The following is a 72,089-nucleotide window of genomic DNA, read 5'->3' on the forward strand; positions in this document are numbered from 1 at the left end:
TTTGACCACTTTCCTGACATTTTAAAGATTCAGGAATAGCACCTTTCAACTCAGCGCAAAAAAGTAAGTCAGAATAGCTATGATTAAAAAAATAAAAAAAATAAATAAAAGGGGGCGTGTCCATGACTTTCTCAGGCTGATTTGACCACTTTCCCGACATTTTAAAGGTTCAGGAATAGCACCATTCGACTCAGCGCAAAAAAATAAGTCAGAATAGCTATGATTTGATTAAAAAAAAAAGAAATAAAAGAAAAAAAAAGGGGGCGTGTCCATGACTTTCTCGGGCTGATTTGACCACTTTCCTGACATTTTAAAGATTCGGGAATAGCACCATTCGACTCAGTGCAAAAAAGTAAGTCAGAATAGCTATGATTTGATTAAGAAAAAAAAAGAAATAAAAGAAAAAGAAAGGGGGCGTGTCCATGACTTTCTCGGGCTGATTTGACCACTTTCCTGACATTTTAAAGATTCGGGAATAGCACCATTCGACTCAGCGCAAAAAAGTAAGTCAGAATAGCTATGATTTGATTAAGAAAAAAAAAAAAAAAAAAGGGGGCGTGTCCATGACTTTCTCGGGCTGATTTGACCACTTTCCTGACATTTTAAAGATTCAGGAATAGCACCTTTCAACTCAGCGCAAAAAAGTAAGTCAGAATAGCTATGATTAAAAAAAAAAAAAAAAAGAAAAAAAAAAAGAAAAGGGGGCGTGTCCATGACTTTCTCAGGCTGATTTGACCACTTTCCCGACATTTTAAAGGTTCAGAAATAGCACCATTCGACTCAGCGCAAAAAAGTAAGTCAGAATAGCTATGATTTGATTAAAAAAAAAAAAAAAAAAAAGGGGGGCGTGTCCATTACTTTCTCGGGCTGATTTGACCACTTTCCCGACATTTTAAAGATTCAGGAATAGCACCTTTCAACTCAGCGCAAAAAAGTAAGTCAGAATAGCTATGATTTGATTAAAAAAAAGAAAAAAAAGAAAAGGGGGCGTGTCCATGACTTTCTCATGACAGCGCAAAAAAAGTAAGTCAGAATAGCTATGATTTGATTAAAAAAAAAGAAAAAAAAGGGGGCGTGTCCATGACTTTCTCAGGCTGATTTGACCACTTTCCCGACATTTTAAAGGTTCAGGAATAGCACCATTCAACTCAGCGCAAAAAAGTAAGTCAGAATAGCTATGATTTGATTAAAAAAAAAAGAAAAAAAAAGGGGGCGTGTCCATGACTTTCTCAGGCTGATTTGACCACTTTCCCGACATTTTAAAGATTCAGGAATAGCACCATTCAACTCAGCGCAAAAGAATAAGTCAGAATAACTATGATTGGATTAAAAAAAAGAGAAAGAAAAAAAAAAAAAGGGGACGTGTCCATTACTTTCTCGGGCTGATTTGACCACTTTCCTGACATTTTAAAGATTCGGGAATAGCACCATTCGACTCAGCGCAAAAAAAGTAAGTCAGAATAGCTATGATTTGATTTAAAAAAAAAATAAAAAAAAGGGGGCGTGTCCATGACTTTCTCGGGCTGATTTGACTACTTTCCCGACATTTTAAAGATTCAGGAATAGCACCATTCAACTCAGCGCAAAAACATAAGTCAGAAAAGCTATGATTTGATTAAAAAAAAAAAAAAGAAAAGAAAAAAAAAAGGGGCGTGTCCATGACTTTCTCGGGCTGATTTGACCACTTTCCTGACATTTTAAAGATTCGGGAATAGCACCATTCGACTCAGCGCAAAAAAGGAAGTCAGAATAGCTATGATTTGATTAAAAAAAAAAAAAAAAAAAGGGGGCGTGTCCATGACTTTCTCGGGCTGATTTGACCACTTTCCCGACATTTTAAAGATTCAGGAATAGCACCATTCAACTCAGCGCAAAAAAGTAAGTCAGAATAGCTATGATTTGATTAAAAAAAAAAAAAAAGGGGGGCGTGTCCATGACTTTCTCGGGCTGATTTGACCACTTTCCCGACATTTTAAAGATTCAGGAATAGCACCATTCAACTCAGCGCAAAAAAGTAAGTCAGAATAGCTATGATTTGATTAAAAAAAAAAGAAAAAAAGGGGGCGTGTCCATGACTTTCTCAGGCTGATTTGACCACTTTCACGACATTTTAAAGATTCAGGAATAGCACCATTCAACTCAGCGCAAAAAAATAAGTCAGAATAGCTATGATTTGATTAAAAAAAAATAAAAAAAAAAGAAAAAAAAAGGGGGCGTGTCCATGACTTTCTCGGGCTGATTTGACCACTTTCCTGACATTTTAAAGATTCGGGAATAGCACCATTCGACTCAGCGCAAAAAAGTAAGTCAGAATAGCTATGATTTGATTAAAAAAATAATTTAAAAAAAGGGGGCGTGTCCATGACTTTCTCGGGCTGATTTGACCACTTTCCCGACATTTTAAAGATTCAGGAATAGCACCATTCAACTCAGCGCAAAAAAGTAAGTCAGAATAGCTATGATTTGATAAAAAAAAAAAAAAAAAAGGGGGGCGTGTCCATGACTTTCTCGGGCTGATTTGACCACTTTCCCGACATTTTAAAGATTCAGGAATAGCACCATTCAACTCAGCGCAAAAAAGTAAGTCAGAATAGCTATGATTTGATTAAAAAAAAAAGAAAAAAAGGGGGCGTGTCCATGACTTTCTCAGGCTGATTTGACCACTTTCACGACATTTTAAAGATTCAGGAATAGCACCATTCAACTCAGCGCAAAAAAATAAGTCAGAATAGCTATGATTTGATTAAAAAAAAAAAGAAATAAAAGAAAAAAAAGAGGCGTGTCCATGACTTTCTCGGGCTGATTTGACCACTTTCCTGACATTTTAAAGATTCGGGAATAGCACCATTCGACTCAGCGCAAAAAAGTAAGTCAGAATAGCTATGATTTGATTAAAAAAATAATTTAAAAAAAGGGGGCGTGTCCATGACTTTCTCGGGCTGATTTGACCACTTTCCCGACATTTTAAAGATTCAGGAATAGCACCATTCAACTCAGCGCAAAAAAGTAAGTCAGAATAGGTATGATTTGATTAAAAAAAAAGAAAAAGAAAAAAGGGGGCGTGTCCATGACTTTCTCGGGCTGATTTGACCACTTTCCCGACATTTTAAAGATTCAGGAATAGCACCATTCAACTCAGCGCAAAAAAGTAAGTCAGAATAGCTATGATTTGATTAAAAAAAAAAAGAAAAAAAAGAAAGAAAAAAAAGAGGGCGTGTCCATGACTTTCTCGGGCTGATTTGACCACTTTCCTGACATTTTAAAGATTCGGGAATAGCACCATTCGACTCAGCGCAAAAAAGTAAGTCAGAATAGCTATGATTTGATTAAAAAAATAATTTAAAAAAAGGGGGCGTGTCCATGACTTTCTCGGGCTGATTTGACCACTTTCCCGACATTTTAAAGATTCAGGAATAGCACCATTCAACTCAGCGCAAAAAAGTAAGTCAGAATAGCTATGATTTGATTAAAAAAAAAAAAAGAAAAGGGGGGCGTGTCCATGACTTTCTCGGGCTGATTTGACCACTTTCCCGACATTTTAAAGATTCAGGAATAGCACCATTCAACTCAGCGCAAAAAAGTAAGTCAGAATAGCTATGATTTGATTAAAAAAAAAAGAAAAAAAGGGGGCGTGTCCATGACTTTCTCAGGCTGATTTGACCACTTTCACGACATTTTAAAGATTCAGGAATAGCACCATTCAACTCAGCGCAAAAAAATAAGTCAGAATAGCTATGATTTGATGAAAAAAAAAAAGAAATAAAAGAAGAAAAAAAAGGGGGCGTGTCCATGACTTTCTCGGGCTGATTTGACCACTTTCCTGACATTTTAAAGATTCAGGAATAGCACCTTTCAACTCAGCGCAAAAAAGTAAGTCAGAATAGCTATGATTAAAAAAAGAAAAGAAAAAGAAAAAACAAAAAAAAAGGGGGCGTGTCCATGACTTTCTCGGGCTGATTTGACCACTTTCCTGACATTTTAAAGATTCAGGAATAGCACCTTTCAACTCAGCGCAAAAAAGTAAGTCAGAATAGCTATGATTAAAAAAAGAAAAGAAAAAGAAAAAACAAAAGAAAAGGGGGCGTGTCCATGACTTTCTCAGGCTGATTTGACCACTTTCCCGACATTTTAAAGGTTCAGGAATAGCACCATTCGACTCAGCGCAAAAAAATAAGTCAGAATAGCTATGATTTGATTAAAAAAAAAAAGAAATAAAAGAAAAAAAAAAGGGGGCGTGTCCATGACTTTCTCGGGCTGATTTGACCACTTTCCTGACATTTTAAAGATTCGGGAATAGCACCATTCGACTCAGCGCAAAAAAGTAAGTCAGAATAGCTATGATTTGATTAAAAAAAAAAAAAAAAAAAAGGGGTGCGTGTCCATGACTTTCTCGGGCTGATTTGACCACTTTCCCGACATTTTAAAGATTCAGGAATAGCACCATTCAACTCAGCGCAAAAAAGTAAGTCAGAATAGCTATGATTTGATTAAAAAAATAATTTAAAAAAAGGGGGCGTGTCCATGACTTTCTCGGGCTGATTTGACCACTTTCCCGACATTTTAAAGATTCAGGAATAGCACCATTCAACTCAGCGCAAAAAAGTACGTCAGAATAGCTATGATTTGATTAAAAAAAAAAAAAAAAAGGGGGGCGTGTCCATGACTTTCTCGGGCTGATTTGACCACTTTCCCGACATTTTAATGATTCAGGAATAGCACCATTCAACTCAGCGCAAAAACGTAAGTCAGAATAGCTATGATTTGATTAAAAAAAAAAAGAAATAAAAGAAAAAAAAAGTGGGCGTGTCCATGACTTTCTCGGGCTGATTTGACCACTTTCCCGACATTTTAAAGATTCAGGAATAGCACCATTCAACTCAGCGCAAAAACGTAAGTCAGAATAGCTATGATTTGATTAAAAAAAAAAAGAAATAAAAGAAAAAAAAAGGGGGCGTGTCCATGACTTTCTCGGGCTGATTTGACCACTTTCCCGACATTTTAAAGATTCAGGAATAGCACCATTCAACTCAGCGCAAAAAAGTAAGTCAGAATAGCTATGATTTGATTTAATAAAAAAAAAAAAAAGTGGGCGTGTCCATGACTTTCTCGGGCTGATTTGACCACTTTCCCGACATTTTAAAGATTCAGGAATAGCACCTTTCAACTCAGCGCAAAAAAGTAAGTCAGAATAGCTATGATTAAAAAAAAAAAGAAAAAGAAAAAACAAAAGAAAAGGGGGCGTGTCCATGACTTTCTCAGGCTGATTTGACCACTTTCCCGACATTTTAAAGGTTCAGGAATAGCACCATTCGACTCAGCGCAAAAAAATAAGTCAGAATAGCTATGATTTGATTAAAAAAAAAAAGAAATAAAAGAAAAAAAAAGGGGGCGTGTCCATGACTTTCTCGGGCTGATTTGACCACTTTCCTGACATTTTAAAGATTCGGGAATAGCACCATTCGACTCAACGCAAAAAAGTAAGTCAGAAAAGCTATGATTTGATTAAAAAAAAAAAAAAAAAAAGGGGGGGCGTGTCCATTACTTTCTCGGGCTGATTTGACCACTTTCCCGACATTTTAAAGATTCAGGAATAGCACCATTCAACTCAGCGCAAAAAAGTAAGTCAGAATAGCTATGATTTGATAAAAAAAAAACAAAAAAAAAAGGGGGCGTGTCCATGACTTTCTCAGGCTGATTTGACCACTTTCCCGACATTTTAAAGGTTCAGGAATAGCACCATTCAACTCAACGCAAAAAAGTAAGTCAGAATAGCTATGATTTGATTAAAAAAAAAAGAAAAAAAGTGGGCGTGTCCATGACTTTCTCGGGCTGATTTGACCACTTTCCCGACATTTTAAAGATTCAGGAATAGCACCATTCAACTCAGCGCAAAAACGTAAGTCAGAATAGCTATGATTTGATTAAAAAAAAAGAAATAAAAGAAAAAAAAAGGGGGCGTGTCCATGACTTTCTCGGGCTGATTTGACCACTTTCCCGACATTTTAAAGATTCAGGAATAGCACCATTCAACTCAGCGCAAAAAAGTAAGTCAGAATAGCTATGATTTGATTTAATAAAAAAAAAAAAAAAAAAGTGGGCGTGTCCATGACTTTCTCGGGCTGATTTGACCACTTTCCCGACATTTTAAAGATTCAGGAATAGCACCTTTCAACTCAGCGCAAAAAAGTAAGTCAGAATAGCTATGATTAAAAAAAAAAAGAAAAAGAAAAAACAAAAGAAAAGGGGGCGTGTCCATGACTTTCTCAGGCTGATTTGACCACTTTCCCGACATTTTAAAGGTTCAGGAATAGCACCATTCGACTCAGCGCAAAAAAATAAGTCAGAATAGCTATGATTTGATTAAAAAAAAAAAGAAATAAAAGAAAAAAAAAGGGGGCGTGTCCATGACTTTCTCGGGCTGATTTGACCACTTTTCTGACATTTTAAAGATTCGGGAATAGCACCATTCGACTCAACGCAAAAAAGTAAGTCAGAAAAGCTATGATTTGATTAAAAAAAAAAAAAAAAAAAGGGGGGGCGTGTCCATTACTTTCTCGGGCTGATTTGACCACTTTCCCGACATTTTAAAGATTCAGGAATAGCACCATTCAACTCAGCGCAAAAAAGTAAGTCAGAATAGCTATGATTTGATAAAAAAAAAACAAAAAAAAAAGGGGGCGTGTCCATGACTTTCTCAGGCTGATTTGACCACTTTCCCGACATTTTAAAGGTTCAGGAATAGCACCATTCAACTCAACGCAAAAAAGTAAGTCAGAATAGCTATGATTTGATTAAAAAAAAAAGAAAAAAAGGGGGCGTGTCCATGACTTTCTCGGGCTGATTTGACCACTTTCCCGACATTTTAAAGATTCAGGAATAGCACCTTTCAACTCAGCGCAAAAAAGTAAGTCAGAATAGCTATGATTTGATTAAAAAAATAATATAATAAAAAAAAAAAAAAAGGGGGCGTGTCCATGACTTTCTCAGGCTGATTTGACCACTTTCCCGACATTTTAAAGATTCAGGAATAGCACCATTCAACTCAGCGCAAAAGAATAAGTCAGAATAGCTATGATTTGATTTAAAAAAAAAAGAAAAAAAAGAAAAAAAAAGGGGGCGTGTCCATGACTTTCTCGGGCTGATTTGACCACTTTCCTGACATTTTAAAGATTCGGGAATAGCACCATTCGACTCAGCGCAAAAAAGTAAGTCAGAATAGCTATGATTTGATTAAGAAAAAAAAAAAAAAAAAAGGGGGCGTGTCCATGACTTTCTCGGGCTGATTTGACCACTTTCCTGACATTTTAAAGATTCAGGAATAGCACCTTTCAACTCAGCGCAAAAAAGTAAGTCAGAATAGCTATGATTAAAAAAAAAAAAGAAAAAGAAAAAACAAAAGAAAAGGAGGCGTGTCCATGACTTTCTCAGGCTGATTTGACCACTTTCCCGACATTTTAAAGGTTCAGGAATAGCACCATTCGACTCAGCGCAAAAAAATAAGTCAGAATAGCTATGATTTGATTAAAAAAAAAAAGAAATAAAAGAAAAAAAAAGGGGGCGTGTCCATGACTTTCTCGGGCTGATTTGACCACTTTCCTGACATTTTAAAGATTCGGGAATAGCACCATTCGACTCAACGCAAAAAAGTAAGTCAGAAAAGCTATGATTTGATTAAAAAAAAAAAAAAAAAAAGGGGGGCGTGTCCATTACTTTCTCGGGCTGATTTGACCACTTTCCCGACATTTTAAAGATTCAGGAATAGCACCATTCAACTCAGCGCAAAAAAGTAAGTCAGACTAGCTATGATTTGATAAAAAAAAAACAAAAAAAAACAAAAAAAAAAGGGGGCGTGTCCATGACTTTCTCAGGCTGATTTGACCACTTTCCCGACATTTTAAAGGTTCAGGAATAGCACCATTCAACTCAACGCAAAAAAGTAAGTCAGAATAGCTATGATTTGATTAAAAAAAAAAGAAAAAAAGGGGGCGTGTCCATGACTTTCTCAGGCTGATTTGACCACTTTCCCGACATTTTAAAGATTCAGGAATAGCACCATTCAACTCAGCGCAAAAAAATAAGTCAGAATAGCCATGATTTGATTAAAAAAAAAAGAAATAAAAGAAAAAAAAAGGGGGCGTGTCCATGACTTTCTCGGGCTGATTTGACCACTTTCCTGACATTTTAAAGATTCAGGAATAGCACCATTCGACTCAGCGCAAAAAAGTAAGTCAGAATAGCTATGATTTGATTAAAAAAATAATTTTAAAAAAGGGGGCGTGTCCATGACTTTCTCGGGCTGATTTGACCACTTTCCCGACATTTTAAAGATTCAGGAATAGCACCATTCAACTCAGCGCAAAAAAGTAAGTCAGAATAGGTATGATTTGATTAAAAAAAAAAAAAAAAAAGGGGGGCTTGTCCATGACTTTCTCGGGCTGATTTGACCACTTTCCCGACATTTTAAAGATTCAGGAATAGCACCATTCAACTCAGCGCAAAAAATTAAGTCAGAATAGCTATGATTTGATAAAAAAAAAAAAAAAAAAAAAAAAAAAAGGGGGCGTGTCCATGACATTCTCAGGCTGATTTGACCACTTTCCCGACATTTTAAAGGTTCAGGAATAGCACCATTCAACTCAGCGCAAAAAAGTAAGTCAGAATAGCTATGATTTGATTAAAAGAAAAAAGAAAAAAAAAGGGGGCGTGTCCATGACTTTCTCGGGCTGATTTGACCACTTTCCTGACATTTTAAAGATTCGGGAATAGCACCATTCGACTCAGCGCAAAAAAGTAAGTCAGAATAGCTATGATTTGATTAAAAAAATAATTTAAAAAAAGGGGGCGTGTCCATGACTTTCTCGGGCTGATTTGACCACTTTCCCGACATTTTAAAGATTCAGGAATAGCACCATTCAACTCAGCGCAAAAAAGTAAGTCAGAATAGCTATGATTTGATTAAAAAAAAGAGAAAAAAAAAAAAAAAAGGGGGCGTGTCCATTACTTTCTCGGGCTGATTTGACCACTTTCCTGACATTTTAAAGATTCGGGAATAGCACCATTCGACTCAGCGCAAAAAAAGTAAGTCAGAATAGCTATGATTTGATTTAAAAAAAAAAAAAAAAAAAGGGGGCGTGTCCATGACTTTCTCGGGCTGATTTGACCATTTTCCCGACATTTTAAAGATTCAGGAATAGCACCATTCAACTCAGCGCAAAAAAGTAAGTCAGAATAGGTATGATTTGATTAAAAAAAAAAAAAAAAAAGGGGGGCGTGTCCATGACTTTCTCGGGCTGATTTGACCACTTTCCCGACATTTTAAAGATTCAGGAATAGCACCATTCAACTCAGCGCAAAAAAGTAAGTCAGAATAGCTATGATTTGATAAAAAAAAAAAAAAAGAAGAAAAAAAAAAAAAAAGGGGGGCGTGTCCATGACTTTCTCGGGCTGATTTGACCACTTTCCCGACATTTTAAAGATTCAGGAATAGCACCATTCAACTCAGCGCAAAAAAGTAAGTCAGAATAGCTATGATTTGATTAAAAAAAAAAGAAAAAAAGGGGGCGTGTCCATGACTTTCTCAGGCTGATTTGACCACTTTCCCGACATTTTAAAGATTCAGGAATAGCACCATTCAACTCAGCGCAAAAAAATAAGTCAGAATAGCCATGATTTGATTAAAAAAAAAAGAAATAAAAGAAAAAAAAAGGGGGCGTGTCCATGACTTTCTCGGGCTGATTTGACCACTTTCCTGACATTTTAAAGATTCAGGAATAGCACCATTCGACTCAGCGCAAAAAAGTAAGTCAGAATAGCTATGATTTGATTAAAAAAATAATTTAAAAAAAGGGGGCGTGTCCATGACTTTCTCGGGCTGATTTGACCACTTTCCCGACATTTTAAAGATTCAGGAATAGCACCATTCAACTCAGCGCAAAAAAGTAAGTCAGAATAGCTATGATTTGATTAAAAAAAAAAAAAGAAAAGGGGGGCGTGTCCATGACTTTCTCGGGCTGATTTGACCACTTTCCCGACATTTTAAAGATTCAGGAATAGCACCATTCAACTCAGCGCAAAAAAGTAAGTCAGAATAGCTATGATTTGATTAAAAAAAAAAGAAAAAAAGGGGGCGTGTCCATGACTTTCTCAGGCTGATTTGACCACTTTCACGACATTTTAAAGATTCAGGAATAGCACCATTCAACTCAGCGCAAAAAAATAAGTCAGAATAGCTATGATTTGATGAAAAAAAAAAAGAAATAAAAGAAGAAAAAAAAGGGGGCGTGTCCATGACTTTCTCGGGCTGATTTGACCACTTTCCTGACATTTTAAAGATTCAGGAATAGCACCTTTCAACTCAGCGCAAAAAAGTAAGTCAGAATAGCTATGATTAAAAAAAGAAAAGAAAAAGAAAAAACAAAAAAAAAGGGGGCGTGTCCATGACTTTCTCGGGCTGATTTGACCACTTTCCTGACATTTTAAAGATTCAGGAATAGCACCTTTCAACTCAGCGCAAAAAAGTAAGTCAGAATAGCTATGATTAAAAAAAGAAAAGAAAAAGAAAAAACAAAAGAAAAGGGGGCGTGTCCATGACTTTCTCAGGCTGATTTGACCACTTTCCCGACATTTTAAAGGTTCAGGAATAGCACCATTCGACTCAGCGCAAAAAAATAAGTCAGAATAGCTATGATTTGATTAAAAAAAAAAAGAAATAAAAGAAAAAAAAAAGGGGGCGTGTCCATGACTTTCTCGGGCTGATTTGACCACTTTCCTGACATTTTAAAGATTCGGGAATAGCACCATTCGACTCAGCGCAAAAAAGTAAGTCAGAATAGCTATGATTTGATTAAAAAAAAAAAAAAAAAAAAGGGGTGCGTGTCCATGACTTTCTCGGGCTGATTTGACCACTTTCCCGACATTTTAATGATTCAGGAATAGCACCATTCAACTCAGCGCAAAAACGTAAGTCAGAATAGCTATGATTTGATTAAAAAAAAAAAGAAATAAAAGAAATAAAAAGTGGGCGTGTCCATGACTTTCTCGGGCTGATTTGACCACTTTCCCGACATTTTAAAGATTCAGGAATAGCACCATTCAACTCAGCGCAAAAACGTAAGTCAGAATAGCTATGATTTGATTAAAAAAAAAAAGAAATAAAAGAAAAAAAAAGGGGGCGTGTCCATGACTTTCTCGGGCTGATTTGACCACTTTCCCGACATTTTAAAGATTCAGGAATAGCACCATTCAACTCAGCGCAAAAAAGTAAGTCAGAATAGCTATGATTTGATTTAATAAAAAAAAAAAAAAAAAAGTGGGCGTGTCCATGACTTTCTCGGGCTGATTTGACCACTTTCCCGACATTTTAAAGATTCAGGAATAGCACCTTTCAACTCAGCGCAAAAAAGTAAGTCAGAATAGCTATGATTAAAAAAAAAAAGAAAAAGAAAAAACAAAAGAAAAGGGGGCGTGTCCATGACTTTCTCAGGCTGATTTGACCACTTTCCCGACATTTTAAAGGTTCAGGAATAGCACCATTCGACTCAGCGCAAAAAAATAAGTCAGAATAGCTATGATTTGATTAAAAAAAAAAAGAAATAAAAGAAAAAAAAAGGGGGCGTGTCCATGACTTTCTCGGGCTGATTTGACCACTTTCCTGACATTTTAAAGATTCGGGAATAGCACCATTCGACTCAACGCAAAAAAGTAAGTCAGAAAAGCTATGATTTGATTAAAAAAAAAAAAAAAAAAAGGGGGGGCGTGTCCATTACTTTCTCGGGCTGATTTGACCACTTTCCCGACATTTTAAAGATTCAGGAATAGCACCATTCAACTCAGCGCAAAAAAGTAAGTCAGAATAGCTATGATTTGATAAAAAAAAAACAAAAAAAAAAGGGGGCGTGTCCATGACTTTCTCAGGCTGATTTGACCACTTTCCCGACATTTTAAAGGTTCAGGAATAGCACCATTCAACTCAACGCAAAAAAGTAAGTCAGAATAGCTATGATTTGATTAAAAAAAAAAGAAAAAAAGTGGGCGTGTCCATGACTTTCTCGGGCTGATTTGACCACTTTCCCGACATTTTAAAGATTCAGGAATAGCACCATTCAACTCAGCGCAAAAACGTAAGTCAGAATAGCTATGATTTGATTAAAAAAAAAGAAATAAAAGAAAAAAAAAGGGGGCGTGTCCATGACTTTCTCGGGCTGATTTGACCACTTTCCCGACATTTTAAAGATTCAGGAATAGCACCATTCAACTCAGCGCAAAAAAGTAAGTCAGAATAGCTATGATTTGATTTAATAAAAAAAAAAAAAAAAAAGTGGGCGTGTCCATGACTTTCTCGGGCTGATTTGACCACTTTCCCGACATTTTAAAGATTCAGGAATAGCACCTTTCAACTCAGCGCAAAAAAGTAAGTCAGAATAGCTATGATTAAAAAAAAAAAGAAAAAGAAAAAACAAAAGAAAAGGGGGCGTGTCCATGACTTTCTCAGGCTGATTTGACCACTTTCCCGACATTTTAAAGGTTCAGGAATAGCACCATTCGACTCAGCGCAAAAAAATAAGTCAGAATAGCTATGATTTGATTAAAAAAAAAAAGAAATAAAAGAAAAAAAAAGGGGGCGTGTCCATGACTTTCTCGGGCTGATTTGACCACTTTCCTGACATTTTAAAGATTCGGGAATAGCACCATTCGACTCAACGCAAAAAAGTAAGTCAGAAAAGCTATGATTTGATTAAAAAAAAAAAAAAAAAAAGGGGGGGCGTGTCCATTACTTTCTCGGGCTGATTTGACCACTTTCCCGACATTTTAAAGATTCAGGAATAGCACCATTCAACTCAGCGCAAAAAAGTAAGTCAGAATAGCTATGATTTGATAAAAAAAAAACAAAAAAAAAAGGGGGCGTGTCCATGACTTTCTCAGGCTGATTTGACCACTTTCCCGACATTTTAAAGGTTCAGGAATAGCACCATTCAACTCAACGCAAAAAAGTAAGTCAGAATAGCTATGATTTGATTAAAAAAAAAAGAAAAAAAGGGGGCGTGTCCATGACTTTCTCGGGCTGATTTGACCACTTTCCCGACATTTTAAAGATTCAGGAATAGCACTTTTCAACTCAGCGCAAAAAAGTAAGTCAGAATAGCTATGATTTGATTAAAAAAATAATATAATAAAAAAAAAAAAAAAGGGGGCGTGTCCATGACTTTCTCAGGCTGATTTGACCACTTTCCCGACATTTTAAAGATTCAGGAATAGCACCATTCAACTCAGCGCAAAAGAATAAGTCAGAATAGCTATGATTTGATTTAAAAAAAAAAGAAAAAAAAGAAAAAAAAAGGGGGCGTGTCCATGACTTTCTCGGGCTGATTTGACCACTTTCCTGACATTTTAAAGATTCGGGAATAGCACCATTCGACTCAGCGCAAAAAAGTAAGTCAGAATAGCTATGATTTGATTAAGAAAAAAAAAAAAAAAAAAGGGGGCGTGTCCATGACTTTCTCGGGCTGATTTGACCACTTTCCTGACATTTTAAAGATTCAGGAATAGCACCTTTCAACTCAGCGCAAAAAAGTAAGTCAGAATAGCTATGATTAAAAAAAAAAAAGAAAAAGAAAAAACAAAAGAAAAGGAGGCGTGTCCATGACTTTCTCAGGCTGATTTGACCACTTTCCCGACATTTTAAAGGTTCAGGAATAGCACCATTCGACTCAGCGCAAAAAAATAAGTCAGAATAGCTATGATTTGATTAAAAAAAAAAAGAAATAAAAGAAAAAAAAAGGGGGCGTGTCCATGACTTTCTCGGGCTGATTTGACCACTTTCCTGACATTTTAAAGATTCGGGAATAGCACCATTCGACTCAACGCAAAAAAGTAAGTCAGAAAAGCTATGATTTGATTAAAAAAAAAAAAAAAAAAAGGGGGGCGTGTCCATTACTTTCTCGGGCTGATTTGACCACTTTCCCGACATTTTAAAGATTCAGGAATAGCACCATTCAACTCAGCGCAAAAAAGTAAGTCAGAATAGCTATGATTTGATAAAAAAAAAACAAAAAAAAACAAAAAAAAAAGGGGGCGTGTCCATGACTTTCTCAGGCTGATTTGACCACTTTCCCGACATTTTAAAGGTTCAGGAATAGCACCATTCAACTCAACGCAAAAAAGTAAGTCAGAATAGCTATGATTTGATTAAAAAAAAAAGAAAAAAAGGGGGCGTGTCCATGACTTTCTCAGGCTGATTTGACCACTTTCCCGACATTTTAAAGATTCAGGAATAGCACCATTCAACTCAGCGCAAAAAAATAAGTCAGAATAGCCATGATTTGATTAAAAAAAAAAGAAATAAAAGAAAAAAAAAGGGGGCGTGTCCATGACTTTCTCGGGCTGATTTGACCACTTTCCTGACATTTTAAAGATTCAGGAATAGCACCATTCGACTCAGCGCAAAAAAGTAAGTCAGAATAGCTATGATTTGATTAAAAAAATAATTTTAAAAAAGGGGGCGTGTCCATGACTTTCTCGGGCTGATTTGACCACTTTCCCGACATTTTAAAGATTCAGGAATAGCACCATTCAACTCAGCGCAAAAAAGTAAGTCAGAATAGGTATGATTTGATTAAAAAAAAAAAAAAAAAAGGGGGGCTTGTCCATGACTTTCTCGGGCTGATTTGACCACTTTCCCGACATTTTAAAGATTCAGGAATAGCACCATTCAACTCAGCGCAAAAAATTAAGTCAGAATAGCTATGATTTGATAAAAAAAAAAAAAAAAAAAAAAAAAAAGGGGGCGTGTCCATGACATTCTCAGGCTGATTTGACCACTTTCCCGACATTTTAAAGGTTCAGGAATAGCACCATTCAACTCAGCGCAAAAAAGTAAGTCAGAATAGCTATGATTTGATTAAAAGAAAAAAGAAAAAAAAAGGGGGCGTGTCCATGACTTTCTCGGGCTGATTTGACCACTTTCCTGACATTTTAAAGATTCGGGAATAGCACCATTCGACTCAGCGCAAAAAAGTAAGTCAGAATAGCTATGATTTGATTAAAAAAATAATTTAAAAAAAGGGGGCGTGTCCATGACTTTCTCGGGCTGATTTGACCACTTTCCCGACATTTTAAAGATTCAGGAATAGCACCATTCAACTCAGCGCAAAAAAGTAAGTCAGAATAGCTATGATTTGATTAAAAAAAAGAGAAAAAAAAAAAAAAAAGGGGGCGTGTCCATTACTTTCTCGGGCTGATTTGACCACTTTCCTGACATTTTAAAGATTCGGGAATAGCACCATTCGACTCAGCGCAAAAAAAGTAAGTCAGAATAGCTATGATTTGATTTAAAAAAAAAAAAAAAAAAAGGGGGCGTGTCCATGACTTTCTCGGGCTGATTTGACCATTTTCCCGACATTTTAAAGATTCAGGAATAGCACCATTCAACTCAGCGCAAAAAAGTAAGTCAGAATAGGTATGATTTGATTAAAAAAAAAAAAAAAAAAGGGGGGCGTGTCCATGACTTTCTCGGGCTGATTTGACCACTTTCCCGACATTTTAAAGATTCAGGAATAGCACCATTCAACTCAGCGCAAAAAAGTAAGTCAGAATAGCTATGATTTGATAAAAAAAAAAAAAAAGAAGAAAAAAAAAAAAGGGGGGCGTGTCCATGACTTTCTCGGGCTGATTTGACCACTTTCCCGACATTTTAAAGATTCAGGAATAGCACCATTCAACTCAGCGCAAAAAAGTAAGTCAGAATAGCTATGATTTGATTAAAAAAAAAAGAAAAAAAGGGGGCGTGTCCATGACTTTCTCAGGCTGATTTGACCACTTTCCCGACATTTTAAAGATTCAGGAATAGCACCATTCAACTCAGCGCAAAAAAATAAGTCAGAATAGCCATGATTTGATTAAAAAAAAAAGAAATAAAAGAAAAAAAAAGGGGGCGTGTCCATGACTTTCTCGGGCTGATTTGACCACTTTCCTGACATTTTAAAGATTCAGGAATAGCACCATTCGACTCAGCGCAAAAAAGTAAGTCAGAATAGCTATGATTTGATTAAAAAAATAATTTTAAAAAAGGGGGCGTGTCCATGACTTTCTCGGGCTGATTTGACCACTTTCCCGACATTTTAAAGATTCAGGAATAGCACCATTCAACTCAGCGCAAAAAAGTAAGTCAGAATAGGTATGATTTGATTAAAAAAAAAAAAAAAAAAGGGGGGCTTGTCCATGACTTTCTCGGGCTGATTTGACCACTTTCCCGACATTTTAAAGATTCAGGAATAGCACCATTCAACTCAGCGCAAAAAATTAAGTCAGAATAGCTATGATTTGATAAAAAAAAAAAAAAAAAAAAAAAAAAAAGGGGGCGTGTCCATGACATTCTCAGGCTGATTTGACCACTTTCCCGACATTTTAAAGGTTCAGGAATAGCACCATTCAACTCAGCGCAAAAAAGTAAGTCAGAATAGCTATGATTTGATTAAAAGAAAAAAGAAAAAAAAAGGGGGCGTGTCCATGACTTTCTCGGGCTGATTTGACCACTTTCCTGACATTTTAAAGATTCGGGAATAGCACCATTCGACTCAGCGCAAAAAAGTAAGTCAGAATAGCTATGATTTGATTAAAAAAATAATTTAAAAAAAGGGGGCGTGTCCATGACTTTCTCGGGCTGATTTGACCACTTTCCCGACATTTTAAAGATTCAGGAATAGCACCATTCAACTCAGCGCAAAAAAGTAAGTCAGAATAGCTATGATTTGATTAAAAAAAAGAGAAAAAAAAAAAAAAAAGGGGGCGTGTCCATTACTTTCTCGGGCTGATTTGACCACTTTCCTGACATTTTAAAGATTCGGGAATAGCACCATTCGACTCAGCGCAAAAAAAGTAAGTCAGAATAGCTATGATTTGATTTAAAAAAAAAAAAAAAAAAAGGGGGCGTGTCCATGACTTTCTCGGGCTGATTTGACCATTTTCCCGACATTTTAAAGATTCAGGAATAGCACCATTCAACTCAGCGCAAAAAAGTAAGTCAGAATAGGTATGATTTGATTAAAAAAAAAAAAAAAAAAAGGGGGGCGTGTCCATGACTTTCTCGGGCTGATTTGACCACTTTCCCGACATTTTAAAGATTCAGGAATAGCACCATTCAACTCAGCGCAAAAAAGTAAGTCAGAATAGCTATGATTTGATAAAAAAAAAAAAAAAGAAGAAAAAAAAAAAAAAAGGGGGGCGTGTCCATGACTTTCTCGGGCTGATTTGACCACTTTCCCGACATTTTAAAGATTCAGGAATAGCACCATTCAACTCAGCGCAAAAAAGTAAGTCAGAATAGCTATGATTTGATTAAAAAAAAGAGAAAAAAAAAAAAAAAAGGGGGCGTGTCCATTACTTTCTCGGGCTGATTTGACCACTTTCCTGACATTTTAAAGATTCGGGAATAGCACCATTCGACTCAGCGCAAAAAAAGTAAGTCAGAATAGCTATGATTTGATTTAAAAAAAAAAAAAAAAAGGGGGGCGTGTCCATGACTTTCTCGGGCTGATTTGACCACTTTCCCGACATTTTAAAGATTCAGGAATAGCACCATTCAACTCAGCGCAAAAAAGTAAGTCAGAATAGCTATGATTTGATAAAAAAAAAAAAAAAAAGAAAAAAAAAAAAAAAGGGGGGCGTGTCCATGACATTCTCAGGCTGATTTGACCATTTTCCCGACATTTTAAAGATTCAGGAATAGCACCATTCAACTCAGCGCAAAAAAGTAAGTCAGAATAGCTATGATTTGATTTAAAAAAAAAAAAAAAAGGGGGGCGTGTCCATGACTTTCTCGGGCTGATTTGACCACTTTCCCGACATTTTAAAGATTCAGGAATAGCACCATTCAACTCAGCGCAAAAAAGTAAGTCAGAATAGCTATGATTTGATTAAAAAAAAAAGAAAAAAAGGGGGCGTGTCCATGACTTTCTCAGGCTGATTTGACCACTTTCACGACATTTTAAAGATTCAGGAATAGCACCATTCAACTCAGCGCAAAAAAATAAGTCAGAATAGCTATGATTTGATTAAAAAAAAAAAGAAAAAAAAGAAAAAAAAGAGGCGTGTCCATGACTTTCTCGGGCTGATTTGACCACTTTCCTGACATTTTAAAGATTCGGGAATAGCACCATTCGACTCAGCGCAAAAAAGTAAGTCAGAATAGCTATGATTTGATTAAAAAAATAATTTAAAAAAAGGGGGCGTGTCCATGACTTTCTCGGGCTGATTTGACCACTTTCCCGACATTTTAAAGATTCAGGAATAGCACCATTCAACTCAGCGCAAAAAAGTAAGTCAGAATAGCTATGATTTGATTAAAAAAAAAAAAAAAAGGGGGGCGTGTCCATGACTTTCTCGGGCTGATTTGACCACTTTCCCGACATTTTAAAGATTCAGGAATAGCACCATTCAACTCAGCGCAAAAAAGCAAGTCAGAATAGCTATGATTTGATTAAAAAAAAAAGAAAAAAAGGGGGCGTGTCCATGACTTTCTCAGGCTGATTTGACCACTTTCCCGACATTTTAAAGGTTCAGGAATAGCACCATTCAACTCAACGCAAAAAAGTAAGTCAGAATAGCTATGATTTGATTAAAAAAAAAAGAAAAAAAGTGGGCGTGTCCATGACTTTCTCGGGCTGATTTGACCACTTTCCCGACATTTTAAAGATTCAGGAATAGCACCATTCAACTCAGCGCAAAAACGTAAGTCAGAATAGCTATGATTTGATTAAAAAAAAAAAGAAATAAAAGAAAAAAAAAGGGGGCGTGTCCATGACTTTCTCGGGCTGATTTGACCACTTTCCCGACATTTTAAAGATTCAGGAATAGCACCATTCAACTCAGCGCAAAAAAGTAAGTCAGAATAGCTATGATTTGATTTAATAAAAAAAAAAAAAAAAAAGTGGGCGTGTCCATGACTTTCTCGGGCTGATTTGACCACTTTCCCGACATTTTAAAGATTCAGGAATAGCACCTTTCAACTCAGCGCAAAAAAGTAAGTCAGAATAGCTATGATTAAAAAAAAAAAGAAAAAGAAAAAACAAAAGAAAAGGGGGCGTGTCCATGACTTTCTCAGGCTGATTTGACCACTTTCCCGACATTTTAAAGGTTCAGGAATAGCACCATTCGACTCAGCGCAAAAAAATAAGTCAGAATAGCTATGATTTGATTAAAAAAAAAAAGAAATAAAAGAAAAAAAAAGGGGGCGTGTCCATGACTTTCTCGGGCTGATTTGACCACTTTCCTGACATTTTAAAGATTCGGGAATAGCACCATTCGACTCAACGCAAAAAAGTAAGTCAGAAAAGCTATGATTTGATTAAAAAAAAAAAAAAAAAAAGGGGGGGCGTGTCCATTACTTTCTCGGGCTGATTTGACCACTTTCCCGACATTTTAAAGATTCAGGAATAGCACCATTCAACTCAGCGCAAAAAAGTAAGTCAGAATAGCTATGATTTGATAAAAAAAAAACAAAAAAAAAAGGGGGCGTGTCCATGACTTTCTCAGGCTGATTTGACCACTTTCCCGACATTTTAAAGGTTCAGGAATAGCACCATTCAACTCAACGCAAAAAAGTAAGTCAGAATAGCTATGATTTGATTAAAAAAAAAAGAAAAAAAGGGGGCGTGTCCATGACTTTCTCGGGCTGATTTGACCACTTTCCCGACATTTTAAAGATTCAGGAATAGCACCTTTCAACTCAGCGCAAAAAAGTAAGTCAGAATAGCTATGATTTGATTAAAAAAATAATATAATAAAAAAAAAAAAAAAGGGGGCGTGTCCATGACTTTCTCAGGCTGATTTGACCACTTTCCCGACATTTTAAAGATTCAGGAATAGCACCATTCAACTCAGCGCAAAAGAATAAGTCAGAATAGCTATGATTTGATTTAAAAAAAAAAGAAAAAAAAGAAAAAAAAAGGGGGCGTGTCCATGACTTTCTCGGGCTGATTTGACCACTTTCCTGACATTTTAAAGATTCGGGAATAGCACCATTCGACTCAGCGCAAAAAAGTAAGTCAGAATAGCTATGATTTGATTAAGAAAAAAAAAAAAAAAAAAGGGGGCGTGTCCATGACTTTCTCGGGCTGATTTGACCACTTTCCTGACATTTTAAAGATTCAGGAATAGCACCTTTCAACTCAGCGCAAAAAAGTAAGTCAGAATAGCTATGATTAAAAAAAAAAAAGAAAAAGAAAAAACAAAAGAAAAGGAGGCGTGTCCATGACTTTCTCAGGCTGATTTGACCACTTTCCCGACATTTTAAAGGTTCAGGAATAGCACCATTCGACTCAGCGCAAAAAAATAAGTCAGAATAGCTATGATTTGATTAAAAAAAAAAAGAAATAAAAGAAAAAAAAAGGGGGCGTGTCCATGACTTTCTCGGGCTGATTTGACCACTTTCCTGACATTTTAAAGATTCGGGAATAGCACCATTCGACTCAACGCAAAAAAGTAAGTCAGAAAAGCTATGATTTGATTAAAAAAAAAAAAAAAAAAAGGGGGGCGTGTCCATTACTTTCTCGGGCTGATTTGACCACTTTCCCGACATTTTAAAGATTCAGGAATAGCACCATTCAACTCAGCGCAAAAAAGTAAGTCAGAATAGCTATGATTTGATAAAAAAAAAACAAAAAAAAACAAAAAAAAAAGGGGGCGTGTCCATGACTTTCTCAGGCTGATTTGACCACTTTCCCGACATTTTAAAGGTTCAGGAATAGCACCATTCAACTCAACGCAAAAAAAGTAAGTCAGAATAGCTATGATTTGATTAAAAAAAAAAGAAAAAAAGGGGGCGTGTCCATGACTTTCTCAGGCTGATTTGACCACTTTCCCGACATTTTAAAGATTCAGGAATAGCACCATTCAACTCAGCGCAAAAAAATAAGTCAGAATAGCCATGATTTGATTAAAAAAAAAAGAAATAAAAGAAAAAAAAAGGGGGCGTGTCCATGACTTTCTCGGGCTGATTTGACCACTTTCCTGACATTTTAAAGATTCAGGAATAGCACCATTCGACTCAGCGCAAAAAAGTAAGTCAGAATAGCTATGATTTGATTAAAAAAATAATTTTAAAAAAGGGGGCGTGTCCATGACTTTCTCGGGCTGATTTGACCACTTTCCCGACATTTTAAAGATTCAGGAATAGCACCATTCAACTCAGCGCAAAAAAGTAAGTCAGAATAGGTATGATTTGATTAAAAAAAAAAAAAAAAAAGGGGGGCTTGTCCATGACTTTCTCGGGCTGATTTGACCACTTTCCCGACATTTTAAAGATTCAGGAATAGCACCATTCAACTCAGCGCAAAAAATTAAGTCAGAATAGCTATGATTTGATAAAAAAAAAAAAAAAAAAAAAAAAAAGGGGGCGTGTCCATGACATTCTCAGGCTGATTTGACCACTTTCCCGACATTTTAAAGGTTCAGGAATAGCACCATTCAACTCAGCGCAAAAAAGTAAGTCAGAATAGCTATGATTTGATTAAAAGAAAAAAGAAAAAAAAAGGGGGCGTGTCCATGACTTTCTCGGGCTGATTTGACCACTTTCCTGACATTTTAAAGATTCGGGAATAGCACCATTCGACTCAGCGCAAAAAAGTAAGTCAGAATAGCTATGATTTGATTAAAAAAATAATTTAAAAAAAGGGGGCGTGTCCATGACTTTCTCGGGCTGATTTGACCACTTTCCCGACATTTTAAAGATTCAGGAATAGCACCATTCAACTCAGCGCAAAAAAGTAAGTCAGAATAGCTATGATTTGATTAAAAAAAAGAGAAAAAAAAAAAAAAAAGGGGGCGTGTCCATTACTTTCTCGGGCTGATTTGACCACTTTCCTGACATTTTAAAGATTCGGGAATAGCACCATTCGACTCAGCGCAAAAAAAGTAAGTCAGAATAGCTATGATTTGATTTAAAAAAAAAAAAAAAAAAAGGGGGGCGTGTCCATGACTTTCTCGGGCTGATTTGACCATTTTCCCGACATTTTAAAGATTCAGGAATAGCACCATTCAACTCAGCGCAAAAAAGTAAGTCAGAATAGGTATGATTTGATTAAAAAAAAAAAAAAAAAAGGGGGGCGTGTCCATGACTTTCTCGGGCTGATTTGACCACTTTCCCGACATTTTAAAGATTCAGGAATAGCACCATTCAACTCAGCGCAAAAAAGTAAGTCAGAATAGCTATGATTTGATAAAAAAAAAAAAAAAGAAGAAAAAAAAAAAAAAAGGGGGGCGTGTCCATGACTTTCTCGGGCTGATTTGACCACTTTCCCGACATTTTAAAGATTCAGGAATAGCACCATTCAACTCAGCGCAAAAAAGTAAGTCAGAATAGCTATGATTTGATTAAAAAAAAAAGAAAAAAAGGGGGCGTGTCCATGACTTTCTCAGGCTGATTTGACCACTTTCCCGACATTTTAAAGATTCAGGAATAGCACCATTCAACTCAGCGCAAAAAAATAAGTCAGAATAGCCATGATTTGATTAAAAAAAAAAGAAATAAAAGAAAAAAAAAGGGGGCGTGTCCATGACTTTCTCGGGCTGATTTGACCACTTTCCTGACATTTTAAAGATTCAGGAATAGCACCATTCAACTCAGCGCAAAAAAGTAAGTCAGAATAGGTATGATTTGATTAAAAAAAAAAAAAAAAAAGGGGGGCTTGTCCATGACTTTCTCGGGCTGATTTGACCACTTTCCCGACATTTTAAAGATTCAGGAATAGCACCATTCAACTCAGCGCAAAAAATTAAGTCAGAAGAGCTATGATTTGATAAAAAAAAAAAAAAAAAAAAAAAAAAAAGGGGGCGTGTCCATGACATTCTCAGGCTGATTTGACCACTTTCCCGACATTTTAAAGGTTCAGGAATAGCACCATTCAACTCAGCGCAAAAAAGTAAGTCAGAATAGCTATGATTTGATTAAAAGAAAAAAGAAAAAAAAAGGGGGCGTGTCCATGACTTTCTCGGGCTGATTTGACCACTTTCCTGACATTTTAAAGATTCGGGAATAGCACCATTCGACTCAGCGCAAAAAAGTAAGTCAGAATAGCTATGATTTGATTAAAAAAATAATTTAAAAAAAGGGGGCGTGTCCATGACTTTCTCGGGCTGATTTGACCACTTTCCCGACATTTTAAAGATTCAGGAATAGCACCATTCAACTCAGCGCAAAAAAGTAAGTCAGAATAGCTATGATTTGATTAAAAAAAAGAGAAAAAAAAAAAAAAAAGGGGGCGTGTCCATTACTTTCTCGGGCTGATTTGACCACTTTCCTGACATTTTAAAGATTCGGGAATAGCACCATTCAACTCAGCGCAAAAAAGTAAGTCAGAATAGGTATGATTTGATTAAAAAAAAAAAAAAAAAAGGGGGGCGTGTCCATGACTTTCTCGGGCTGATTTGACCACTTTCCCGACATTTTAAAGATTCAGGAATAGCACCATTCAACTCAGCGCAAAAAAGTAAGTCAGAATAGCTATGATTTGATAAAAAAAAAAAAAGAAGAAAAAAAAAAAAAAAGGGGGGCGTGTCCATGACTTTCTCGGGCTGATTTGACCACTTTCCCGACATTTTAAAGATTCAGGAATAGCACCATTCAACTCAGCGCAAAAAAGTAAGTCAGAATAGCTATGATTTGATTAAAAAAAAAAGAAAAAAAGGGGGCGTGTCCATGACTTTCTCAGGCTGATTTGACCACTTTCCCGACATTTTAAAGATTCAGGAATAGCACCATTCAACTCAGCGCAAAAAAATAAGTCAGAATAGCCATGATTTGATTAAAAAAAAAAGAAATAAAAGAAAAAAAAAGGGGGCGTGTCCATGACTTTCTCGGGCTGATTTGACCACTTTCCTGACATTTTAAAGATTCAGGAATAGCACCATTCGACTCAGCGCAAAAAAGTAAGTCAGAATAGCTATGATTTGATTAAAAAAATAATTTTAAAAAAGGGGGCGTGTCCATGACTTTCTCGGGCTGATTTGACCACTTTCCCGACATTTTAAAGATTCAGGAATAGCACCATTCAACTCAGCGCAAAAAAGTAAGTCAGAATAGGTATGATTTGATTAAAAAAAAAAAAAAAAAAGGGGGGCTTGTCCATGACTTTCTCGGGCTGATTTGACCACTTTCCCGACATTTTAAAGATTCAGGAATAGCACCATTCAACTCAGCGCAAAAAAGTAAGTCAGAATAGCTATGATTTGATTAAAAGAAAAAAGAAAAAAAAAGGGGGCGTGTCCATGACTTTCTCGGGCTGATTTGACCACTTTCCTGACATTTTAAAGATTCGGGAATAGCACCATTCGACTCAGCGCAAAAAAGTAAGTCAGAATAGCTATGATTTGATTAAAAAAATAATTTAAAAAAAGGGGGCGTGTCCATGACTTTCTCGGGCTGATTTGACCACTTTCCCGACATTTTAAAGATTCAGGAATAGCACCATTCAACTCAGCGCAAAAAAGTAAGTCAGAATAGCTATGATTTGATTAAAAAAAAGAGAAAAAACAAAAAAAAAAGGGGGCGTGTCCATTACTTTCTCGGGCTGATTTGACCACTTTCCTGACATTTTAAAGATTCGGGAATAGCACCATTCGACTCAGCGCAAAAAAAGTAGGTCAGAATAGCTATGATTTGATTTAAAAAAAAAAAAAAAAAAAGGGGGCGTGTCCATGACTTTCTCGGGCTGATTTGACCATTTTCCCGACATTTTAAAGATTCAGGAATAGCACCATTCAACTCAGCGCAAAAAAGTAAGTCAGAATAGGTATGATTTGATTAAAAAAAAAAAAAAAAAAGGGGGGCGTGTCCATGACTTTCTCGGGCTGATTTGACCACTTTCCCGACATTTTAAAGATTCAGGAATAGCACCATTCAACTCAGCGCAAAAAAGTAAGTCAGAATAGCTATGATTTGATAAAAAAAAAAAAAAAGAAGAAAAAAAAAAAAAAAGGGGGGCGTGTCCATGACTTTCTCGGGCTGATTTGACCACTTTCCCGACATTTTAAAGATTCAGGAATAGCACCATTCAACTCAGCGCAAAAAAGTAAGTCAGAATAGCTATGATTTGATTAAAAAAAAGAGAAAAAAAAAAAAAAAAGGGGGCGTGTCCATTACTTTCTCGGGCTGATTTGACCACTTTCCTGACATTTTAAAGATTCGGGAATAGCACCATTCGACTCAGCGCAAAAAAAGTAAGTCAGAATAGCTATGATTTGATTTAAAAAAAAAAAAAAAAAGGGGGGGCGTGTCCATGACTTTCTCGGGCTGATTTGACCACTTTCCCGACATTTTAAAGATTCAGGAATAGCACCATTCAACTCAGCGCAAAAAAGTAAGTCAGAATAGCTATGATTTGATAAAAAAAAAAAAAAAAAGAAAAAAAAAAAAAAAGGGGGGCGTGTCCATGACATTCTCAGGCTGATTTGACCATTTTCCCGACATTTTAAAGATTCAGGAATAGCACCATTCAACTCAGCGCAAAAAAGTAAGTCAGAATAGCTATGATTTGATTAAAAAAAAAAAAAAAAAGGGGGGCGTGTCCATGACTTTCTCGGGCTGATTTGACCACTTTCCCGACATTTTAAAGATTCAGGAATAGCACCATTCAACTCAGCGCAAAAAAGTAAGTCAGAATAGCTATGATTTGATTAAAAAAAAAAGAAAAAAAGGGGGCGTGTCCATGACTTTCTCAGGCTGATTTGACCACTTTCACGACATTTTAAAGATTCAGGAATAGCACCATTCAACTCAGCGCAAAAAAATAAGTCAGAATAGCTATGATTTGATTAAAAAAAAAAAGAAATAAAAGAAAAAAAAGAGGCGTGTCCATGACTTTCTCGGGCTGATTTGACCACTTTCCTGACATTTTAAAGATTCGGGAATAGCACCATTCGACTCAGCGCAAAAAAGTAAGTCAGAATAGCTATGATTTGATTAAAAAAATAATTTAAAAAAAGGGGGCGTGTCCATGACTTTCTCGGGCTGATTTGACCACTTCCCGACATTTTAAAGATTCAGGAATAGCACCATTCAACTCAGCGCAAAAAAGTAAGTCAGAATAGCTATGATTTGATTAAAAAAAAAAAAAAAAAAGGGGGGCGTGTCCATGACTTTCTCGGGCTGATTTGACCACTTTCCCGACATTTTAAAGATTCAGGAATAGCACCATTCAACTCAGCGCAAAAAAGCAAGTCAGAATAGCTATGATTTGATTAAAAAAAAAAGAAAAAAAGGGGGCGTGTCCATGACTTTCTCAGGCTGATTTGACCACTTTCACGACATTTTAAAGATTCAGGAATAGCACCATTCAACTCAGCGCAAAAAAATAAGTCAGAATAGCTATGATTTGATTAAAAAAAAAAAGAAATAAAAGAAAAAAAAGAGGCGTGTCCATGACTTTCTCGGGCTGATTTGACCACTTTCCTGACATTTTAAAGATTCGGGAATAGCACCATTCGACTCAGCGCAAAAAGGTAAGTCAGAATAGCTATGATTTGATTAAAAAAATAATTTAAAAAAAGGGGGCGTTTCCATGACTTTCTCGGGCTGATTTGACCACTTTCCCGACATTTTAAAGATTCAGGAATAGCACCATTCAACTCAGCGCAAAAAAGTAAGTCAGAATAGCTATGATTTGATAAAAAAAAAAAAAAAGAAGAAAAAAAAAAAAAAAGGGGGGCGTGTCCATGACTTTCTCGGGCTGATTTGACCACTTTCCCGACATTTTAAAGATTCAGGAATAGCACCATTCAACTCAGCGCAAAAAAGTAAGTCAGAATAGCTATGATTTGATTAAAAAAAAGAGAAAAAAAAAAAAAAAAGGGGGCGTGTCCATTACTTTCTCGGGCTGATTTGACCACTTTCCTGACATTTTAAAGATTCGGGAATAGCACCATTCGACTCAGCGCAAAAAAAGTAAGTCAGAATAGCTATGATTTGATTTAAAAAAAAAAAAAAAAAGGGGGGGCGTGTCCATGACTTTCTCGGGCTGATTTGACCACTTTCCCGACATTTTAAAGATTCAGGAATAGCACCATTCAACTCAGCGCAAAAAAGTAAGTCAGAATAGCTATGATTTGATAAAAAAAAAAAAAAAAAGAAAAAAAAAAAAAAAGGGGGGCGTGTCCATGACATTCTCAGGCTGATTTGACCATTTTCCCGACATTTTAAAGATTCAGGAATAGCACCATTCAACTCAGCGCAAAAAAGTAAGTCAGAATAGCTATGATTTGATTAAAAAAAAAAAAAAAAAGGGGGGCGTGTCCATGACTTTCTCGGGCTGATTTGACCACTTTCCCGACATTTTAAAGATTCAGGAATAGCACCATTCAACTCAGCGCAAAAAAGTAAGTCAGAATAGCTATGATTTGATTAAAAAAAAAAGAAAAAAAGGGGGCGTGTCCATGACTTTCTCAGGCTGATTTGACCACTTTCACGACATTTTAAAGATTCAGGAATAGCACCATTCAACTCAGCGCAAAAAAATAAGTCAGAATAGCTATGATTTGATTAAAAAAAAAAAGAAATAAAAGAAAAAAAAGAGGCGTGTCCATGACTTTCTCGGGCTGATTTGACCACTTTCCTGACATTTTAAAGATTCGGGAATAGCACCATTCGACTCAGCGCAAAAAAGTAAGTCAGAATAGCTATGATTTGATTAAAAAAATAATTTAAAAAAAGGGGGCGTGTCCATGACTTTCTCGGGCTGATTTGACCACTTCCCGACATTTTAAAGATTCAGGAATAGCACCATTCAACTCAGCGCAAAAAAGTAAGTCAGAATAGCTATGATTTGATTAAAAAAAAAAAAAAAAAAGGGGGGCGTGTCCATGACTTTCTCGGGCTGATTTGACCACTTTCCCGACATTTTAAAGATTCAGGAATAGCACCATTCAACTCAGCGCAAAAAAGCAAGTCAGAATAGCTATGATTTGATTAAAAAAAAAAGAAAAAAAGGGGGCGTGTCCATGACTTTCTCAGGCTGATTTGACCACTTTCACGACATTTTAAAGATTCAGGAATAGCACCATTCAACTCAGCGCAAAAAAATAAGTCAGAATAGCTATGATTTGATTAAAAAAAAAAAGAAATAAAAGAAAAAAAAGAGGCGTGTCCATGACTTTCTCGGGCTGATTTGACCACTTTCCTGACATTTTAAAGATTCGGGAATAGCACCATTCGACTCAGCGCAAAAAGGTAAGTCAGAATAGCTATGATTTGATTAAAAAAATAATTTAAAAAAAGGGGGCGTTTCCATGACTTTCTCGGGCTGATTTGACCACTTTCCCGACATTTTAAAGATTCAGGAATAGCACCATTCAACTCAGCGCAAAAAAGTAAGTCAGATGAGCTATGATTTGATTAAAAAAAAAAGAAAAAAAGGGGGCGTGTCCATGACTTTCTCAGGCTGATTTGACCACTTTCACGACATTTTAAAGATTCAGGAATAGCACCATTCAACTCAGCGCAAAAAAATAAGTCAGAATAGCTATGATTTGATTAAAAAAAAAAAGAAATAAAAGAAAAAAAAAGGGGGCGTGTCCATGACTTTCTCGGGCTGATTTGACCACTTTCCTGACATTTTAAAGATTCGGGAATAGCACCATTCGACTCAGCGCAAAAAAAGTAAGTCAGAATAGCTATGATTTGATTAAAAAAATAATTTAAAAAAAGGGGGCGTGTCCATGACTTTCTCGGGCTGATTTGACCACTTTCCCGACATTTTAAAGATTCAGGAATAGCACCATTCAACTCAGCGCAAAAAAGTAAGTCAGAATAGCTATGATTTGATTAAAAAAAAAAAAAAAAAAGGGGGGCGTGTCCATGACTTTCTCGGGCTGATTTGACCACTTTCCCGACATTTTAAAGATTCAGGAATAGCACCATTCAACTCAGCGCAAAAAAGCAAGTCAGAATAGCTATGATTTGATTAAAAAAAAAAGAAAAAAAGGGGGCGTGTCCATGACTTTCTCAGGCTGATTTGACCACTTTCACGACATTTTAAAGATTCAGGAATAGCACCATTCAACTCAGCGCAAAAAAATAAGTCAGAATAGCTATGATTTGATTAAAAAAAAAAAGAAATAAAAGAAAAAAAAGAGGCGTGTCCATGACTTTCTCGGGCTGATTTGACCACTTTCCTGACATTTTAAAGATTCGGGAATAGCACCATTCGACTCAGCGCAAAAAAGTAAGTCAGAATAGCTATGATTTGATTTAAAAAAAAAAGAAAAAAAAGGGGGCGTGTCCATGACTTTCTCGGGCTGATTTGACCACTTTCCCGACATTTTAAAGATTCAGGAATAGCACCATTCAACTCAGCGCAAAAAAATAAGTCAGAATAGCTATGATTTGATTAAAAAAAAAAAGAAAAAAAAGAAAAAAAAAGGGGGCGTGTCCATGACTTTCTCGGGCTGATTTGACCACTTTCCTGACATTTTAAAGATTCGGGAATAGCACCATTCGACTCAGCGCAAAAAAGTAAGTCAGAATAGCTATGATTTGATTAAAAAAATAATTTAAAAAAGGGGGGCGTTTCCATGACTTTCTCGGGCTGATTTGACCACTTTCCCGACATTTTAAAGATTCAGGAATAGCACCATTCAACTCAGCGCAAAAAAGTAAGTCAGAATAGCTATGATTTGATTAAAAAAAAGAGAAAAAAAAAAAAAAAAGGGGGCGTGTCCATTACTTTCTCGGGCTGATTTGACCACTTTCCTGACATTTTAAAGATTCGGGAATAGCACCATTCGACTCAGCGCAAAAAAGTAAGTCAGAATAGCTATGATTTGATTTAAAAAAAAAAGAAAAAAAAGGGGGCGTGTCCATGACTTTCTCGGGCTGATTTGACCACTTTCCCGACATTTTAAAGATTCAGGAATAGCACCATTCAACTCAGCTCAAAAAAATAAGTCAGAATAGCTATGATTTGATTAAAAAAAAAAAGAAAAAAAAGAAAAAAAAAGGGGGCGTGTCCATGACTTTCTCGGGCTGATTTGACCACTTTCCTGACATTTTAAAGATTCGGGAATAGCACCATTCGACTCAGCTTAAAAAAGGAAGTCAGAATAGCTATGATTTGATTAAAAAAAAAAAAAAAAAGGGGGCGTGTCCATGACTTTCTCGGGCTGATTTGACCACTTTCCCGACATTTTAAAGATTCAGGAATAGCACCATTCAACTCAGCGCAAAAAAAGTAAGTCAGAATAGCTATGATTTGATTTTTTAAAAAAAAGAAAAAAAAAGGGGGCGTGTCCATGACTTTCTCGGGCTGATTTGACCACTTTCCCGACATTTTAAAGATTCAGGAATAGCACCATTCAACTCAGCGCAAAAAATTAAGTCAGAATAGCTATGATTTGATAAAAAAAAAAAAGGGGGCGTGTCCATGACTTTCTCGGGCTGATTTGACCACTTTCCCGACATTTTAAAAATTCGGGACCAGCACCATTCAACTCAGCGTCCTTCAATTAGTCAGGTAGGATGGTTTTCAAAATCTAGGTATTTATTTTATTTTTTCGGTCAAAAACATCAGTTTTTTGAGAAAACACAGCGCCACCTTGTGGCTAAACCATGATGTACAGAGGGGAGTAAAGGTAAGCATAAGATGCGGGGCAACGTCTAGTTTACTCCAGTATCTGCGCCTTGGCACCAGACCCTGTCAAACCGGAGATATGGTTAGTTGAACGGCCGACGCGGCCATTTGAAAGACACTGTATTTTCTCGAAATGACATTATTTAATGTTTTGAAAATTAATATCTATGTGAAAACAAGCACGATTTCACTTGAATCACATCTCAAAAAATTCTTAAGTGCAAGGCCTACAAGTTTAAGTCAACTGTTTTTCAAATGGATAACCACACAAGAAACCAACCCTAAAAGAACTTTTCTAAGCCTATAGATGTAAAAAATGACGTCATCTCAGACAACAGGCTCTAACTCCTGGACTATTGGGTTGTTCAACGAGATGAAAGTGTTTGAGTAAACTAGACCCTTGTGCGATTCCAATGGTACCACTCATGACAATGTCGGGCTCTAAAAGACACATCTAAGGCCAAAAGTATTTGACGCTTTGGTGCAATATGTGTTTTCTTAGTGTTTCAGGGGTCCGGGTTTAGGGTCTTTCTAAGCATTATAGAGAATATTGTCCAATGAAAACGTTGTTCACAGTGCCCTATTTTGGGGGGGTAGGCGAAGTTTGGGGGTCTTTTGGGCATGTTTGACTATTGAACTTGTAGATCTGGATGTTTACGAGTACAACGACAACCACTAACCACTTTCTAGGCATAATAGGAACAAGTCTCAACAAACAGTTGAAAACACGACCACAACTCTAAGTGTCAGACCAAAACCCTTGGTCCTGAATGATCTGTATCGTTCCAATTTTGGTCCTACTTCTCCGAAATGCTCTGTATCGTTCCAATTTTTGTCCTAAAATATCTGACAAATTGGAACGATACAGAGAATTTTAGACAAACAGGAAAGATACAGAGATTTTACGTTAAATTGGAATGATACAGAGAGTCTAGGGTTAAGTTCTGACTTCACCTCTAAGTGAGGTCTTTTTTTGGGTGTAATTTACACAAGACCCACCAGGGTTAAGGGCCTCTCCCTTGGATAGGAGGTCCCATTGTCGTTCCCAGCCAGGGAGCCCTATGCAGGTCCCACCTTTTGGTGGGATGGGCTTGCCGCTGATGGGTCGTGACCTTGGGGGGTCATAACCCTCTCCTTCCCCGGGTAAAGGTCAAGAGATGGGAGGTAGTGGTTTCCCACCTACGTATTCAATTCACAGGGAACGAATCGCAATGCCAGATGTGAACTGAGCTAGGTCAGGTCCCTTCTGAGACTACACTTTACAATTGCGGTGCAGATGAGTGTGCTTCCACACAGACATTTTACATCAAGGTGAGGTTTCTTCTGGGACTGCTCTTTACTATTGCGGTGCAGATGAGTGTGCTTCCACATAAACATTTTACAAGTATTTATGTTTGCAACTACAATTGTAAGTATTAGACAGTCTGCAGTCTCAACAAATACATAAAACTCAACCACAATTGTAGGTTTTAGACAGGAACAAGTGTCTACAAATAAATAAAAACTCAACCACAACTCTAAGTGTCAGAATGAAACCCTTGGTTCAAATGACTACATTTCCCAGAGTGCAGCAGCAAAATGGCCACTCATTCAAGACTTGACCACTAGGTAGCATCTTTTTGAGGTTGTTCTTTACACAAGACCCCTCATAGGACGGGGGGTCTCTCCCTTGGATAGGAAGGTCCCATTGTCATTCCCAGCCAGGGAGCCCTGTGCAGGTCCCACCTTTTGGTGGGATAGGCTTGCCCCTGATGGGTCGTGACCCTGGGGGGGGTCATAACCCTCTCCTTCCCCGGGTAAGGGTCAAGAGATGGGAGGTGGTGGTTTCCCACCTACGTATTCAATTCACAGGGATCGAATCGCAATGCCAGATGTGAGCAGAGCTAGGAAAGGTCCCTTCTGATACTACACTCTTCACACACGGTTGGTATGCAAATAAGCTTCCAGTTTCCTCCAGCCAAAATGGCCACTCGTTCAAATAACTACACTTCCCAGAGTGCAGCAGCAAAATGGCCGCACGCTCATTAGGAGCACCTGTGATCCCAAACAAACACACTTCAGGCATTTCAGGGAGAGGAAGCACTTGGGTTCAGTTCAAAGACAGCAATGGTAAGTTAAATGTTTATTTGCGTTCACGTTGTTTGAAATGCAGCTTAATGTGTTTGAAATACATCTTAAAGTTTGAAATGTGGCTTGATGTGGTCATGTTTGATTGCTAAAGTTTAAATTGAAAAGGGGCCGATCTACAAGCTTGTGGAACGGTTAGTTCTCTTTACATTGTTCTAATTCCATGTACAGGGCTTAAATGTTTAACTCTTTTAAAATGTTTGATTACAATTGTTGACTTTAATCATTGAATGTTGTCTTACATGTACCTGACATTGGACGAGGCACAACATGCAGTACAGGACAGGTCCCGATGGAGGAAGAACGTTAACCCTGGAACAAGACGACTAATAAGTAAGTAACTTGTTTGAAGGAATGTATTGTTTGAAACACAATGTTTAATATTTGAGTGGTAGCATGCAGTATGTAATAACAGCATGTTATAACAACTATGTAGTACAGTTATTGCAGTAAGTTAAAACTATAGTTAATACAGTATATGCACTTTGTAAAAACTATAGTAATTACAGTATGTACAGTATGTAATAACTATGTAATAACATGGTTATGACATAGTTGTTACAGTATGTTAAAACTTTTGTTATTACAGTATGTACAGTATGTAATAACTATGTAATAACATGGTTATGACATAGTTGTTACAGTATGTTAAAACTATTGTTATTACAGTATGTACAGTATATAATAACTATGTAATAACATGGTTATGACATAGTTGTTACAGTATTTTAAAACTATTGTTATTACAGTATGTACAGTATATAATAACTATTACATAGTTATTACAGTATGTTAAAACTATTGTTATTACAGTATGTACAGTATGTAATAACTATGTAATAACATGGTTACGACATAGTTGTTACAGTATGTTAAAACAATAGTTATTACAGTAGGTACAGTATGTAATAACTATGTAATAATATGGTTATGACATAGTTGTTACTGTATGTTAAAACTAAAGTTATTACAGTATGTACAGTATGTAATAACTATGTAATAACATGGTTATGACATAGTTGTTACAGTATGTTAAAACTATAGTTATTACAGTATGTACAGTATGTAATAACTATGTAATAACATGGTTATGACATAGTTGTTACAGTATGTCAAAACTACAGTTATTACAGTATGTACAGTATGTAATAACTATGTAATAACATGGTTATGACATAGTTGTTACAGTATGTTAAAACTACAGTTATTACAGTATGTATAGTATGTAATAACTATGTAATAACATGGTTACGACATAGTTGTTACAGTATGTTAAAACTATTGTTATTACAGTATGTACAGTATGTAATAACTATGTAATAACTGTTATTACAGTATGTTAAAACTATTGTTATTACAGTAGGTACAGTATGTAATAACTATGTAATAATATAGTTACGACATAGTTGTTACATTATGTTAAAACAATAGTTATTACAATATGTACAGTATATAATAACTATGTAATAATAGTTATTACAGTTTGTTAAAACTATTGTTATTACAGTATGTACAGTATGTAATAACTATGTAATAACATGGTTACGACATAGTTGTTACAGTATGTTAACACTATAGTTATTACAGTATGTACAGTATATAATAACTATGTAATGACATGGTTACGACATAGTTGTTACAGTATGTTAAAACAATAGTTATTACAGTAGGTACAGTATGTAATAACTTTGTAATAACATGGTTACGACATAGTTGTTACACTATGTTAACCCCATAGTTATTATAGTATCTAAAGTATGTAATAACTATGTAATAACTTGGTTACGACATAGTTTTTACAGTATGTACTTTATGTTATAACCTGTCTGTTGGTGGACCCTTGCGGAAGGGCAAGGTAGGTATAGTGGTGAATGGTTAGAAATTGTAGAAGAGTTAATGGTGAGGCACTGCATAGATAGACATTGTCTGGTATGATGGATTATTAACATTTCGATGACGGGTCCTGAGTCCGGGATCATGCTGCGAATATGTGTAATAGTCCATCAAGGAGTTATCCATATAACTTTACCAAACAAATCACGCTCACAAGGACTTCATTAGGGAGGGCCTGATTAGAACTTCACTGACTACTGATTTCACCTCTAAGCAGAACACCTCATTGGCTTGCCACATCATCCCCCAACTCCCAGTGTGGCGGAAGTAGCCAGAGGCAGTTACTTAGAGACATGAGAGGGTCCATGGGAAAATGCGGGTTGGGTGCTTCGGTGGCAAAGTTTTTGTAAAACCATCATTTTCATCTCTTGTCGCGCCCCCTAGTGGCAAAGTTATATTGGCACGTTCTAACCCTAGACTATTGATGTGACCCACCATTCGACTCGGCACCATCCAATTAGTGGGGGGAACGCCTAAAAAAAAAAAAAAAAAAAACAACCCCACAAAAAAAAAAAAAAAAGTGTCACTACAAAGTATTACCAATAAACTCCAAATTTCCTGAAGGGCTGTAAAAAAAAAAATAGGAGCATCTGAAAAAAATACAAAACCTAAAAAAAAAACTTTAAACATTTTTGAACAATTCCAACAAGTGTTTGAGGTGCCTGTTTCACCCACTTCCGGTGGTCGTAGGCGGAAGTGCCTTACATCAAAATTTTCAGCGTGGTCAAATTAGGGGGGGTAGGTCACGTCATATCAAACTTCAGATTATTTTTTTTTGCCTATATCCCAGAAACTAAGTTTTTCTTCACGATTGCGCCCCCTTCTGGCCTTTTTAGAGAAAATCCGAGCCCGATTTATTTGTTCGTAGACCCCCACTTAGGGGGGGTAGAAAAAGTTTCGGAGCGATTCGGGCACTTTTAATTTAACATGGGTTTTCAATGGTGGACAAAGGGTGGCGCTGTTTCTAATCAAAGGTGCGTTGTCTCCAGAGGACAACAGATTCGAACTCAGCGTTGAATTTCTGAATTTTTGGTACCTCCAACTTTGTTTTCGGACATTCGTAGACTGCGTAGGGAGCTTCGGGCTCGATATGCCCGAGCCCGAAGATCGAAAAAAAAACTATTTCCTAACCCTAACCCCTAAACCCTAACCCTAACCCTAACCCTAACCCTACCCTAACCCTAACCCTAACCCTAACCCTAAGCTCCCTTCTTATTTCAGAATGTCTCTCGGAGGGGAAAATCCTGCTCAGCACTTTGGAGTCATGCAGCGACCCTCAACATGGTGAGTACTGTACAGCTGAGCTCACCACAGTGGTGTGGCTTTGAACAGCTGTCGACTTATAAAACCAATAAAATCAATATTGGCTCTGTGAAACGATTACAATTGCTCTGCTAGCTGTAAAAGGGGAAAATTGAATTAAATTCCCATAGATTTGACTTTAATGAGAATCCCACAGAGTTCACATCTGCTACCTTTTTGTTTTTATTTTACAGGAAAAGCCCACATTCTCGAGGTGCTCAACGCTCTCTATCATGAACTAGGTGCCTGTGAGATGTTGTCCTCTGGTGGCCCTCTTGAGCGCACATCCAGCCACCAGTCTCTCAATGCCCTGGTCATCTCCTGTTGAACAAGTCTACCCCCTGCTGGGCCAAAGACGCTTCAGCACATCTGTCAAGACGCCAGGGGCCAGGGGCCAAGGGCTTCTACTGATCTGGAGGACAATGAATTGGCTACAACAATGGCCTCTGAAAAGGCCATTAGATAATGTATATATGTATAATTATACTGTAGCTCTTATATTCCTCAGGTTTCCGTGTCCATAAAATTACACTACATCATTGTCATCATTGTTGTTCTTATTATTAACCAAAGGTTTCCATTGAGAAAACATGTACCCCCACCCCCGGGCATTGACTGCACATTATGCAGATGTTTTCTAAAGCGGTCACTAGTGTTATTGTGAACTTGTTTATACAACCCTATGTTTAGACCTGGCAGGCAACGTGTTCATGTTTGAATCATGTGCAACAAATAAACATTAACATTTTTTCTTGGCCCAGGTTCAGCTGAATGTCGTCTTGGCACGTCTCAATGTGCAACAAATAAACATTAAACATTTTTCACGTCTCAATGTAGTGCAACAGATCCAGTGCAGCTGACAGACGGTCATACAGATCCTGCACACATCAAAATGCTTCAGTTTACTTGACAGTCACGGATGGAAGTGTCAAAAGTAGTCATGGAAGACACAAAAGTGGCTTACCTGTGCTGTGCATGTCTCATTGTTCATCAGGTTCTGGATCTTGGCCTTTAGCTGCTGGGTCTCATTGGTGATTTCCTGGATCTGGTCAGCCATCTCCTGTCGCTTCTCATGGACATGGTCACACTTCCTGTTGGGGACAAGACGTTTCATGAGAACAAGTTTATTGTTCATTGACCTTTCGGGATGATCACAATTTTAGAATAGGGAATTGTCCCCAGAATAGGGACGCTAGTGTTCATGTGGTTAATACAAGAGCCACAAAAAGAATCCAACATCCGTATTCAAAGACACCAGTTCCTGTCATATCTTGCATGGCTAACTCTTTCCTGTCTCTCTACAGTTTGTTTGTTTGTTTGTTTATTTGGATCCCCATTAGCTACTACCTTAGCAGCAGCTATTCTTCCTGGGGTCCACACAGAAATAAATTACATTACATTACATTACATTACATGAAAACCTTTTACATCACAGTATCAACAAATGATGTACACTTAGAAATACAACCAAAATGGAAAATATGAGTCAATCTTGATTATATGATGTCGTAGCCTTAATTATAAATGTAATATCTTAATGATACCTCAAAAACCAAATTCAACACATTCAGGTTACAAATACAGTTACACTATGTAAAAACAATGTTGTTGTTAGCCGTTTTCCAAAAGCAGATTCCATAAGATATGTCTTTAATTTATTTTTAAAATCAGATTTACTTGTTGCCTGTGTGAGTTGTGATGGAAGACTTTGCAGCTCTTTCATTGCTCTATACATTACTGTGTGTTGTATTGCATTCGTTTTTGAAATGGGAAACGTGAAAAAACCTTTGGATGAATGTCTAGTGTTGTAGGTGTGTTCTTCTGAGCTAAACTTCAACCTGCCATAGAGGACAGCCGGGACCCTGGATGAAATAATGCCTCTTACAAAAGACAGCAGGGAAATATGAAGTCTGTCCTCCACCAAAATGCCATGCATTATTTTGGTGTTCGTTATTTTTGTACAGCACAGAGCAATTCGTGCAGCTCTGTTTTGGACCAGTTGTAATTTTACTAGATATTTTTTGGCAGCACTTGACCAAACCTTTGGACAATAATCCAAATGAGTGAGGGCTAGTGTTTGCACAATTTAGGGAATGCATTGTTGTGGTATGTATTTGGTACATCTCCTGATAACAGACAGACTTCTTCCCATCGCTGCAACAGACTTATCAACCTGCTTTGACCATGTTAATTTACTATCCAAAATGATGCCCAGCTGTTTTGCATCCTCTACCTGATGTATTGGCATTCCTTTAACTAATATATTTAATTTAGGTTTATTTTTCAACAAAAATGTTGATCCAAATACAATGCTTTTTGTTTTTGATAAGTTAAGAACTAGTTTATTACTATTGACCCATGTTAAAACAGATTGTAGTTCTGAGTTCATAGTCACTGTTAAATAATCAATAGATTTTGCTGGCATATATAAGGTTGTATCATCAGCATACATAACCACTGTTGTCTGATCTAAAACTAATGGTAAGTCATTGGTAAAAATAGAAAATAAAACAGGACCTAGGCAGCTTCCCTGTGGCATACCACACTGTAGCTGTCCCATTTGTGAAAAACTGCCATTATAAAAAACTGTTTCCTGTTTGACAAATAGCTTTTAAACCAGTCTATTGCATTATGTGTGAAGTTATAACATTTCAATTTGTTCAGTAATAAAGTATGATCTATGACATCGAATGCTGCACTAAAACCTAATAATACTGCACCTACTACCTGTTTATTATCTATAATGAATGAATGAATGAATATTTTATTTTCGTGTCCGGACAGTTTCCCTGACCCATCCCATATATCAGACACATCAATCCCAAAACAAAAAACAAAGTTACAAACATTCCAGTGTACACCCAACCAGCAACTCACAGTATATCCCGACCCGAAACAAACCACATACAGTACACACATTCATATATACCTACACATAGAATACACACACATTAACAAAGAAATTCATCCACTATAAGTAACCCTTCTCCTTCTAACCCACGCTTTATAAAGAAACTCTGAAAATGCAAAAACCTGAAAAAAAAGAAATTCAATCAAGGCACCATTCTCATAATCTATCAGGTTTAGATCAGGGGTGTGGACTTTTTTTTAAACAGTATATCTCTCAGGTCATCATACAGGGGACAAAACAAAATAAAATGGATTTCATTCTCCACCTCATTCAAATCACAATATTCACATATTCTATCCTCCTCAGCTATGCCTCTATATCTTCCCGTTTCAATATGTAATGGCAGAATGCCACATCTTATCTGCGCACAAAGTGACCTCCGACTTTTTGCCAAATTATACAAAACATAATTTTTCTTCTAACCAGGTTTGTATGCATTTTGCACGGATTCTGTTTTTAAACTCCTCCACATTCACAATTGTTCTTTGGAAATAATGTTCTTCCAGACCACATTCCCTCAATACATCAAAGATCTCAGAGGCCCATTCCCCTTCTCCATCCCAGTAAAACATTTTACTAGCCACCCTATTGGATGGCAGACACAGCAACCTGTTCCAGAGACTTACCATGCTGGCCTTCCATCTAATTTCACAGGAGTCCCACCCCATATCTCCATTAAATGCTGCGATTGGCGCATACTTATGTAGTCCCAAAAAGAATCGAATTGCCCGATTCTGAACACGTTAATTTAACTGAAACCTTTTGTACCCCCAAACCCACGAAATATAATCTAAAATGGGACATACACATGTGTGATACAATTTAGAGTACGTAAGATAGCCCATGTCCTTCAACGTTTTGGTTTTGCCTATGAGGCCTCCCAATGCCCTGCCGGCAGAATCCGCTAGGGCAGATACACCGTGAAAAAAAGACATGTTTTCATCTAGAAACAAACCAAGGTACTTGTACTTATCTGTAAACTGCAGTTGTTTATCACCCACACTAAACTTGAAGCTACTTCTTTCTGTACCTGGGTTTCTAAAATGCATTACTTGTGTTTTCTTTTGATTAATACACATTTTCCACTTCTTCATTAACACAAGTTAACATTTTTTGTAAATCCTCTTCAATTTCTGAGAGTAAAATAATATCGTCAGCATACATCAATATGTCTACAAATACTTGACCACATGGAACCCCTTTCTCCATGTGTTTTACCTCTCTGGCCAAATCATTAATAAAAACAGCAAATAAAGTTGGGGACAAAACATCCCCTTGTTTAACACCAGAGGGCGTAGGAAACCACTCTGTAAAATAGTCATTCACTTTCACACAGGCAACAGGTTGCCTGTATAGAGAGCAAATAGCTTGATAGAACTTTCCATTTACCCCAATTTGATGAAGCTTATACTGTAGGAGGTTGTGATCAACAAGATCAAACGCTTTCTGAAAATCAATAAAGCACCCAAAAGTCTGTTTTCTTGACTTCAGTCTATTTCTAACCACTGTAGTCACTGCATAAATATGATCCAAACATGCTCTTCCCTTCCTAAAACCATTTTGTTCTTCTTGCAGTAAGTTATTTCTTTCCAAGAATTCAACCAATCTATTATTTAGAACAGACGAATACAATTTATATACAGTACTCAGTAGACTAATACCTCGATAATTCAATGGGATCTTAGGGTCATCCTTTGATGATTTGGAATTGGGGTTATGATTGATTTACACCAGGTAGATGGTATAATACCCTGATCAAAACACATGTTCAACAAATAAAATAATAGATCAAACAAAATGGGAGCTTTCAACACTTCGTTTGGTAATTCATCTACACCAAATGCCTTCTTAACCTTAGCAGACTCTATTGCCTTTAGCACTTCCTCTCTACTCAGACTTCTATTTAAAGTAACATCAGTAGTTGAATGTAAGCATTTATCTGTAAAACAAGATATGTGATCAAAAGATCACATATTGTCCATACTTTCCTCTTGTCTTGAATATAAACCAGAAAAGGCTCCCTCCCATTCCCTTAATACTTTAACTGGGTCAGATGATATTTCCCCTTCACTCCATACCTGCATAGGAATCTTTTTTGGACGTTTGGGACCCAGATTCTTTATCTCATTCCAAAATTGTTGTGGGTTCTGGGTATGTAATTGCTCCATTTGTATAATTTGTCCTCTTTGATATCTACGTTTGTAAAACCTCAGTTTTCTGTCAAAACTATGTTGTTTATGCTTATAAGTAACTATAAGTTGTTTTCTTAAATCTGGATTTTTACATTTCAAAAAAAGACGTTCAGCACTGCACATATCTGACCATAAAACGCCCAATTCGCTATTCCAATAGGGATTGTTCTGATTAGATGTTCTAAATTTGGGTTTGTCCACTTTTGTATTCAATTCAGAATGTACTAAAACACAGAACTCCTTGTACCAGTTATCCAACTCCTCTTGATGTTCATTTAGAGTCTGTAATCTCTCAATTAAATTTAGCATAGCAGTACGTCCCATATCAGAATTTAGAAAAATGTCTGGTACATCCCGAACCACTCGCTTTTTAGAGTGTCCAGCCGTAACAGGCACTTCTCCACGTTGGGGCATTTCATAGCCAGCCCTAAACTTAAAGGGATACTTCACTTTCGGGCCGGGGACACATTTAAAAAAAATATTAAAAATAAATGAAAAAAGTTATGGAAAATTCATGGCCCCCTCACACATTAGTAGGACACTCTAATGCGTGAGGGGGCCATGAATTTTCCATAACTTTTTTCATTTTTTTTAAATATTTTTTTTAAATGTGTCCCCGGCCCTAAAGTGAAGTATCCCTTTAAGCCACAACATAGAGTGATCAGGGGCCTGTTCCTCAAAAGGTGAATTAGAGCTAAAGCCTGGCTTTTCCACCTATCCTGGCCTAATTTAGCCAGGATTAGAGCTGAGTCGGTTCCTCAAAAGGTGAATTATCTTGAAGATTAGTTTAGCCAGTTCACCCTGGCTAAGTTTAGCCTTATCCGATTCCTCAAAAGAGAATTGAAGCAAGCCTAGCTTAGTTACCATGGCAATTTAGCTGTGAAGTTAGCCTGGTCAGGAGCAGGCTAACAGCCAAGTTTACTTAATCTAGTGCCTTGTTCTTCAAGTTTTTCCACAGTTAATTCAAAACATGTGTTTGTATATGGACTCATTTTAATGACCCTGCATTCAAATAAAATGAAATAAATACAATAAGATATAATCAAATTAATTACTGAAATAGTGTGTGACCATGAATCATAATCATAATTGTTTCACAATGACTCATGTGATATGTAATTGTCACTCTGTTATAGTTAACACCATAGTTCATCTTGTTGTTAGATTTTTTTTTATATTATAAAAAATGTCTGACACATACATACACACACATATGTATATATATGTATATATATATATATATATATATATATATATATATATATATATATATATATATATATATATATATATATATATATATATATAAATTATTAGTTATGGGTTTAAAGGAGCCCAAGTCAATGAGGAGCATATTTTAAATGATCAATTTCTAGTCAATGGAGAAATTATTTTTTATTTCTTGTCCACCTTTGGAGTTACATCATGATGACAAGGTAACTACACAACCCAAACCTCTACCAAAGGTCTTGCAAATGTGGGGTTATTTATTGCGTGTCTCGTCCCCCCCCGTCCCCCCCCTCATGCCCCCTGTCGCGGTCAACCCCCCCGTCCCCCCCGTCCCGTCCCGTCCCGTTGTGGCCCCCGTCGCAGTACACCCCCCCCCCCCCCCCGTCCCGTCCCGTCCCGTCCCGTCCCGTCCCGTCCCGTCCCGTCCCGTCCCGTCCCGTTCCCGTTCGTCCCGTTTCCGTTCGTCCCGTTCCCGTTCGTCCCGTTGCCCGTCCGTCTCAAACACACACACACACACACACACACACACACACACACACACACACACACACACACACACACACACACACACACACACACACACACACACACACACACACACACACACACACACACACACACACACACTATGTGTGCTTGCAATACTTTGCCATGCTTTCTCCCTGGATCTATTTATTGCGGTCGCGTTTCCTTTCTTGCTTAAATACATTTTACTTCCTTGTATGATTTCATGAGCTGCTGCAGTGCTGCTATTCAGCCACAGAGAAGAACGCTGCTCTGGTTTTGGACTCCGTGATTGGTCAAGTTCAAGGAATCTGCGCTCGAGTTCATGGTCTTTCATAGAAATACGTTGCCGGCGAATCCCCGCCCATTCAGCCTGGCTTCATTATCCTGGCTGGACACAGCCTGTCTTGATATAGCCTAGCTCGACAAAGTTGCTCCTTTTCAGCCTGGCTTGGCGTCTGAGGAACGGAATAAACGAGGCTTTTCGGACCCGACTTTGTCAAGCCTGGATTTGGCTTAAGGCCAGGCTTTTTTAATTCACCTTTTGAGGAACAGGCCCCAGGTAGACGACAATTATCTCCTATCAAATTAAATAAAGCTCTATCCTCTACCATTTGTGAGGCGAGCAATACCTTAAATTCCAAACAGTTTTCTAAACAATCAAAAGGCACGACCATATAATCAACCATGGCTTTACCCTTTGGCGACACTGATGTATAATTATCACATAGTGGGTCGATCCTACCATTAAGTACACACATTCTCGAATCTCTTAGGAATTCTAGGAATGTTTCCCCATGTTTATTAACATAATCATCAATTGCAACTCTTCGGGGAATAGAGTCAATAGTAGGGATAAAATCTTCCATATTTCCAATTCTAGCGTTCACGTCCCCACCAATATAAATTGCATCCACTTCAGAAAATTGATAGATCAAACTTAATAAACGACAAAAAAAAGCTGAAGCGTCTCTTCCCCAGGGGGAATTTTCAGGTGGGAGGTAACAGGAAAATATGACAAAACTATACTCTGATAATTTATGTTGAAATAATAAACCTAAAATCCCATCATCTTTTTCAACAGTTTCAATCTGGTAATCTTGAAATAAACTCAACCTAACTAACATCCCCACTCCACCAGATGCTCTACATGCTTTAATGTGCGTTTTCCTATTTAACCCAAACCATACATACCCGTCCAGTTCAATAACATTTTCTCCTTGAAGATGAGTCTCATTTAAGGAGATAATGTCTGCATTCAAAGCCTGTAGAATAGATAACCTAAGGTCACAGTTTGCTTGTGTCCATCCATTTATATTCCAATGTAAGAATGATATGTGCTCGCGTGGGCTATATGACGATGGGAAACCTCATTTTGTAGTTTCCAGTTCGTTATCTTCACTTTGACCTAAAGCAGGCCATTCCTTGTCTCTCACAGCTCCGTTGTCCCCGTTGCTTTTCTCCTCCGTTTCTTTCCTAAACCACGACCCTCGTCTGTCTCGGGATTCCTCAGACCCATCAGAGTTCCGTCTGCCTCTGCCAGGCCCGCGGTGATCTTCACGGCCCTGATGGTTGCGGTTCTCCCTCCAGTGTCTCTCATACTGGCCACCGCGGGCTCCACGGCGGCCGCCCCGGTCACCGCCCGTTGGCCCCGTCTCGTTTCTCTCCATTCCCCGTTGTATGAGCCTGCCATTTCCCGCAATAAAGAGATCTTTCCCAGCTGGGATTTCTCTAAGCAGCGTTTTAAAGTTCAGTTCAATTAGCCGGTCAGTATGGGATTTAGCAGAACGCGCATATACTTTTTGATACTCTGTGTGATCCTTCAGCAAAATTTTTTTTCGAAGAATACCAATCTTTTCTTCTCTAGATATGCATTCAATTTTCACCAATCCAGGCTGCCCTCCTCTCCCCTCTAGTCGAATTACATCCACAGTTTCGGTCTGGACGTCGAGCCCGTCCTTCAGAAACCGTTTGACTTTTCCCCTTATGTTTTCCTCTTCTTCCACTGGCAATCCGGCCACAATTAAAGAGACATCAGGATCAAACCTTTCTTTAGGTGGACCGCCGGTTGAGTTGAAGTTCCCCTCCAAGGCATCCATGCGAGATTGCAGCCTCCCAACTTCGATATCAAGCGTGTCTTTAATATCGCGGCGGTGTTTCTCTAAATCCGACCTTATCGCTGTGTGATTATCATTGATAGATTTTTGCAGAGATGAATCTATGCGGTCAATCTTTTTTTCAATCTTTTTCTCAAACGCATTCTGCATTTTATCAAACAAACCACCCATCTGCTTTTCAAGATTGTCCTTCATATTGTCCATTTTGCAGTTGATTTTCTTTAGCTCATCAAACAGCTTTCTTGTCCGTCTATCTATATGTCTTAGACAATCATCTGTTATCTGTGTGAGTGCTGTACCAGTTGAATGTCCTTCACGGTAAGCATGCTGAAAATTTGAAAATAATTTATTCACTGTAAAAAAGCCTTGTATTTGGTCGGTTACAATTATTTCAAGTAGTTTGCTAAGAATCGGCAACAGACTGATTGGGCGGCTGTTTTTTCCACTAAAATTCTCATTTGTATTTTTTGGAAGAGGCGTTACTTTTGCTTCTTTACACCCCACAGAAAATACACCACTTGTTATACTGGCATTGAAAATGTGGCATACAGGACCAGCCACATCACTGGCTACCATTTTTAGAAGTTTACCATCCAAATTATCCTTACCTGCTGGTTTGTCATTATTAGTGCTTAATAGTAGATGTTGCACTTTTTCTACATTTACTTTCTTTAGTTCAAAATGACACTTCTTACCTTTCATAATCTGTTCTTTTATATTAGAATATGATAATGTGTTACTTGTGGATAACATTTCACTCCTTAATTTGTCCACTTTATTAATGAAAAAACTGTTAAAATAATCTGCTATCTCACTGGGCTTTTATTAAGAATGATTCGCCAGTATCAATAAATGATGGTGTTGAACTAGGCTTTCTGCCCATTATGTCATTTAAAGTGCTCCACAGCTTTTCCCCATCATATTTACACTCATTTAACTTTGCCAGTCATCTTTGTTGCCAGTCATGTTTGCCACACCTTTTTAACCATACACTCTTTCAAGTCTTTGTCAATCCATGGTGCCCTGAAATCTTTTACAGTAAACTTTTTTACTTGTGCATGTCTATTAATAATTTCATAGAATACATTTTGAAAAGCTTTAATTGCCTCATCTGGATTCTCCTCCTTATATATTTCCGACCAACATATATTACCTACATCTTTACAGAACGATTCTTGACAGAATCTCTTGTAGGATCTCTTATAGATCACCTTAGGAGCCACTTTAGGTACTTTTGCTTTTCTTGCTATGGCCACTATATTGTGATCACTACATCCAATAGGAACTGATACTCCTTTAGAGCAGAGGTCAACAGCATTAGTGAAAATATACAGGTTGATGTTATTTTACCAGCGCTATTTATGCAAATGCGTGTATTTTGTTTGATAAATTGGGTTAAAAAAAACATGCATCAGTTACAGACATAACTTAGTTTTTTAGTGGGCATTCACGTGATAGCCAGTTGATATTAAAATCACCCATCAAATAAACCTCATTTCCAATGTCACACACATCAATCATCATTTCACACACTGTGTCTAAATATTCACTCTTAGCACTTGGTGGTCGATAACAACATCCTATCAGTAATGGTAATGGTAATGCTGCTTGGCATAAAGGTCCTGTCTTAGTTTAGCTGGAATGTGGCTCTGAATGTTTAAGGCAACCCCTCCCCCATATATGCTCCTGTCTTTCCTATAAATACTATATCCCTGTATATTCACAGCATTTTCAGACACTGTGTGATCAATATGCGTTTCACAGATAGCCAGAATATGTATATTGTTTGAAATGTATAAGTCATTTATTTCAGTCAGCTTATTCCTGAGACTACAAATATTAATATGAGCAAATTTCAGTCCTTTCCTTGGTAATTTTTTAAAAATTGACATGGTTTATGTATAAGACAGTACACAGTTAAAGTTGTGGCAAAGTTGTCAAGTTCACTCGTCACTAGGTGACCTTGGGTTGCTGTCACGGGGGCGGATTATTAGTTTGTCATGCCTCAGATAGGCAATTTCACCTCTCTCCCTTGCCTCCCTCATCTTTGGGAGTAGTTATTTCCTTTTCATTCGGACTGCTTCAGTGTAATATTCATTAATGTAAATATTGGTCCCTTTCAAATTTTTGTCTCTCTCTAACACCGCTGATCTGTTCTTGAATCTTAAAAACTTCACCACAATGGATCTGGGTCTGCTGCTACCAGGCACTAATCTCCCAGCGCGGTGTGCTCGCTCGACTTCAACATCCGGCTGCAGCTTTAGTTTTTCCACAAGAATACCCCTCACCTTTTCCTCCGTATCTGCCCAGGTCTCACCAGGCGTCTCAGTGATGCCGTCAAAAACCAGGTTGTTCCTTTTTGATTGCCCCTCTGCATACTCCATTTTATCTGTGACAGCTGACAGGCTGTCACAAATCTTCATGCTGTCAGCTTGCATGGAGTTACAACGTACAGATTGTGTTGCATTCTGACCTTTGATATCATCTACCTCCTTCTGCGTAAATTGTATACTTGTTTTGATCTCCTGCACCTCTCTTGTAATTGCATCCAACCTAGAGTTGGTGGAGTCCATAATGAGTTTTACAAAACCTTTAAAATTATCTTGTTGCAGCTGTAAAAGTGCACTGAACATGTATTTCTGTTGTTGAAGCAGCTCCTTTACCTGAGCAAGTGAGACCAGATCTTCCTCTGATCTTTCCTCTCTCAACTCTGCCTGATTTTTCCTCGGAGGCATCTTCACATCAACTACCCGCCTTGGCCTGGTGGCTAGCTGCCTGCTGGTGGTGGCTGCTCCTCAGCCTGTCCTGGTGGCTAGCTGCCTGCTGGTGGTGGCCTGGTGGCTTGGTTGCCTGGTGGTGGTGGCCTGGTGGCTAGCTGCCTGCTGGTGGTGGCCTGGTGGCTAGCTGCCTGCTGGTGGTGGCCTGGTGGCTTGGTTGCCTGGTGGTGGTGGCCTGGTGGCTAGCTGCCTGCTGGTGGTGGCCTGGTGGCTAGCTGCCTGCTGGTGGTGGCCTGGTGGCTTGGTTGCCTGGTGGTGGCTGCTCCTCAGCCTGGCCTGGTGGCTAGCTGCCTGCTGGCTTGTTGTCTGCTGCCTCACTGCTGCTGATACAGTGTGTGTGTGTGTGTGTGTGTGTGTGTGTGTGTGTGTGTGTGTGTGTGTGTGTGTGTGTGTGTGTGTGTGTGTGTGTGTGTGTGAGAGACAGTGTAGAGAGACAGTGTCTAATGGTGGAGTGACGAATCACTCAACTCTGATACGATTCAATATTACTAACGCTAAGTAGCAAAACTTTTGCTACTCATTACAACTTAACAAAACAATACCTCATGACGGCCTGAACGTGCTGCTCTGCCGTATCTTTCATGTTATTCCTGCGGAGCTGCTGTTTGGACAACCTTTCCAACTTTATTACATGAGATCTCTTCTCTCTGTCCACCTCTGTGTTCAGGGACTTTATCTCCTTCTGCTGCTTCTCGAACTCCGCCACGCTTTCATCCACCTAAACACACATACACCAACCTGAGAACACAGCTCTTCAAGGAGGTACACATTTACATTAACCTCCGAGTGAGCATGTTCATTTTAACCATTTAAACCCTATCCTTTATACTTTCTTGACCAGGGTCCCCCACGAGTATATACTCGTCTTTGGCCCTCTAATTTGCCCTCTACACCATATCTTTTCACTGAAAATAGCCAATCTACACGTTCAAAAAGCTTCCCATTGAGAGCGTTTAGATCTGCTACTGTTGCTGAATAGTTGTCTATCGTGATATGACTAGAATAAGGACAGTAGGGTTTGATTGATTGATTGATGTAGTTTATTTAGAAAGACATGAGAATAGTACATGACAGTACATAACAGTACATGGAAGTACAAATTCACAATACAAGGTCTACTGAACTGGAAACCCTCATTAAGCATTACGCTTGTTTAAGATGAGAACCCCATGCACACAAATCATGATGAAATATAAGAGGCAGGCAGATATACACACTACTATACAGAATGTCATACAATCAGCTTTCAGGTTACTGGTATGACGAGAGAAAAAAATAAATATATATATATATACAAAAGAGGAAAATGAAGGAGGGGGGGGGGGGTAGGGAGGGGTAGGTTAAGATTTAGACTTAGGGTTAATGTGGTTAAAAAAAACCATGAACATTACCTCTATGTTTTGTAGGGCAAGCATTCAATTGTTTGCGTTTTTAGAATCGGGCTCAGATTTAAAATGGGTCAGTTGTGTTTGAAACTTGACCAGATCAAAAAAAAAAAAAAAAACATGAGTATGAAAACATTTATTTCTTGGGTTTTAGCTGATACCCAAGGGCCAAAATAGTGATCTTGACTTGAGAAAAGTAAGAATTGGGTTGATGCAAAATGGGAGTGCCAGGCTGTTGCTTGCCACCGGAATTGAAGGCCCCTCAAGAATGTCTGAAATAGACAGAACGGGGACTTTTCTGTCATTATGGGGTAGTATTGTTCCTATAGATTATAATAATCAACAATTAATTTAAATGCATATGAACAACATTGAGTGTTTCCATTTAACTGTAAAATGTAATTCTGCTCCCAAAATGTGATGACAAATGTGTAGACACTGTTCCTTCTCGACTCATCCCCATCAGATTGAATTATTTGCATCACAGGTTAACTGGTATTCATTTTAATTATGAACGCATAGTTGAAACTCATCCTGTAATAAGGATTAGATTTTTTTTTGCAATTTTGGTACTGTAAATTAAATATTTTAAATGTCTCTTTTTTGGGGTACTGTACATTTAATTTAGACGGGGATACAGAGTAGCTGTAGTCCGTTTCAATCGTACCTCCACAAGAAGCTGCTTGTTGATGTCAAGCCCAGTCTGTAAATCTTGCAGGAGGTTGCAGATGAGCTGAACCTCAGAGTCTGTGATATTCAAAACCTGTGCCTTGCTCTGCAGCTCCACCGGAACTCATCTGCCTTTACCTGGTAGAAAAAGAAAAGAAAAATAAGAAAACAAATCCACACACATCATCATCACGGTCAAATTAACAGACCTGGGCCTCATGTTGTAGTTTTCCTACATTTCCCTTAATTGTCTGAGAAGCAATAAGAGATGGCAACTACAGATGCACCATACCTTCTTAACATCCAAATCTGCTCTTATGTAGGTGTGCTCAATGATAATCCCACTTGGTCATAAATTAGAATTTATTTGTGATTTGCATAAGTACTGCAACTCCCCTGCAAAGACTCTGGCACATAAAAGGAAAGATCTTAACCAAAAAAGGCTGCAAGAATAACTTCATCACTGTTAAATAAACTTAAAGTAAACATGTTTGTTTTCATATTTGACATTTCACTCTATTGTTTATTTCAAAAGAAACTGCAATTTGTGGGAAGCTTGCACAAAATAATTTTACCCACTCTTGGACTTGGCACTCTTTGTACCTGATGTGACAAACTTTGAAGTTTGAATTTGAAGTTTACGTGATTTTCACTCAGGTTTGAAGGGATACACTAGTTGTAAGGTCCTCATGTACAACAACTGGACAGTCTCTGGCTGAAAGGGGGGAAATAAATATTTTTTCAATGGCCATCTGGTTCACTGGCACCCAGGAGAAACTTTTAATCCATTACATCTCAAGGCAAATATCGTACTTTTATTCATTACAATTATTTGAAACCTTTAGTTACTAGTTACTTTGTAGATTTTAATTATTACAAAACATAATACTAACCACTTCAGCAGTTCAGCCCTATAGGGGCAGGGCAAAAGGCGTGGCCAAGCTTAGGCTGAAGTAGTTCCGGTGGCCATATTAGGTGGGCTCCATAACAACAGCTCGTATCAACATTGACAGTTACTCACGCGTGTCCTGAGTGTGACTCCTGAACGCATACACTACAACGGATTTATTGGTAAAGGACAGAAGATGGACCGCTCAGTGCGTGACAGAGAGATACCATACAGAGAGAAGCTGAACTCGGACGCAAAGGCACGCTACCTGGAAAAAAGTCATTACATCTGTGCCCTAGATCAGATGTAATGACAGTGCCCAGTCAGTCACAATCATTCATTTGACCTGAAAAAACGTTTTGTTGCTTAGTTGTGTAAGCGAAATAAAATATAGAGTCATCTTGAGTACTGATTATTTATATATATATTTATAATATTATTATAGCGAAGTATTATTATTAATTTTACATTGTTCATTCATCATTGAGAAAGTGCACAACGGACCTGTTGCGATCAGTGTTGCCATATTTTGCGAGATAAATAAGCAACCAGGTCTATGAAAACAAGCCCAAAATAAGTGGCTTAGTGACATCAGCTACTTGAAAATAGCCGATCTACAAGCTCACGTGAGCTTGTACATAGGCTATTAAAAAAAAACTCTTGCAATAAAATAAAGAATATTTGTAATATTTTGTTAAACATTCTAACAACACAAATGCTCCCTGGCACAAAACATTTTCATGAAAAGATTTGAGAACCACTGTTTTTTTTTTTTTTTTAAGCCTTAATAAGCAAGTACCTAAATGAGCCTAAATAAGAAAGTACACTTTATAAATAAGCCACACAAAAAAACCTAACCCGCAACTACCAATTTTACAAGCAAGTTTACAGAAAAAGAAGCCCAAAGTCGCTTATAATTAGCTGACATGGCAACGCTGATGCTCGCCTCACCTCCAACAGATGTTTATATGTTTGATTGTGTGCTGTCAAGCTCGTTCTTTGAGATTAAATGTGTTTGGGAATGTTGTTGAAGGTTATGTTATTTCGTCAGCTGACACCCAAGCCATACTACTGTACATTTATTTGATATCTCCGACGTCTGAACACTTGCTGACAGACAGACAAGAGTCCCTGGCTGTTCACTCAGCCACCGTGACTGTGAGCCACCCACGTTAGACAATGTTTCTCAGACTGGACACATAGAGAAACACAATTTAGCTTTTAGCTCAATCTCATTGTATTTAAGATATTCGATAGACTTTTTTTTTTTAATGCCAGATTTAGCTAATACGGCCACAAACTTCCCATCCAAACTGCTAGCTTAGCCGCTAGCCACTTAGCCAGGGCTCTGCTCTGTGATCTGATCAGCACACTGTTTATATTTTTTATTGTGTGCTGTCTGTTTGGGAATGTCGTTGAAGGTTATGTTATTTCGTCAGCTGACACCCAAGCCATACAACGTTTCTTTGATATCTCCGACATCTGATCTCCATGGTGCAACAAGCATAGGACTAGTGCAGTGTTGTGGCAGCGCGTCAATCTACCCAACGAAAATGGTGGACAAAGTGGACGGGGTTACCACTGTGACGCCACGGTGACGTCGCTACGCCCGGTCCCTATACTGATATCTTATCAATTTCAGCTGTTACAATTCCAAAAATGCAAACATGACCCGCTGTAATTACTATATTAGTAGTAGCTTAATGACTAGTATCAAAATTATTTTGTATGTCCAATGTATTTGTATTTAAGTTCATAAAGTTAACATAAGTATAACTAAATGCATTTGAAATGAAATAAAATGTAAACTTTTCAGGATTCCAATAAAAAAATGGCAAAAAAGAAATCCGAATTCCAATTCAAAAATGGCAAAAATAGCAGATCTACAAGCTCAAAACGCGCCGTGCTGCGACGCGTTTTGTAGATCTGCTATTTTTGCTACTTTTGTGTGACGTAGAATGGCCCGACAGTATATAATACAGTATGTAATGCAGTGTGTCCCTCTGGAGTGAGTGTGTAAATATAGTGGTCCTCTCCATCGTCAAAGTTGCATCACCCCTGGCTTAGAGCTGCTGTACATAAAATATGGTTAAAATGTAAAATAACAGATGCTTTCCCAGTGTTCATGGTAAATAACTGTTGTTGTTAATGCATAGTTTTTAGTTTTTAGCGGGAAAGTGCAATTGCTTTATTTGCTCTATAGGTATGATGTAATGTTTTAAGTGTAATTTATTCTGCCATATGACCAGGATGCTGTGCCTGGAATGGAATGACGAACCTTGTGGTTGAGCTTGTAGATCTACTTTTTCCCCGTCTATAAATGTCCAAAAGGACATTCCATTCAGCCTCTGTGGCTCTAACACTCTATGCACAGCCCTGAGGCTCATGGTGGCTCTGCTCTCACCAGTGGTGGAAAGAGTACTCACATTTCTTACTTAAGTAAAAGTATCCATCAACTGCATTGTAGAAATACTTTAAGTTGCAAGTAAAAGTCCGGAATTCAAAATTTACTTGAGTAAAAGTACAAAAGTATTGGTATCAAAATGTACTTAAAGTACCAACAGTAAAATCACTAAAATGTTTGAAAATAGCTGATCTACAAGCTCACAACGCGTCCAGATGCGGCGCGTTGTGAGCTTGTAGATCGGCTAAATTGTACTTCAAAATTGTACTCGAGTAAATGTACTTAGTTACTTTACACCACTGGCCTCATTCCTGGCATTTCAGCCCCAGAGAACATACTGTAGACTCCATAGACTCCAGCTCAGCCCGCAACCTTTGACCTTCAGCCTTGGTGACCATGCAGATGCACTTAGGGGCCGGACCACAATACCAGACCACGCCCACACCCTGAGGGTTTGTCTCACTCACTCAATGTACTTAAAGTACCAAAAGTAAAAGTACTCATTATGCAGAATGTCCCATTTCAAATGTATACATTTCTTCATTTAGCAGATCTACAAGCTCACAATATAGCAGATCTACAAACTCATAATGCGTCGCAAAATATTGTATTTCAGTACAGTACTTAAGTAAATGTACTTAGTTACTTTCCACCACTGCTCCCCACCCACTGTACACCCACCGCGCGCACACACACACACACACACACACACACACACACACACACACACACACACACACACACACACACACACACACACACATGCTGTTTTAAATGAATTCCTATCATTTCAGCTCCAGAAAACACAGTCAACCTGTTTTTAAATGTCAGGTCTTTGACAGGCAGCTCACTTTATGTTAATGACTTCATTATAAGGCATAGATTTAGAGAGATACCGCACACTGCCACGTTTCAACACAATATGTATTGATGACAAAACAACGTTTGGGTCGTTTAAATCAGGTGTGATTCAGACAGGCTGACCTCATCACTAAATACATCTCAGACAGGTACAGACGTCCAATCAGAAACCAGTATGTGATGATCAAAACGTCACGTGACCTTAAGGGTACAGTACAAAAAGTGCCTCTGATGTCCTAATCATATAATAACAATAATACAGAGAAATAATTATTCATGCCACATAGATACAAGAAATTATACAACAGGTAGTTTCGACCAAGCAATCTGATTTGTTGAAATAGCTATCTAGCCGTGCTTCAAAACAGCATGATAGCACGGGCCTAATCACATTAATAAATCACTCCGCACTGCAGTCCGCACCTGATTAGACCATATGTGGCACAGCTGTGCTGTGACGTCACGCTGTCCCACGGTAGGAAAACAAACTGACGAAAACAAACAGCATAGCGAAAATAGCCGATCTATAAGTTCACAACGTGTCGCCAGGTATCGCACGGCGAAAATAGCCAATCTACAAGTTCACAACGCGACGCCATCGCAACGCGTTGTCAGCTTGTAGATCAGTTATTTTGGCCAAGTGACACGGTCGTACGACGGAGCATATAGCCTACTGGAATTCATTCCACTGCGCAAGCATTGATAGCTCAGCTGTGTTGATGAGACGGTGCCTCAAAGCGCTGCTAGGGACTATTGAATGTCTCAGTCAAATAAAGTCTTCTCTTTACAGGGAAACGGATAATAGCGAAACATTTTTATTATGAATTGCCCCACAATATGAATACATTTGGATGTGTTTTGTTGGTAACTGTTGTATAATCGCAATATTACACTCGAGGGTGTGCTTTACCTACATTATGGGCACTTCAGTGATGCCCGCGGAACTCGGCTTCGCCTCGTTCCTGACCGCATCACTGGCGTGCCAATAATGACGGTAAAGCACACCCTCTCGTGTAATATTGCTTAAGTCAACAGTACAAATAAACAATTATTAAGAGACAACCGTTCACTATGTCCTACTGCCATTGTTTGACACACACACACACACACACACACACACACACACACACACACACACACACACACACACACACACACACACACACACACACACACACACACACACACACACACACACACACACACATCCAGTGTGTGATTAAATTGGTGTATTATAACTTATCAAAAAAAGGAATAAAAAAAATCCAAAAGGGTAGCACATCCAAAAAATTTAATTAAATGGAGGACAAATGACTCACATTTCCACTTTTTTTTATTGGCACACCAATAAAATGAACGTTTACGCGTTTTGGCTTTGAGCCTTCCTCAGAGCATTCATATCACATAGATTCAACTCACTTTATACAAAAGGTATAAAGTCACCAACAGCTGAAATATCAAGTAAATCACCAAGGTCCAATCACTAGTATGCAAGGACACAGGCAATTACAGGTCATTTGAGACATATATCATAAAGTAACAAAGTAACACATCCAATACACAGTGAAGGGGCATCAAAGATAGACTTAACCCAAAAAGCATTTTAAGCTCTAATCGTCATGAAGTCCATTGGGTGTCATAGTGTTGAGTGTGTATATCCACTGCATTTCTCTCTGGGACAGTTTCTTTAGAATATCACCTCCTCTGATAGGCATCACAATTTTCTCAATCCCACAGAATTTTAATGAAGAGGGGGAACCATGATTTGCTTCAGCGTAATGTTTTGCAATTGCATAATCCATATTTCCTGTACGGATTGCAGTTTTGTGCTCTGATATTCTTTGTTTGAGGGGTCGTGTAGTTTGTCCTACGTATGCTAGACCACAGGGACATAACAGCATGTAAATCACGTGTGTCGATTTGCAGTTGATACATTCACGGATAGGAATCTTCCTTCCTGTGTGGGGATGATTGAATGATTTCTTGTCTGTTGTGTTGTTGCAACAGGCACAGTTACCACATCTATACATTCCAGTTGTTGTCAGCCATGTGGTCTTCTTTTGAACCATATTTTTGTACATGACTGTACCTTTGATTGTGGGTGCTCTCCTAAATGCAACAAGGGGTGGGGATTTGCAGAGGTCTTTGACATATGGCTCTGTTTGGAGCTCATGCCAGTGTCTGTTGAGTATCTTTTTGATTTGTGAAGCACAGTGGTTATATTCAGTACAGAAACAAGCCCGACTTGAATTTTTAGTTTTTGGTGCATTAGATAAGAGATCAGAGCGGGAGGTGTTATTGGTACATTGTATGGCTTTTTATAAAATCCTTCAAATGTCCGGGGTTTTGAGAGTTTGGGTGATATCCCCCCCACTTCTTTGACGAAGAAAAAAAAAAAAAAACTCAGACGAGCCGGAGGTTTCTACGGGACGGGTGGAAAACGGAACGCTCGTCCTAAAACACACTGCCCCATTTTTTTTCCAGGCCGAGGCCGCCGGATTAGACCCGGGGCGAGGGTCTTTTAGGACGACGGTTCTTCCAATTCAACCCGATTCAGAGACCCGACAATGTTTTCCTTTTTGCTTGATATTGTTTGATGGCAAAATAAATCATGAAAGAAGACCCTTCACAGCTAATAGAGAATTTTAAATTTTAAGAATCGGTTCAGAATTGAATGAGTACGGCTATAGTTAAATAGGATGAAGTGTCCTCTTTTCGCGAATTCAGAATTTGGTCACCCTATATTCAGTCCACATATAAATACAATACATTATTTTAAACATCATCTTTGTCACAGTCATTTAGTCCGTGCACTGCATTGAGGCATGCACTGAGAGAAATGAACTATCTACTGTGCACAACTACTAAGTGTGCACAATATATTACAATGTATATAATTGTATTAAGCTTTATACAAAACAATAAAGCCAGTGGCTTGTTGCGGTCTTTTCAGTTACTTTATCAGCTGAAGCTCTATAATTCAGCCTCTTCCACTCGACTCCACTCCTCCAAGAAGCAAATGAACAATTGGAACCCGACTACTTCCGGTTCGAAGTCGGAGTGACCGAGTGGGAGTGAGCGAGTCGCCGAGATTTTCGGTATTGGAATTTGGCTATTCACCTGTTTCCTAGGCTGTGTGTTTTCCACTTCCTGTCGATTTGATCCAATGAAATCCAATGAAACTGGTCAGATGACCAATGATATCCAATGAAATCGACAGGAAGTGGAAAACACACAGCCTAGGAAACAGGTGAATAGACTCCAGCTCAGCCCGCAGCCTTTGACCTTCAGCCTTGGTGACCATGCAGATGCACTTAGGGGCCGGACCACAATACCAGACCACGCCCACACCCTGAGGGTTTGTCTCAGTCACTCAATGTACTTAAAGTACCAAAAGTAAAAGTACTCATTATGCAGAATGTCCCATTTCAAGTTCTCAAATGTATATATGTCTTCATAAAGCAGATCTACAAGCTCACAATATAGCATATCTACAAGCTCACAATATAGCAGATCTACGAGCTCACAATGCGTCGCACAAAATTGTATGTCAGTACAGTACTTAAGTAAATGTACTTAGTTACTTTCCACCACTGTTTAAATGTCAGGTCGTTGACAGGCAGCTCACTTTATGTTAATGAATTCATTATAAGGCATAGATCTAGAGATACCGCACACACACACACACACACACACACACACACACACACACACACACACACACACACACACACACACACACACACACACACACACACACACACACACACACACACACTAACTAACAAACACAACAACTAACTAACACAACAATTAGACTAGTCATACAATCTCTTGTTCTGTCAAATCTGGGCTACTGTCCTGTTATCTGGTCTAGTGCATCAAAGCAAGAACTTGGTAAACTTCAGCTTGCTCAGAACAGAGCGGCAAGACTAGCACTTCACTGCTCTGTTAGGAGTAGTGTGGATGCTATGCATGCCAGGCTGTCATGGAGGAGGGTGGATGAAAGACTGGCATGCAGCCTTATTCTGTTTTTAAAGAATGTGTATTCCTCACAGAAACCATTTAGTTTGTTTTTACAGCTATTACCTGCAAATGAAAGACAAGGTTATAATACTAGACAGGCATCAAGTGGTCACTTTACTTTACCTCTGCCCAGAATCAATGCACTTAAGATAACAGTAATGTACAGAGCCATGGCATACTGGACGGTGCTCCCCCCATATTTGACTCTAACAAGAAATACATTTGGTTTCAAAAAGAAACTTAAGGAAGCAATAATCAAAAAGGATTGATTAGATTAGGTTATTATTTTTGGTATTTTCAGACAGACAAACCTGTTTTGTTTTGTTTTTTAATTTAAATTGTTATTGTTAATATAAATGCTGTTCTCTAAGTTTGTGTTTTTGTTCACTAACATTGATTATGTTGTACTGCATTTTATGATTTGTATTGTGAAATGCCTGGACCCCAGGAAGAATAGTCTCCACTAAGGTGCAGACTAATGGTGGCTCAGGGGACTAACTAGTGGCTCAGGGGTAGAGTGGCCGGGTAGAGTGAACTGGAAACCGTAAGGTTCCTAGTTCGATCCCGGGCTGGGGGGCTCCCCCAGAGTTAGTGTAGATTTGTCCTTAAGCAAGACACTGAACCCCTCATTGCTCCTGATGAGCAGGTTGGTGCCTTGCATGGTTTCCTCCGTCATCGGTATGAATGTGTGTGTGAATGTGTGAATGTAATAGACAATCTACAGTATGTAAAGCGCTTTGGATAAAAGCGCTATATAAATGCACCATTTACCATTTTGAGACGCAGTGTTGATATGACTAGATATCAATCCACTGGTCTAAACATCCTCTGACATCACATGCAGTAGATATAGCATAACTGCTTTGGGACTTAAAGGTAGGGTAGGTGATATTATTTGGTATTTAATTTTTTTTGTTAAAAGGGTTAAAGTACTATATTGTGATAGTAATCATTGCTACAGAGCGTTTGTTCGGTCACATGGGTCTCTCCAGCTCTTTAGTAAACAGAATATAGTACATTTTCAGGTAGGTGACAACATTTAAGCCACCTCAGCCCGCAGCACTTGACCTACTCTTGACCTACTCTTGACCTGGTCTTGACCCCGTCTTGACCCTGTCTTGACAGCCATACATTCTTATGCAAAGGTTAAAATGTCATTTAGATAGCATGTTATTTAGACAGATGCCAGGTTCATTTGTTGACCTGCTATCCTATAGTTTCTATAGTTTCAATGTATATAATGATATTATGTTGATATTATATTGTTTAGACAGATGCTATAGTTTACAATCCTAGTTTACTGAGACACTACACTGTCTCTCTGTATTATATGAACCTATAGTTTACTAAGACACTGTCTCTCTGTATTCTATGATCCTATAGTTTACTGAGACATTAAACTGTCTCTCTGTATTCTATGATCCTATAGTTTACTGAGACACTACACTGTCTCTGTATTCTATGATCCTATAGTTTACTGAGACACTACACTGTCTCTGTATTCTATGATCCTATAGTTTACTGAGACACTACACTGTCTCTGTATTCTATGATCCTATAGTTTACTGAGACACTACACTGTCTCTCTGTATTCTATGATCCTATAGTTTACTGAGACACTACACTGTCTCTGTATTCTATGATCCTATAGTTTACTGAGACACTACACTGTCTCTGTATTCTATGATCCTATAGTTTACTGAGACACTACACTGTCTCTCTGTATTCTATGATCCTATAGTTTACTGAGACACTACACTGTCTCTCTGTATTCTATGATCCTATAGTTTACTGAGACACTACACTGTCTCTCTGTATTCTATGATCCTATAGTTTACTGAGACACTACACTGTCTCTGTATTCTATGATCCTATAGTTTACTGAGACACTACACTGTCTCTCTGTATTCTATGATCCTATAGTTTACTGAGACACTACACTGTCTCTCTGTATTCTATGATCCTATAGTTTACTGAGACACTACACTGTCTCTGTATTCTATGTATGTGTTTACCTTGTTTACTGTAAGTCACTCTGGATAAAGAGCGTTATAAATGACTACATTATAAAATAAACTATTCTCCGCAGGCCGTCAGCTGACCATCTTCAACACCCAGGCCACGGTCAGCATCGGGGGGGCAGTGACCGCGGCCGACCCTTCCAGGGCCAGCTGTCCGATCTGTACTACAACGGCCTGAAGGTTCTCAACGCGGCCGAGTGACTAACCCTAATCCCCACCCACCGTACAGGTACACACACACACACACACACACACACACACACACACACACACACACACACACACACACACACACACACACACACACACACACACATGCTGTTTTAAATGAATTCCTATCATTTCAGCCTCAGAAAACACAGAGAACCTGTTTTTAAATGTCAGGCAGCTCACCTTATATTATTAACCCTTTACTACCGGGAAAGCATTTTAACCACACAAGCAGGGACCCCTTAGCTGAGAGAGAGATGAAGCAGGGATTTGGCGGCCCCCCTGTAGTAACTCTGAGGACCCCCTAGGGGTCCCGGACCCCCTGTTGACGCCATCGTCCTCACTTCCCACATCAACAGTGGCAAAGCTAACGCCGACCCACTCATTGGTGGCAGTGTAGGGTTCTTACCCTTGCTTAGAGGATAGAGAGGTGTTCTGGTAAGAAGCCCCCCCCCCCCTACCCCCCCCCCCCCCCCCCCCTGTATGTCAAAGTGTCAATGAGCAAGACACTTAACCCATAAGACCCCCCCCTCTGTGTTCATGCTGCATCTGAGCAGGTATCAGCTGGGTAAAGCTGAAACTGAAGCCACTGATCTAGTCTACCCTGCCAAACGATGATGTCACTTTTTCGACTTAGTTTAGTCTTTACTCTTTACGCTCACACCTTAACCCTTTATGACCTGAGGGCCATTCCACAAATACCTTCTAAATCACTAGTCCTCACCCTTTCAACAATATTCAAAAATAGCAGATATACAAGCTCACAGTGTGTCACTTAATTTCGCACTGTGAGCTTGTACATCTGCTGTTTTTGAGTATCCAACAATCAAATCTAAAATGACAGATGCTTTCCTGGTTTTAATGGGTTAAAAGTAGTTGACAGTAAAAAGAAGAGTCACATCTGCAGTTTAATAATAAGAGCAGAAAAGGCATCAAACTCCTGATAAAAAGCTAAATAATGAAACCATAAAATCCTCTTTAACTTAAAGGGTCTACACCATGAAAATCAATTTTTTCTAGTTTTTTTGTATTTTTTGGGGTCCCCAGTGTCTCTTGTACCCAAAAAAATGTTTTTTTTTTTAATTCAGTCATTCCTTCTCATTTCATGGATTTCCAGAATGGGCGTGTCTGAACAGGCGATCTCAGAATGGCAATGATTCTGACGTCACAAACATCAATGATGGCAAACCCAATGTTAAATGAAAAGTGCCCGAATCGCTCCGAAACTTTTTCTACCCCCCCTAAGTGGGGGTCTACGAACAAATACTTGGTGGAATTGTTCAAAAAAGTGTTTTTTTTTTCGATTTTGTATTTTTCTTAAATGCTTCTTTTTATGCAGAATTTTTCCTTTTTTTTTTTTTTTTAAATATTTTTTTGTATTAACAGACAGAATTGCTCAGTAGCCCCCCCCCCCCTGCCCAAGAGGACGTTTTGGTATTGCAGCTGAAAGTGCTGTATAAGCCAGAGACAATTGACTTGGGATAAGTATATCTGAGTGATGATTTAGGCTCAAACCTTTTGAAAAAGGTTTGAGGGACATACACCATATGATATTAAATATCAAATATATTTTTTAAATTCATGGTGTAGATCCTTTAAAATCATATTATTAGCTGTAGCCGACACTACAACTAATACTTATAAGTAAAGTGAGCACACAGTGTGTGTGTGTGTGTGTGTGTGTGTGTGTGTGTGTGTGTGTGTGTGTGTGTGTGTGTGTGTGTGTGTGTGTGTGTGTGTGTGTGTGTGTGTGTGAGTGTGTGTGTGTGTGTGTGTTGTCTTTGGCATAATGATATGCACACATTAATGTATCAGCCCTCCCTATTTATCCAAACTGCACAGCCGCTTAGAACCCTGGGAGTGTAGGACCCTGGGAGTTGCCAGAGGCTCCGCAGGCTGCCGTCCACACTAACATTTTGGTATTTTTTTTGACCTGTTAAACAGGTTATATCTGCATCATGTGATACCTGACTGCTTTGACCACACCTCACTGTTGTTTTAAACCAATCACAATCTCAGTGAGTATATGTTGTATTGTATTGACAGCTACTGTGTCCCTTTTGAGAGACCATCCTAGACCATCCTACAGCATCCTGGACCTACAACCCTCTTCAGACTGACTGCACCCACAAACCCAACCGGTAATTAACCCTTGATACCCGGTAATAGATCTATTACTACGTGTGTGTGTGTGTGTGTGTGTGTGTGTGTGTGTGTGTGTGTGTGTGTGTGTGTGTGTGTGTGTGTGTGTGTGTGTGTGTGTGTGTGTGTGTGTGTGTGTGTGTGTGTGTGTGACAAGCAGTGATAGTAGCTTAAAGGAGTAGTTCACCCAAAATTCATGGAGATTTTTAGTTTTTGTCGCATTCCTGAGCCAATAATTTCATGACCGGTGGAAAGATGCTAATGTCTCCGGTAGGAGACTCAAAGGAGACACTTTGAGTCTCCTATTGGAATACACTCTGCCATTAAATTATTGGCTTAGGAATGCGACACAAACAAAAAAATCTCCATGAATTCAATGCTTCATGGGGTGTGTAATTGATAGAAAATACGATTTTTTTGGGGGTGAACTACTCCTTTAATATGGTTTTAATCATATACTCTTGAATGAAATTCCATTTAGTTTTTGTCCAATTTTAGCCGGTTCAAGTGTAAACAAACTGGCTTACATGATAAAATACCTTTAGCTTGTGTGTTTACGATCATGTTTGAATGAAAGTCAGAATGACTTGTCTTTGTTCTACTGGGTTAAAGATCTGCTTTATTTACGCTAAACTTGAAATACAAGCTAAATAAATGTACTGATTAGAGTAGTTACTTTTCTTACTTGATAAATTAAAAGATTGATTGAGACGCTGAAAGAGTGTAAAGTTTCACTGTCCTCAGATTGATACAAATAAGTAGGTTACTATAAATAATGATGCACGTTTCGTTTTAGAATCATTTAAAACAATGTGTTACACTTTAACTAAACCTTTTACACTTAAAGGACAAGACCACTCTGGTAGAGGTTAGGGTTGTGTAGTTACCTTGCCATGATGGAACTCCAAAGGTGGACAAGAAATCTAAAATAATTACTCCATTGATTAGAAATTGATCATTCTAAATATGCTCCTCATTGACTTACATTGTACGGTGAAACAGCTCTCAAACTCACTCTTTTAGCATATAAACAAACACAAGCAAAGCTGAATCAGACAATATAGAACATCACCAAACCCAGTATCGACTTACTGTTGATTTTACTATTTGAAGATCCGGATCCGGATCCATGGATTCGGTCGGGGTTTTCTTCCTAAAAAAATGGCAAAATCAACAGGAAGTTAACATTTGTATTAAAAAAACAAACAGTAGTGGGTTTGGTGATGTTCTATATTGTCTGAATCATCTTTGTTTGTTTACGTGCTAAAAGAGTGGACTATGAGATCTGTTTCACCGTACAATGTAAATCAATGAGGAGCATATTTTTAATTATCAATTTCTAATCACTGGAGCAATTATTTTTGATTTCTTGTCCACCTTGGAGTTACATCACGGCAGGGTATCTACACGACCCAAACCTCTACTAAAGTGGTCTTGCCCTTTAATCCACTAAATAACTGTAGAAATAGTTAACTAAGGATATAATTATTATGATATTTATTTAACCCATTATATATATATATATATATATATATATATATATATATATATATATATATATATATATATATATATATATATATATATATATATATATATTTGCTTCTGGGGGTCCCTGGAACAAAAAAAATGAGATGGGGGTCCACTACCCAAATATATATTGGGGGTCCTTGACATTTTGAGAACCACTGATGTAGCAACATTAGTCTTTCTGTTCAGGCTAAATAGGACAACAACTAGATACAAATTTGCTGTCAAAATTAACACTGCTTGTCTCTCTCACACACACACACACACACACACACACACACACACACACACACACACACACACACACACACACACACACACACACACACACACACACACACACACACACACACACACACACACACACACACACACACACACACTCTAATTAGTAATGCAAGAATGTGTTCATTACTTAAATGTTACAGCTGGGGTTAGGAGGGGAGGGGAGGGGACGGGACGAGAGGGGACGAGAGGAGAGGAGAGGAGAGGAGAGGAGAGGAGAGGAGAGGAAAAGAAAGGGGTACAACACCCCAGGCTTATTTTGTAGTTTGCTTTCCAGTTCAGGTTAATAACTACAGCAGATAAAAAACATGGAGGCCATATGTTGGTCAATCTCTAGCATCCTCAACTGACTATGTGTTTCCTTCTATGGACAGGTTGTGTGTCAAGCACTGTGAGAGCCATGAAGACAGTTCCATTCCTACTCTGAGGCACTTCAGACGTCTTCTTAGAGCACAGCAACACAACACAGGTAAGTCTTTGGAACTGGATTTATAATTATATTTAACTTGGGTCGTGTATCGCTGAAAACTGTGAGTGAATTTGGGGAGTTGAGTGATTTTTGACTACTTATTTGGGGCTGAATGGTTAGAGAGCCCACTTGGGGAGCAGGAGTATCCAGTTGTCCCAGGTTTGACTCCAGGCCTGGACAGCAAATATGACTGATTGAAGTGTCCTTGAGCAAGTGTGATGCATGTCTGTTTTATTTAGTGATATTGCATGTTAGCTGACTGTGGTTGAGGGAGGCTAATGATCATTTGACACATACACACACACACACACACACACACACACACACACACACACACACACACACACACACACACACACACACACACACACACACACACACACACACACACACACACACACACACACACACACACCTTGTTCACATGTGTGTGAACAGCTTTAATGTACTCTGTTCCTCCCACAAGTCCTATTTTACCACCGGGTCGTAGTTTGATTTGATTTATTTGAAAAGACATATATACAAACAAGTGCTACCTTATCTTTCCTAGTCTAAAGACCCTCTATAGGGGAACCTTTTCTAATAGACATGATTTAGTTTTCTGCTTAAAAGTCCTCAGATTGGTTGTCAGTTTGACACTGTTTTCGAGGTCATTCCACTGTGTGGCTCCTATGTAAGTAAATGATTCTCTGCCAACTTTACTTTTAAAAGCCGGATGGCTCACATTTAGCTACACTGGCTCATAGTAACACGCCCCCTTCTGTGACTCTCACGGAACTGCTTCGCCCTTAGTGGTGGGAAATAATGCTCGGTGCAGGCATAATTTACAATTCTGTCCCTATCGGTACATAACTTGAAGGGAGAGTCGGTTCTGCCGGACTTCGCAACGTTCACCTAACGTCTCGCTCGGCGGTGCCTCTCGTTGCTCAAGTCCGCCAGAAACGGCACGCCTCCGACGTTGTAACAGTTTTTTGGCCAACTACTTCCTACCTTAATATTAGGGGCTGTTAGTCTGTTCTCACCAAACGGGCAGAGTGGTCCGCTTTGCTGGGGGCGACACAAACTTAACCTTAACCTTAACCTAACCTTAACCTTAAACCTAATGGTTAAGGGGGCGTCGCCAAGTTACTGATTTGATTTAATAATTTATTAGGCAAACAATTTAAACAGCACAATTACATTTATAATACTTTGTCTAAAAGGTCCGTCCAAAAAAGTCCTTGCGGTCTTGTTCCCATTGGGGACCTTGGTATTCAGTTCACATAAATTAGCAACCAAAAAGTTCAAATATTAAAACAAAAATACAGAGAAATTAACACTATATGTACAAACAAAACAAAAATGAGTTTTTAAGGCTGTTTTAAATGAGCCCAATACTACGACCTGGTGGCAGAAGCTGGTGCGCGTTCCTCCCACCCCCCTCTCCTCTCATCCCTTTCTACTCCTCTCCCCCTCCCTGTGTGTGTGTGTGTGTGTGTGTGTGTGTGTGTGTGTGTGTGTGTGTGTGTGTGTGTGTGTGTGTGTGTGTGTGTGTGTGTGTGTGTGTGTGTGTGTGTGTGTGTGTGTGTGTGTGTGTGTGTGTGTGTGTGTGTGTGTGTGTGTGTGTGTGTGTGTGTGTGTGTGTGTGTGAGAACAGCATACCTCTACTCTAGAGCCCTGCAGGCTACAGATACACTACAATTATTTGAACACTTTAGTTACTAGTTACTTTGTAGATTTTGATTATTATTACAAAACATACACTAACCACTTCAGCCCTATATACATTTCGGCCATTTGAGAATGTGATCTACAGGATCACACTGTGAGCCTATAGATCGGCTATTTTCTAAAGATTGTCTGTAGCTGCCCCATGTTCAACAAATGTCCACGCCTCATACAGATGTCTTTTCTGGTATTTATTCCATCAAAATACTCCAAACTCCTCCAAACAGACACCATACAAGACACCGTGAAAACTATAAAAGAAATAAACATACATTTGTTCAGTTGAGTCCATAATCATTATGAAACAGAGTCCTCTGATTAGTGAGGCCACACAGGTGCATCCAATTAGTGACATTTTACAATGAAGTCTTCCAAACAAAGTTTAAGTTTGTAAATTACAACGCACACAACAATACATCACAGATCAATGAAAGGCACATAATACAATAAGCATTTACCGTGTGCGCCTCTTGAACCTTGTGCAGAACTTTGGCAATATTATTATTATCTCTCTCTCTGTCTTAAACGCATTAAGACCTGGAACGCGTCTGTGTCACTTTTTCATTTGAGCTAAAAAGCATTATTTTACACTTTGGCTATTCAAAAATAGCAGATATACAAGCTCATAGCGTGGCACCGAGTGCCGCGCTATAAGCTTGTAGATCTGCTATTTTTGAAAATCTGTGCAAATCTTTGTATATTTATATTCTTTTAAAGCAAACATTAACTCAAATCTGTGCTTCTTGGGGTCCCTGGAACAACATATTTTGAGATGGGGGTCGGCGGCCTAATTTTTGGGGTCCTTGATATGAAAAAGTTTGAGCACCACTGATATAGAAACATATGTTTTTCAGAAAACTGTTGGGATTTAGAAGACATTTGTAGAATGGGCTTCAGGTCTTAAAGGGTTAGTTCAGATTTTTTTTTTTTTTCTGTAGGAAATACTTACCATTAATGTAGTGGTTGCAAAGGTATTAATTGATTGCCCGAGTCCCGTGGTCAGAGTTATGGTCCGTTTCTGATAAATATGAAGTAGTTCACATGGTACTAATGTTTGTGTCCAGAATCACTGCGCCGCGGCAGCCTACTCACGCACAAAATATATGACAAAAAAAATAGTACCATGTTACAGAGGGGTCGAAATTGAACGAAACAAAACCTGCTCTATATGGTAGAAATAGGTCAACAATACAAATGACGCTAGTTTTTTTAATTAATTTATTTTTAATGAGTGGACCCCACCAAATCTACTAATCTACCGGAACTACTTCATATTTATCAGAAACGGACCATAACTTAATCAATTAATACCTTTGCAACCACTACATTAATGGTAAGTATTTCCTACAGCAAATACTCAAAAAATCTGAACTAACCCTTTAAGGGGTTAAACGTGACCTCTCAGGATCAACTCAGCTTGCTTCTGACTTGATTGACAGCTTCACTCTGACCATGTGACTCTCTGCCCAATTTACCATAAACCCTCTAAGCAACGGGCACAGCATTTTGACCTTAAATCTTTTACTATATTTAAACCTTTTTAATATATTTATTGTAACTTTTAGTACTATTTATTCATAATGAAATGAATCTTTTAACCCAGAGTGTACATGAACTTTACATAAACAAAACATATTTATAATTATAACTGAAACCACTGTCTCTCCTTCTGGCATAGCCGTAGGAAGCCATTCCCAGTTGGGGGGGACATATTTGTACCGGCCCACAAAGTCGCGTGCGCAGCGCGCGTGCGCACCCCCATCCTCGCGCGCGCGTGATTTTTTTTGCGGTTTTGGGCGGATATTTCCGGTTATTTCTTTTTATAACTCTTAATAAATATGATTGTGCCGCTCTTCCACCTTCAAGCAGCTCAAAGCAGCTCACAGCAGCCAGCAGCCAGCAGCCAGCAGCCCTCCCTTCCAGGCAGCGGCCGCTGGGTCTTAGTGCCGGCCTCATTTGATCTTTTCCTCCTCTTTTTCCCCGTGGCCTCGCGGCCCAAATACCGGTTCGCGGCCCACGCGAGGCCGCGGACGAGTCCCCCCCGTCCCCCCCCCTTTCCTACGGCCCAGTAAAATAATGTAACTGTACCAGAAGGCTTCTGGGACAGTTACATTATTTCTACATTGAAGTATTGATACTTTTACTTAAAATAATGTAGTACTTTTTCCACCACTGCTGTGCCCACACCAAAAGCCACACACACAGTTGTTGAACGATGGGCAGCCAGAAGATAAAGGAAAAGTTGCCTCACGCTGCTTTATTTTGATGTGCAATTTAACGCATGCATGAACGCACCTTAATAGCTACCTAATAGTTTAATAAAACTACAACTCAAGTACTTTTTAGTGATGTTTGTGTTCTTGGCTTCTTGTGGGTTTGCTTTTATCAGAGCGCAGCTGAGAGTGCAGCTGCTGCGCACCAGTGAAAGAGCATGCTCAAATCTAATTCATTAATAATAATTATAAATAAATAAAAAGGTGTCATGCTGCAGGCTGGGCTCGAGCTGTAAAATTGGCACTTATGGGGCCAGGGGCCGAGCTAGGTTATAACGGGTTTGTATAGGAAAGGGGCGTGTCAGATGACATGAATATCAAATATCTAAATACTGAATCAAGACACTTGATGTCTGAAATGAAACACAAAAGCCTGAGTAGACGTTTAAATGACCCCAAACATCACCCTAGCTTTACAAGCAGATCTACAAGCTCACAACGCCTCGCACTGCAAGGCGTTGTGAGCTTGTAGATCTGCTATTTTTGGCTAATGTTCCCCATCACACAAATATATGGCGGACCCCTTGTAGTAACTCTGAAGACCCCCTAGGGGTCCCGGACCCCCTGTTGAACACCCCTTGCATATAGGGAGGGCCGCCACGGGGCGGAGCACAATGGTCATTGTTGGTGGAGTGAAGAGAAGCTTAAAGGGCTATTTCACTTTCTAACATGTTTGGGGTCATTGGAGGCTAAAGGTTTACCTTATTAATATAATGGGGTCTGTGAGCCCGAGCCCGGCCCTGGGTGATCAAATACAGAAACTGTGTGTGTGTGTGTGTGTGTGTGTGTGTGTGTGTGTGTGTGTGTGTGTGTGTGTGTGTGTGTGTGTGTGTGTGTGTGTGTGTGTGTGTGTGTGTGTGTGTGTGTGCGTGTGTGCGTGCGTGCGTGTATGATTATGCAGCTATCGGTGCCAACCTTTTTGTACACATTTCCACTAAAAGGAAGACTTGCTAAATAGTTTTACATTGCATGATAACTATCATATTTAAGTATAATATTTAATATTTCTGTGCATTAAGTACTCTGCTCACTATTCAGACTGACTAGTCCTTGAAGCAGGGGTCTTCAACAGGGGGTCAGGGACCCCTAGGGGGTCCTCAGAGTTACTACAGGGGGTCCGCCAAAATCTTTGAGTGATAGAATTTATTTTTTTACCTTAACCACTTGAACCCTAGCATCTCTTTTTTGAGGAGAACTTTAGCCAAAAATAGTAGATCTACAAGCTCACAACGCCTCGCAGCGCGAGGCGTTGTGAGCTTGTAGATCGGCTAATTTTGGCAAAGAGGTATAGGTGTAGAGGGGAAAAAAGAGCAGACCAAGTAAACAAAAAAGGTTTAATCTGCAGCACAATTTTATACAAAATAGAGGGGGTCCCTGCTTCATCTCTCTCTCATCTAGGGGGTCCTTGGAAAACCTGAAAACGTTGAAGACCCCTGCCTTAAGCACAATTTTGAGGTACTTTACTTTACTGGAGTATGATTAATTGTGTATTTACTTTTACTTCTACTCCACTACATCTCAGAGGCAAATATTGTACTTTTACTCCACTACAATTATTTGAACACTTTAGTTACTAGTTACTTTGCAGATATGAATTATTACATTATAAAACATGCATTAACCACTTTAGCCCTATTTTATACGTAAGTTATTTGAAAAATAGCCGATCTACAAGCTCACATAGATCGGCTATTTTCAAACATTTTAGTACTTCTTCTTTTGGTACTTTAAGTACATTTTGATACCAATACTTTTATACTTTTACTCAAGACAATTTTGAATTCCTGACTTGTACTTGTAACTTCTACATTGCAGTATTGATACTTTTACTTAAGTAAAACATTTGAGTACTTTTTCCACCACTGACCGCTTGCTATCTTTGACTGTGGTGTGTCGTGGTGTATGCGTGCTGCAGCAGCAGCATGGGAGGGGGGGGGGGGGGGCGGGTCAGTTAAGGAATTCTACATCTATAGGTCTCAAAGTGTGGTCCCTCAGGGACCCTCAGGGTTCCATGCGGATGTGCCCTTACAGGTCTGTAACTCTGAGAGTGTTCAAATGGAACCAAATGGACCCGTACGGGTCCATTTGGTTCCATTTGAACACTCTCAGAGTTATGGAGCAGCTTGAAATGAAACAGAACCACTGATACAGACAGTATATGATACTTGTATAATGCCTGATATATACATCTATAAAATCACTCCATATTCATTCTAACCATACGTGTTTGGATGTGTTTGGATGTTTGTTTACAGTCCTTTCTATTTGTTTTTATCATCTTTCTTTTAGGAAGAAAAGATAAACAGTAAAACTGCAGAGATGGCCTCACATTCAGGTTAACCAGTCAATGATTGATATGATAATATTGTCCTGAATATTTACCATTTTAAATTAATTTGAGATAATGTATGAATATTCATCTTGTATTTCCAGGCCTCAGTAAAAAACCCTCAGAGATGAGAATTACACTTTTGGGAAATAAAGATTCAGGGAAGAGTTCATTAGGAAACACCATCCTGGGTTCAGAGCAGTTTAGTTTAGAGAGAACAGGGCCATATTCCTCGAAAGGTGAATTAAATAAGCCTGGATTTAAGTCAAATCCAGGCTTGACAAAGTCGGGTCCGTATAGCCTGGTTTATTCGGTTCCTGGAACGCCAAGCCAGGCTGAAAAGGAGCGACTTCGTCGAGCTAGGCCAGGCTGTGTTGAGCCAGGATAATGAAGCCAGAATTCACGTATTGCTATAAAAGACCATGAAAGTCGATAGCAGAATCCTTGAACTTGAACAATCACGGAGTCCAAAACCAGAGCGGCGTTCTTCTCTGTGGCTGAATAGCAGCACTGCAGCAGCTCATGAAATCATACAAGGAAGTAAAATGTATTTAAGCAAGAAAGGAAACGCGACCGCAATAAATAGATCCAGGGAGAAAGCATGGCAAAGTATTGCAAGCACACACAGTGTGTGTGTGTGTGTACTGCGACGGGGGCCGCAACGGGACGGACGGGACGGGACGGGACGGGGGGTTGACCGCAACGGGGGCCGTGACGGGATGAGCGGGGGGGACGGGACGGGACGAGACACGCAATAAATAACCCCACATTTGCAAGACCACTTTGGTAGAGGTTTGGGTTGTGTAGTTACCTTGCCATCATGATCTAACTCCAAAGTTGGACAAGATATAAAAAGAAAATTCTCCATTGACTAGAAATTGATAATTTAAAATATTGATTGATTGATTGATGTAGTTTATTTAGTAAGACATGAGAATAGTACATGACAGTACATAACAGTACATGGAAGTACAAATTCACAATACAAGGTCTACTAAACTGGAACTCTCATTAAGCACTGAGCTTGTTTAAGATGAGAACCCCATGCACACAAATCATGATGATATATAAGAGGCAGACAGTTATACACACTACTATACAGAATGACATACAATCAGCTTTCAGGTTACTGGAATGAGAGAGAAAAATATATATATATATATATACAAAAGAGGAAAATGAAGGAGGGGGGGGGGTAGGTTAAGACTTGGACAGGGGCCATTTT

General features: G+C 38.4%; 1 protein-coding gene across 1 annotated transcript; it reads right to left on the reverse strand.

Moving 5' to 3' along the window:
- Positions 1 to 36,754: 36,754 nt before the first annotated feature.
- Positions 36,755 to 52,100, reverse strand: LOC308081180 (kinetochore protein Nuf2-like; the record flags this gene model as incomplete). The annotated part of the gene is made up of 5 exons (XM_080457571.1): positions 36,755 to 36,811; positions 36,898 to 37,024; positions 48,207 to 48,382; positions 49,717 to 49,841; positions 52,088 to 52,100. 5 exons carry the CDS (start codon positions 52,098 to 52,100, stop codon positions 36,755 to 36,757), a joined length of 498 nt encoding a protein of 165 aa, XP_080313697.1.
- Positions 52,101 to 72,089: the final 19,989 nt, after the last annotated feature.

Source organism: Gymnoscopelus braueri (assembly GCF_963280865.1).
Source record: "Gymnoscopelus braueri genome assembly, contig: SCAFFOLD_60, whole genome shotgun sequence".
In the NCBI taxonomy this organism is placed as follows: domain Eukaryota; kingdom Metazoa; phylum Chordata; class Actinopteri; order Myctophiformes; family Myctophidae; genus Gymnoscopelus; species Gymnoscopelus braueri.